This window comes from Dreissena polymorpha, chromosome 6 (assembly GCF_020536995.1).
Source record: "Dreissena polymorpha isolate Duluth1 chromosome 6, UMN_Dpol_1.0, whole genome shotgun sequence".
NCBI lineage: Eukaryota > Metazoa > Mollusca > Bivalvia > Myida > Dreissenidae > Dreissena > Dreissena polymorpha.
Window position 1 is genome coordinate 67,119,464 of NC_068360.1, and position 62,504 is coordinate 67,181,967.

At 33.9% G+C, this 62,504-nt stretch overlaps 5 protein-coding genes across 6 annotated transcripts in view; 3 read left to right on the forward strand and 2 right to left on the reverse strand.

Annotated features, from left to right (window-relative positions):
- LOC127836272 (uncharacterized) overlaps positions 1 to 8,601 on the forward strand; it is a 10,198-nt gene extending 1,597 nt beyond the window's left edge. Inside the window, exons 2-7 of one of the 2 annotated variants that reach the window (XR_008028688.1) lie at positions 2,290 to 2,609; positions 3,061 to 3,157; positions 3,329 to 3,416; positions 3,983 to 4,062; positions 4,364 to 4,459; positions 8,274 to 8,601. Coding sequence is in view for 1 of the 2 variants with exons in the window: in XM_052362774.1 (XP_052218734.1) it covers positions 2,290 to 2,609; positions 3,061 to 3,157; positions 3,983 to 4,062; positions 4,364 to 4,459; positions 8,274 to 8,347 (667 nt within the window). In the remaining variant the exon portion in view is untranslated. The remainder of the gene's footprint in view (positions 1 to 2,289; positions 2,610 to 3,060; positions 3,158 to 3,328; positions 3,417 to 3,982; positions 4,063 to 4,363; positions 4,460 to 8,273) is intronic. The other variant, XM_052362774.1, reaches the window with a different exon arrangement.
- Positions 8,602 to 19,783: 11,182 nt separating this feature from the next.
- Positions 19,784 to 23,002, reverse strand: LOC127836274 (D-beta-hydroxybutyrate dehydrogenase-like). Its single transcript, XM_052362777.1, has 6 exons — positions 22,885 to 23,002; positions 22,169 to 22,291; positions 21,903 to 22,006; positions 21,625 to 21,697; positions 20,626 to 20,687; positions 19,784 to 20,162 (listed from the first exon to the last, which is right to left on the reverse strand). Exons 2-6 carry the CDS (start codon positions 22,236 to 22,238, stop codon positions 20,070 to 20,072), a joined length of 402 nt encoding a protein of 133 aa, XP_052218737.1. The 5' UTR covers positions 22,239 to 22,291; positions 22,885 to 23,002; the 3' UTR covers positions 19,784 to 20,069.
- Positions 23,003 to 39,090: 16,088 nt separating this feature from the next.
- LOC127836405 (toll-like receptor 4) lies at positions 39,091 to 44,434 on the forward strand. The gene is made up of 2 exons (XM_052363024.1): positions 39,091 to 39,201; positions 40,651 to 44,434. The coding sequence occupies exons 1-2, from the start codon at positions 39,172 to 39,174 to the stop codon at positions 43,411 to 43,413; spliced, it is 2,793 nt and encodes a 930-aa protein (XP_052218984.1). The 5' UTR covers positions 39,091 to 39,171; the 3' UTR covers positions 43,414 to 44,434.
- Positions 44,435 to 48,040: 3,606 nt separating this feature from the next.
- On the reverse strand, positions 48,041 to 51,672 carry LOC127835264 (toll-like receptor 4). The gene has a single exon (XM_052361601.1). It carries the CDS (start codon positions 51,040 to 51,042, stop codon positions 48,967 to 48,969), a length of 2,076 nt encoding a protein of 691 aa, XP_052217561.1. The 5' UTR covers positions 51,043 to 51,672; the 3' UTR covers positions 48,041 to 48,966.
- Positions 51,673 to 55,842: 4,170 nt separating this feature from the next.
- LOC127834522 (toll-like receptor 4) lies at positions 55,843 to 60,694 on the forward strand. Its single transcript, XM_052360414.1, has 2 exons — positions 55,843 to 55,983; positions 56,999 to 60,694. Exons 1-2 carry the CDS (start codon positions 55,963 to 55,965, stop codon positions 59,747 to 59,749), a joined length of 2,772 nt encoding a protein of 923 aa, XP_052216374.1. The 5' UTR covers positions 55,843 to 55,962; the 3' UTR covers positions 59,750 to 60,694.
- The last annotated feature ends 1,810 nt before the right edge of the window (positions 60,695 to 62,504 follow it).

A 62,504-nucleotide genomic window follows, 5' to 3' on the forward strand; every position in this document is an offset into this window, starting at 1 on the left:
GCGATATGACACTTGACACTATATCGATCAAATGTCGCGCAAATGTCGCCTGTCGACCTAAAATTCCCTAGGTCGACACGCGACATTTGCGCGACGCACGATACGACGCGCGACTCACGATACGACGCGCGACGCACGATATGGCACTCGACATTATATCGAGCAAATATCGCGCAATCGTCGCATGTCGACCGGTGCGGAAATATTTTTTTCCACTGCAAGCACAGTGTTATAGTAACTCTTTCTACTACAAGTAAAAATGGCTGAAAAAGTTACTATAACACCGTGCTTGCAGTTTAAAAAAGGTCGAAGGTCGACACGCGACAATCAACTTGGCACTATCCGGATTCCGTAGTCCATAGAATATTCTCTCATGTTCTTATACGGATTTAATAGCGTTGGGGAACAAATGAACCCCTATTAGTATGCGTCTCGACAACGACCACACCGTGCTTACAAATCAGGTTTTATAAATAAAGGACCCCTATAAAGCAGCGACCAACTAACACTCTCATCTGCTTATACGGTCTATATTACATGATATACATTATATAAGATATGTTGTTATATGTACCATTAAAAATAATGGAGCTAAGATGTTATATCAGGGTTTATTAATTACAAAATTGTACTCACGCTTATCAAGCCGAAAACAAAGAGCATACATCAACTATCACTTAATAACATAATGTTTATGCACTCATGGCATTTGATCATGTTTGGCTTTTACTTCTTTTAAAGAAAAACAACCAAACAACCTCGTGGGCGGTGTTCAACTCCATATAGTAGACAGAGAGGCCAGTAACCCGCTAAACTTGACGTCATTCGCAATGCCAAACATTATCGCAAAGACGTTTAATTCGTTGAAAAACAAATGCTGTCACTACAGACCGTGCAACAAATTAAGGGCCCACGCCGCTTATAACTACAGCGGACTTCTAATACTATTAAGGAACGATGCCTTCCGTCGTATAAAACCAATATCGGAACCTGTTCATACTTTTTGGACGCAGATGATAATGGTTTACTAGTCTACGTATATTAATACTACAATACAGATCGGATAAGCACCCTCTAAGTGTTTACTCGACGAAGATTAAAATGGGGTACATGACTTAATTAATGAAAATAAGCGCTGGTAAGCACTTGAAAATCTAAGCTGCGGAGTAAAACAAATATAAAACCGTCAAGACTGTCGGAACAGATGCAGATTGATAAGGCTGTATTAGCTTTTTGTCAAAATTAACCCAATTTAAGAACCTTCTGAGATTGTTTAGACGTACATACTAAGGATTTTATATCGCATTTAATGCAATACAGCCATTAAAAGCACTCTCTGTTTGTTTACGCATATCGATATGGGTTGCATTAGTTATATAACATCTTTTAAATATGTAATGCACAAATACCGTATATTAAAAGCATATTTCAATGTTAACTGGTGCGGATTTTTAGGGCTTCATTAGTTCTCCATTGCAATTTATAAACCTAACAATATATTACGGATGAATTGAAACATAACAAGGTTGTACGGATGAAGATGAATATAGTTTATTAAATAAAAATTATACAATAAGCAGGCGAATGATGTTTATTAAACAAACATCATACAATAAATAGTTTAGTCGGCAACTAAATCTGTTCCGGATAATACACATGCTAAGAAGCTGAATATACTCAATTTCTGATGACGAATACAAACTGGGATATACGCAGGATTTCAGTCTACTCTATAGAATCTGTTTTGCACATCTGCACATAACATTAACCTAAGGATGTTCGATCGTAAAATCAAAAATTTTTTTTATATATTTTCACGGTTTCAAAAGATCAGGTTTGAATAAACGAGTAAAAATTATAGTTTGACTGTTCTGATTATGCGCCTATAAATTTTCGGCATTTACAAATTTTCGAGATTTACTGCAATGAAACCAAGCATTCGATTGCTTGACGTCACTTTGTGATTTACATCGATGAATCGCTTGCTACCGCTGGAGACATTATTTTTGGTGGGAATACAAGCGTCTATTTATAACCAAACGATAATTTGTCAACAATGAGATACTTGGTTTTCATATTTAATTTTGCTTAATTATTTTCATTTAAAATGGCTAATTTAGATTTAAATCGGAATAAAAAACGAAACCTAAAAGGTAAATTTTTAAAAAAAAAACGTTCCAAAAAACATTTTTTTTTTAGTAAATCCCGATTGTCGTTAGTGATTTTATTTTCATTTAAATCCACATTAAAATTGTTCTTTGGAACGTTTTTTGAAAATTTACCTTTTAGGTTTCGTTTTTTACAAAATGACCACTGTTATTTTGATGATTTTGCTATCGGATCGTCAGTGAACGTGACCACAATTGACAACAGCGATGCCAGTTGGAAAGTTGGTAGACGTGTCGTTGAACTGGATACATTGGCCGAATCCCTTTCAGCATGCAGTTCTTGTCAAGTGCCTATATATTTACTGAACACCGTAGAACGCAGGGATTTTGGACTGGCATGTGTATTGGACATACCGTGTTGCAATTATGGGGCAATAAATAATGTGGCTTCTGGACGGAAACATGGCAGAGTTTATGACATGAACACAAAGCTTGCTTTGGGTAAGACTTGTTTTCTCTTTTGATCCATTGGTGCATTATATCATGAATGATTGTCTAAAGACTAAATTACTGATAATGTTGAATAAGTAATTCCTAAGTTGTCTACATGCATACATTTTATTTATATTTTACATGCAATGTATTTCCTTCATATTGTGTCTGATTTACTGCCAGTACACACACTTAAAAATAAAGGGCTTAAACTATTTGTGTGTGTGTAGATCCCTAGGCCTGATATAAATTAAGTTTATTTTTGTAGATGAAATAGTATCATGAATTACTTTTTTTTTTAAATAATTGTTATTGAAAAAACATTTTATGTGTTCTCATTGTGTCCCTTATATTCCACTTCACTTCAGTTAAATATTCATCATAAACCATAATAACCACTAGTTAACCTCCAGAAATTTCATTGTTTTTATGTTCATTTATATGTTATTAATCTTTTTAGCCATGGTTGAGGCTGGTGTCGGGGTCAGACAAATAAACAGTATTTTGTCAACTTTAAATATACCAGCTGTCAACCACACCATGCTCATCAGAACTTGGTATGTCTATTTGATGAATATCTAAATTTTATGATCGATGCTAATTATTTCACAAATAATGCTGCTTGTTTTCTAAATAAAAAAATATTTACACATTTTTTTTGATTAAATTTGCTTTGTGTGTAAGCTAATACAAGTTGTGCATGCATTTCTCTTTATTGTTACCATTAGACCAAAACGAGGCTGGACAAGCTGTCGAAGAGGTGGCAAAGTCAAGTGCCGATACATTCTTGCAATAAGAAGTGCATTTGAATGAAATGTATTTATAATGTTCACTTTAAAATTTCATTTAACTTCTACCTGTATCTATTATTTAATTTGTAAGTTATGTTGTGAACTTACGAAGTGAAACGCTCTTTTCTTCGCATCATTGATGTATGAAGGGAAGTTTTTGCATTTAATTTGCATAAAGCGGAAGGCTTTATGAATAAATTAGATACCAAAAACTTATGGAATTAATTCGCGTATGAATTTAGTAAGCGCCTCCTTTTTCAATACGCAATATCCATCGTGTACATGTCTTACATGGCATAATATATCCAAGTAGTCCCACGCTCGGTTTCCTCGTGTGCCTCGTGGAGGCAACTCGCTTCATCGAAAAACAAACCACAGTCACGTGATATACTCTAGCCAATCAGAATAATGTAATCTAGTGAAACCAACGGCAATTGTAATTATATTATGCAAATAACTTTTACTGTTTTTAATTTAGATGTATGAAGATGAACAGCTTTCTGTAATGTTTGTATGACGCACTGTTTAACACCTTACTGTGTAAATTTTTGGTTTGGAAATTTGTGTTATGATTTTAATATATCTTCACAGGCCTAACAATGAGATTGATGTCAGTGTGGATGCAGGATGGCAGAAAAGAGGCAGTGGAAGGGCGTTTGATAGTTTGTCAGGTGAATAATATGTAAACGAACTGCTAGCATGTACATGTACTAACCATTCTTCTTGTTTGTTTAATTATAATGTAAGGCTATATAAAACAATTACATACAATTGAACTGCATGAAATCAATTTTATTAATTTATGGTGACATTATTAACTACTGTTGTGTAATGACCAAAATGTTAATATTATCTGCATTCAATAAATATTAAATAATTGAAGACTGACATACTTTCATGATTAGTAAATGTTTGTACCTCTATGAATAGAATGCTTCGAGGTGCCCATATTGTTAGCTTATATCATTCAAGGACACTGCTCAATGGTCGGCACGAAGACTGGCAAGGTCTTGGCATATGCAGTCCGTAGCAAAACCTGCAGAGTATGCAGTCAGCACAAGAAAAAAGGTAATGACCCATGCAAGCTACACGATTGTAGAAAAAAATGGAGTGGTTCAGCAAAGGCCATGGAACCAGACATGGTCACTGAAATGATCATTGTAACTGCCAAAAAAGGTGTAAAGGTTACAGGGATAGTGGGTGATGATGACACCACAACAGCAGCAATACTGAAAACCAATGTTCCCCATATGGTAGAGAAAACATCTGACAAAATCATGTGAAAAAAAATCTGGCCAATTGTCTGTATGGCATGCAAAAAAACTTTCCAACTTTAAGCACAAAAATTATCAACTATTTACTTAAATTATTAAACTACAATATATCACAGAACAAACAAAACCCTGTCGGCATTACACGTAGTATTGATGCTGTTGTTGGACACGTGTTTGGTGATCATTCTTTCTGTGATGACACATGGTGCAGGTTTATTAATAACAGCTCTGCTAAATATTCCTCCTTACCCTATGGAAGACCACTGACCAACACTTCACTGAAGGCGGCATTGCTTGATGTTTTTGGTGCTTACAAAAAATAGCCCCCAAATTAAGCATGTTGGGCAGTACTCAAGCCAACGAGAGTCTCAACAAGACTATAGCCAATAAAGCTCCCAAACAGCTTCATCTTTCTGGGTCAGCTAATTTGAATTTTAGAGTTGCTGCTGGTATAGCACAGAAAAACCTTGGAAGCTGTTATCTCACAAATGTAATATATATTGGATGTTATATTATACATTGCAAGCTCTGCATGCTGTCATGAAATGACATTTCATTTGTTTTTAGCTTGCCTATTATATATGAAATATATATAGTGGAGCTGGCCTACTCACCCCGGCGTCGGCAGGAGCGTTGGAATGTTAAAGTTTGCGTACCAATTCAAATATTTTCTTTGTCCCTTGACATATTGCTTTCATATTTTGCAAACTTCTTTACCAACATAACCCCAATCTATAAACAAGAGCAGACAACTGTACCAAGCATTTTGTAAGAATTATGACCCTTTTTATGTCCCCCACTACTACAGTGGGTGGACAAATTGTTTTTGGCCTGTCTGTTGGTTTGTTTGTTTGTGTGTTTGTGTAAAACTTTAACATTTGCCATAACTTTTGCACTATTGACGATAGCAACTTCATATTTGACATGCGTGTGTATCTCATGGAGCTGCAGATTTTGAGTGGTGAAAGGTCAAGGTCAATGTCATCCTTCAAAGTCTAAGGTCAAATATATGGGTCAAGATCGCTTATTAAATGTACACTTTTGCAACATTTGATATTTGGCATGCATGCGTATCTCATGGAGCTGCACATTTTGAGTGGTGAAAGGTGAAGGTCAAGGTTATCCTTCAAGGTCAAATGTCAAATATATGGGACATAGTGTTTCACAAATACATCGCTTGTTCTACTTAGTATATACATATTATTGATAAAGCTATGTTAATGTTTGCGTACCACCTCAAGTATTTTCTATGTCCCTTGACATATTGCTTGCATATTTTGCATACTTCTTTAGCAACATGACCCCAATCTATAAACAAGAGCAGACAACTGTATCAAGCATTTACTAAGAATTATGTTCCCTTTTTATACTTAGAAAATTTAAAATTAAGTTAAGTTTTGTGTTTAGGTCCACTTTATTCCTTAAGTATCAAAGATATTGCTTTCATACTTGCAACACTTACTTACCATAATAAGGGGACTGTGCAGGCAAAGTTATGTAACTCTGACTGGCATTTTGACAGAATTATGGCCCTATTATATTTAGAAAATTGAAAATTTGGTTAAGTATTGTGTTTTGGTCCTCTTTACTCCTAAAGTATCATAGCTATTGCTTTAAGAATTGGAACACTCGCTAACTATCATAAGGGGACGGTATAGGAAAAGTTGTATATTCTGGTTGGCAAATTTATGGGGTTATGGTCCTTTTTTGACTAAGTAACTTTAATATTTTGTTAAATTTTGTGTTTAGATCCACTTTACTTCTAAAGTATCAACGCTATTGCTTTCAAACTTCAAACACTTTCTTATTATCATGAGGGTACTGTACATGGCAAGTTGAATTTGACATTGACCTTTGAATAACCTTGACTCTCAAGGTCAAATTCTTAAATTTTGCTAAAATTGCCATAACTTCTTTATTTATGATCAGATTTGAAGGACCCAAATCATCACTTACTAGTTTGTTTTATGTCTTATCAAATGTACAATAGATTGTGGAAAATATACCTCTATAAATATACAACTTCTTTAAAACAGTAGCGATCAATATATTTTATTTATGGTCCTCTTGCGGTTAGAATATGACTATATTACTTTGACCTTATTAAATATGAACAATATCCCCATGATGGCTTACGTTATACTGTCAAGCACTTTGAATAGTCGAGCGCGCTGTCTTCTGACAGCTCTTGTTATTTTATCTGAGCATGAGCAGTTTTTGTATTACGTTATTGTAATACTTATGTATTTCCTAACTTATTTCCATTGATGAGATTAATAAAAAGATTTGGTAATTGGATTAAAATCAAACTTGATGAGTTTGTTTATGACTTTAATATCTCGGGGTATTTGCGATTTTTGGGTAATGGCACAGCAGAAAATAAACAGTATTTACCCGTAATTAATCTTCAACCATAATACAAATAAAAACAAACAGATTATATACATTTGTTAAATATTTAATTAATTAGTACTGCGGTGAAACACTAGAGACATCATTGCTTCCTGTAGAGGTTAAATTGTTTTGTATACAATGGCACATTGCAGTAATTGTCTGTTATTCATGCATCAATATTTTTCTATCCTTGGAAATTTGATCCAGCAGAATGTAAAGTTTGGTTTACTGTATGCTGTTAAAGAAGTTAATGTAGTAACATTTGTTACTTTTTGAGTTATTTATTATCAATGAGATGCTTGAGTCATTAATGAATGTTTACATCACAATGTTCTTTGAAAGAACACCCATTCACATCATGATTGGGGTGCAACTTGTGCTTTTTAATGCCGGTAATATAATACAACAAGAGCACCGCATAACGGGTGCCACGCTCGGCTGCGAAAGCTTGTCAGAATTTTTTTTAGAGGTCACAGTGACCTTGACCTTTGACCTAGTGACCCAACAAGAGATGTGTTTGTCAGAAACACAATGCCCCCTACTGCGCCACTTTGAAATAAAATTTCTATTTATCATTTTGCAGGTATAGACATCATCTCCCTTTAAAGCTTTAATTCTTCCCTTGGATTGTGTCCAATCAAACCGGGGGGGGGGGGGCTGTAGACAGTTAAAAGTGACCAAGTCAGACATCACTGACAACCAAGGCCTGTGGTTTATCAAAGAGATTATAGCCATCATGTTTGTATGGACATAAGTCCACTGGTATTTAATGAAAACTAGCATTCACAAATTACAACAGGTAATTCGTCAATAATTCGTCAACTTATTCACATATTGGCTTTTTACTTTCCATGTGCATAGGCATCGGAAATTGTATAACCCCTATTGAAATAAGGGTCACTAGGTCAAAGGTCAAGGTCACACTAAGTGTGAAAATTGTTTCCGATCAATAACCCTTCAACTGAAAAAAATCTCTGAAACCACAATGCATAGAGAATGGATGTGAAGGAACCTCTTCTACGATTGTTCAAATTAAGCTTCAAAATAAGTTCTGTCTGGGGGGGGGGGGCAATGTTTTTCCCTCATATGTTTATAGTGAACACTGCAAAAGAAGTTTGCATTGTACTTGGGTGAGTGAACCAGAGTTCTGTGATTAACAGAGCTAAAATTGATTTTGTGCAATTTCTATGTAAAATTTTTGTTTGTTTTTTCAGAGCGTACTTCTCACATAATTCAGATAGCTGCAGTGCATACAACTGGTAAGTTTTCAACATATGTGATACCATAGAAGAAGATGTCCTTGAAAGCATCAGAGATAACTGGAGTGACTGTTATTGGCGAGTCTATGCTTGTCAAGGGACAAACAGTAACAGCTGTCCCAATCTAATCTGTATTGACAAGTTTTATAACATTCTTACAGAAATGTTCACCAGTTATTTTAGTTGGGCATAATATAGAGTCTTTTGATTGTAAATTGTTGCTCTATGCTATCCATAATCGTGGAAAAATGTTTGAGTTTCAGCAAAATACTTGTGGCTTTTTAGATACTTATAAATTGTTAAAGGAAATATTACCAAATATGAAATCATATAAGCAGGACAATTTAGTTGACGTCATTGGTGAATCAGATATGGCACATGGCGCTCTACAGGGTGTTTTAGCTTTACAAAAGTTAGTAAACTCTGTTCCTTTTGACCAAAATATTGTAAACAAATATTCATTCAGCTATGAACGTGCAGTATTAGCATACAATGTGTCACTAAATGATGCTTCCAACATCAAATCCTTGCAAACAATGATTGATGAAAAAGTTATGAGTCAAGGTGTTGCAAGGAAAGTTGCAGAAAGTGGATTGCAACTTAAACATTTGAGAACTGTATCAAAAAGAAACGGACTGAGTGTTTTAAGGAGCCTCCTGTCAGAGGTTACAAACGGACAAATAAGAGTAACAAAATCAGAGACAATTATATGTGCAATAGCGATTATTTGTTGCTGGATATCTAACCAATTGTAATTTTCATCTTGTACATAGATTAGCTATGAAATCGAATAGCTGTTACATAATTTGTTTTGCTTCTTAATGACAAACATAGTTATGATTCTTATGTCAGTTGTATTTCTCATGTTTCACCTAAGTTGTAAGATATTTTTGGCAATGCATTAAACCACAGATGGTTAAACAGTTGAAACATAATTGCGCCACTAATTGTATTATATGTTGTTTTTGTAGATGTACTAATTTGATTTGTAGTATTTAGTATTTAGTATAACTGGTGAACATTTCTGTAAGAATGTTATAAGTATTTCTGTAATGTGAATTTTGATAGTTGTTGCATACATTAGTAGTTGTTGTGTACATGTGTATCTTATATAAATGGACAACAACACATTTTTATGCCCCCGAAGGGGGTCATATTTTGATCGGACCGTTCGTCCGTCTGTCTTTCCGTCACACTTTGCGTTAAGGTATCGAAACAAGGCTCATAACTTCTATGTCACTTCAGATGTAACCTTCATATTCGGTATGCATGTATGTGTATATAGACAAGGCCTTTCCATACACACACACCCTTTGAAATTGATCTTGAACTTAGGATCCGCGTTTAGGTTTCGAAATGTGTCTTTAGGTTTCGAAAAATGCAAATAACTTCTACGTCGCTCCAGATGTAACCGTCATATTTGGTATGCATGTGTATATGGATAAGGCCTTTCCATACGCACACAAATGTGTATAGTTTAGCTTGTTTAAACATGTAATTTTTACAAGAATTATCATGGTAACTGACTTCTTTATTTTGCGTAAGTTATACATTGTGATGATGAATGAAATGTCTTTTTTTCTTTGTATTTATTGTTTTACAAAATTATCACCTGTTGCAATTTGGGAATAATATTTAAGTGCATATTAATATTGCAATAGGTAAACTGATAATGGTATAGTCATTACAAATAAGATGTCTTTCGCTAGCTATACAATTTATAAAAAATGAGAAATTTCTGTCTTATTACTTATTGTGATTAATATTTTGTCTTATTACTAATTATTATTACATTGTGATAATTATACAGTCATATACATATATCTGTCCACTGTTGCAATTTTAATATACATAGTTAATTATGTAAACATAACATTATTTATAAATATTAAGTTATAGTCTTAAATAATGACGACCGACTGTTGGTGACTCAAGTTATATTTCTTTTTTTGTATTTTGATTATTTAGAATGCAAAAAATATAATGATATATATCATATATTTGACTGACTCTGTTACATATTTACTCATGTTTGTCACATATTCAGTGCAAATGTGTAGTACATGCACAATGTTGATATGTAAATTGTACATTGATTATAGCTTGAAAGCAATGTATTTGTATTGTATTTAGCTTATGGTGTAAAATGTAATGTGTGTACATGGCTCTTAGTCGAATTTGATAACAGCTCAGTTATGTACACAAGCTATGGTTTGCGTTAATAATACCGTTGATAAATGAAGTATTGTATGCTTCCATAGTTTTATATTGTAATTATAAGGTGATCATTATACAACCATTTACTTTTATCTGTTACAGGTTTACACACATTTGTTATAAATTATGCAATAACTAATGTGATATCAATAACTAAACTCCATTGATTCTATGTCAATCTAATATTTGAAACCTTATTTATGATAAAAGTGTGTCTCCTATATATCAAAAACGTATGGAATAGTCAATAGTAATTTGAATGCTTTCCCAATTTCAATTTATACGAATACTAGTACAGTTTACCAAACATCATTAATCGCGTGTGTGTGATCACATTTAAAATATGTTTTGCGATAAAGTAATTTGATATCATAAAACTATAATAAAAACCGATTATGGGACCTTTTTAGCACTTAAACTGGAAATAGAAGTATTTCGAAACTGTTACCATGGCAACCAAACACAATTACATAATTAGAAAAAGAAGAACTTATGTAATCTAAACATTTTTGAAGAAAAATCATGCGTAATGCTCTGAAATACAATTGTTGTAACAAAGGTGAAAAATTGTAGTTTTTTTGCAAACATAATTGACTAAACCTTAAAATTACTCCACCCACCTAAAATTTGGAATAAGTCAACAATGCTGTGTCCGTTTTTGATGCAAATATCATCAATGTAAAATGTATTGATGCCCGTACACCAAACAGCTATAAAGATGAAAGAATTTATAAAATCAAAATCAACAGAAATGAAAGATTGCACTCACTTGTAATTTTTAAGACTTTTTTGGCTTTTTAAAAATACTTTTTTGTCATGTTTTTCATATTTGTCGAAAAATATGCCATAAAGTGACATATTTTGCGAAAACAACATGTTTTCCATTGTTTGTTCAAGAAAAAATAAGAATCTACTTCAATTTCAGAAAATTCAGACTGAAAAACAGATTATTGTTTTTTTTTATCATTTTTGGCGGCCATCTTGGACGCCATCTTGGATTACAAAAAATGTACCATCACGCTGCACGTGCACCCAAAATTTTCTGACACTTCAGACATTTACCTAAAAATTGATATATGAATTAGCTTTCACTCTTTTTTTGCACACGGGAGTAGCCCAGGGACTGTACTAAACATGGGTAACAGGTGGGTGGGGTAATTAAAGATGTTTATTTGAACATCAACATGGTTTTTTCAAGTGTTACATCTGAAATATTTCCATAAGTATGTATATAATAAATATTTCTGCGTGTATCACATTTCAGTTGATAATTTTATTTGTTATGGAGCAGTTATTATATAGATTTGTTTTCATTACTATAACAATGTGAGTAATTATATTTTTGAAATTAAGTCCATATTAAAAGGTCTGTAGCAAAAAAAGAATCCACGGTGACCTATCAATTTCTTTACTTCATTTTAATGCTAAGCTAGTTTATTTAAATTATTGAGAACTTCACATAAATATGAAAATTACATCAACAGAAATTTGTATCTGTATTCTGTCATCGATTATTGTACAATAAAAAGTTCAAAACAAACAAAAAACTAGTCATACTTATGTCTCATTATTTTTTACGATTTCCAATATTTTTGTTTTTAAATGTGTCCAGTATGATAAAACAAAGGTTACAGTTGCTGATCTAATACAATCTCAATATAACTAGTCTATTTTAAATGTTTTACACACAAACGTTTTACCGTACCCCCAATTTTATGCCCCGCAAAAATGACCTTTTCTCAAACGCACATGGCATATAAAAACCGTCAATATCTCAAAATTATTCACGGTGACCCCCCCTTTTTTATTTGATATTTATTTCAGATGCATATGCATTAATCACCCTACAAAAAATTATAGCATTCTGGATATTTTAAAAAAATTCACGAAACGATCGAACATCCTTAAAGGAACATATCGACCGTATTCCCCGCTACATATTTTAGCTACGCTCTGGGAAAACAGGGCTTAATGCATGTGCGTGCAGTGTCGTTCCATATTTACTTGTATAGTCAGAACTGCACAGGCTTATCTAGGACGCTTCTTTACGCACTTGCGTTTAACCCGGGGTTCCCAGAGCGAGGCTCATTTTTATTTTATTTGTAATATTTTCTGTTTGTATGCATATAAGTATCTAATAACAATGTAATATTGAAAAAAGTATACAATATAAAGCAATAAGCCTTTCAATTTAGAAGTACGCCACATGTAAGATTCAACCTTACACCTACAAAAATAATCTTCTCCGGTGGAAATACTTTTCCATACTAAAGTGCGGTGGTCGATAGTACGCATTCGGATTGGGGAACATTTCATTAACATTGATTTTGCGACAGAAGATTTTCCAGCAACCGTTGAACGTTTTCCTGAGGACAACAATTGTATAATACATTTAAACAACCATCATCATCAGATAGGTCATTGGCACACATTTGCAAAGTATGAAGTTGTTGTTGTTGCTATGTCGAGTACTTAATAAACGCTAGACATGCAGTCAAATACATATGGAACAGTTTAATGCATATGAAAACAGCCGACGATGCAATCTGAGCAGTTAACTATACCGCAACCCCTAAGCTGACATCGTATAATCCGTGTAACTGAAAACCAACCTCCGCGCAGAGTTGTGACTGGCGTTGAGAACAGACTTTCATATCCCTGCCGCTATTGCACATTATTATTTTAAGTATCTTCATTTTGTCTTTTTTTTCGGCGTTAGCTGTATACGCCAGCTTTTCACCTTACCTGACCTTTGTAACTGTCCAATAAAATTCAAATAAAATTTCCCGCGGCTAGTTCAGAATGAATACACTTCAGTTATCCCATAGGCTGATATGAGCATACCATCAGAACATTGGAAACATGTCCGCGTCTTTGTAACACTGTTTTACTGCGTGTTCAGCATGAAACAATTTTATCTCTAATGAAAAGGCTTAATAGATAGAACAATTTTACACTCAATCTCGACATCAATACAGTTTGTGCGTCCACCTTTTATTTTCAGAGGCAACAGCGTTTTTACTTAAAGGCTATGTTCTCATTTTAGTACTTACTTTCATATTCCTATCAACATGTTAACATGTAAAAGTATAACAAGAAATATCTTTAAAAAAGATATACGGCGTAAATAGTTTAATGAATGAGATCAAGGATAGCGAATGTCTTTTTCTGTGCAGTTCTTAGCTGCATCACACGCAGTACGGGATGTTACGGGGAGTTTTCGCGGCTTATTTTACATTATAACATATTGCTGGTCATAAACCTATAGATACAAAACAGAAAACCAAAAGAAGAATGGAAGTGAAATTTAAACATATGAGTCAACCGGCCACACGAGAACAAACCTGTTTTAGTGGTCTGTCGGGCATTGCTATTTGATTCGATTATTAACAGTATCGAGAATCATCGTGCTCATGCTTAAAGTGATATTATGGGCATTTTGCACTGTTGAATTGAGCTGAAAAGAATTAACAGGTCAAAATAGTTAGTTAAAATGTGGTTACTGATCAATTATCTGCAACTCACCTTGCTACCAGTTGTTTATAAAAATATATTTTATATTCGATATTCTTACGTGACCCACCCAGTCCTGTAAGCCGAAATGATCCGTAAAACAATATTGTGTCTTTGTGTCGTATGAACAAATCTGCACTAAAACTAAATTTAGGTTCAACTCGTAAACGCATGATCAGTTGTCAAACGAAAGTACGGTTAATATTCAAATGCATTATTTTTCTCTTTCTGGTATATTGTTTTAGTATGTTGATGCTGCATTAATTACTATAAGTGTATATGAAGTAGAAACATCAAAAATAATCAACGGTTGCGATAGACACCTATAAACTGTCACATGCTCATAATGTCACTTTAGTACATTAGGCAATATGGTGGAATAATTATTGTTAAATTTATTAAAAATAATATTTATCATTGTATTGTTGAAAACACATTAAGAATCTATTATTGACATACCATAATTATATTGCTGAATATCTTCTTTTAACATATTTCTGGTCTAAAGAAAATTCCAGGTCACCTAGTTCACGGATAGCGTCTTTATTATATAACGATTATTTTACTGACCGCGAACTCCGGTGATGACCTGTATATAAACTCTGAATGTCCGCGACTTGACCCGAAACCTCGCGGGTTGAAATGCAATTCTTTAAAGTGAGGCCTCGCTTCCACTGCTCTTTATACTTTTACATGTTAACATGTTGACAGGAATATGGAAGTAAGTACTAAATATGAGAACATAGCCTTTTAAGTATAAACGCTTTTGCGCTGGTAATACTCTGAAAATAAAAGGTGTACGCACAAACTGTATTGATGTCGAGAATTGAGTGTAAAACTGTTCTATCTATTAAGCCTTTTCATTAGAGATAAAATTGTTTCATACAGTAAAACAGTGTTACAAAGACGCGGATATGTTTCCAATGTTCTGGTGGTATACTCAAATCAGCCAATGGAATAAATGAAGTGTATTCATTCGTACCTAGCCGCGGGAAATTTTATTTGAATTTTATTGGACACTTACAAAGGTCAAGTCAGGGTAAAAAGCTGGCTTATGCAGCTTACGCCGAAAAAGCAGTGGAAGCGTGGCCTCACTTTAATGCATTGCATTTCAACCCGCGAGTTATCAGGGTTTATTTACAGGTCATCGCTGCGTCCGAAGACGCTTATGTGCTGACCTGAGTTCGTGGCCAGTTTGTTATATAATATAGACCCTATCCGTGAACTAGGTGAACTGAGATTTTCTTTAGACCACAAAAGATGTTAAATGAAGATATTCAGCGATATAATTATGGTATGTCAATAATAGAGTCTTTATGTGCTTTCAACAATACCATGATAAATATATTATTTTTAATTAATTTAACAAGAATTAGTCCACCATATTGCCTAATGTATTAAGCATGAGCGCGATGATTCTCGATACTGTTAATAATCGAATAAAAAAGCAATGCCCGACAAACCACTAAAACAGGTTTGTTCGAAGAACGCGCGTATAAATATTTAAAATATGTACGGATACATCGCGTGTTGCCGGTTGACTCATATGTTTAAATTTCACTTCCATTCTTCATTTGGTTTTCTGTTTTGTATCTATAGGTTTATGACCAGCAATATGTTATTATGTAAAATAAGCCGCGAAAACTCCGCGTAACATCCCGTATTGCATGTGATCCAGCTAAGAACTGCACAGAAAAAGACATTCGCTATCCTTGGTCTCATTTTTTGAACTCTTTACCTTTCACAAACTCAAACCACAATCAACGCCGTATATCTTTTTAAAAGATATTTCTTGTTTTTTATTTTAAAATTGTTGACCGTAAATCAGATATACACCGTTATATTGTGTATAACATAACACGGGTTCGCATAACATCAGAAACAAATACACATTATACAACCGTCATTTCGATTAGACCTCCATCTGTAAAATCAAGCAACTATATAAACAAAAACCATAAACACATGTATACATTTCGGTTTCACGTGACTAAGCTCTTAACTCAATCGCAATTCTTTGGCAATACTTTTTAATAATTTCTAAGATTAGCATAATTATTTAATTTCGTCCAAATTTGGAATACGAAAAAAGGAATATACCCTATAAATTTAATTCGATACGTATACTAATTACTTGAACAAGCAATATCGATCTTAACAGTTAAAAATGCGATCCACTCTCATATTATTTACTAGAATTGGCAAAAATAAACAGCAAATCACACTTGAACTTGCCCTAATGCGTATCCGATCTTGGGTGGTGACTGTCACGGTCAACTCGTTGCTCTGATGAAAGGTTTACACATGCATCCCATCGAGTATCCATATTATTTTATGAATGCCAGTGGAACGTTCATTCATTCTCGAATACGGGGCAGCTAATTAAATAGGCTACACATGGTGAAAGGTCGCGTCTTGACACACACGTCCGAAAATATATAATAACGTCCGTCCTGTATCTGGGAATTTTGTAGGCGAACGTTGGTTACATATACTACATGTGTGTGCCAAACGTTGGTTACATATACTACATGTGTGTGCCAAACGTTGGTTACATATACTACATGTGTGTGCCGAACGTTGGTTACATATACTACATGTGTGTGATGAGCTTGTGATTAATGAAATTGCTGTTTAAAACATAATGTACCTGTCAAATGCACACCAACGGTTTTTATTAAAATATTTTGAACAATTATGTTTGTTTTTCGCTCAGCGTGTCCAAGGAAAGAATAAGATGCTAAAGCAAATAACTAATTACTGCATACACGTGTGCATGGGACGCACGAGAAAATAAAATCTTAGCTTCATGGATAAACGGTTACAATACAAATTGCCACATACAACACAATTCATGAAATTATTCTCGATTTGATAAATAAGGTATAGTATGGTTTTATACATGTTATTTAGAAGAGAGATTATGGTAACGGTTTAGCGCGAATATTGCACAGGTTTTGTGTTTAAGATTTAGCGCGAAAGCGCACGAGTTTTTCTCGTTTGGGTATATATGATTTGCAAATCTATTGAGTCGCCATTCGAGGGTGTATTTGACCAATCTCTTGCACGACGGTTACATTACATTCACCTCTGTGTTGGGCTCAGAACGGACTATTGTTATGAAAGCGTCTCATTCATGTCATGATCATTCCAAGCGTTTATCATTGAGGTTACAGTATACTAAACAATATCTTGCATGACGGTTACATTGCATTCACTGCATTAAAGAAAACCATCTCATACCATGATATCTTATATCAGTCTTATTTCATTATTATAAAATTGATATGGTTGTTTGGTGTTAAGAAACCAACATACATACACACGTCGAAGCAATTCCTAACGTCACTCAATAAAAATTATGTTCAATTGTTTACATTTGTGACGTGCGTGGAATGATTCCATCTGCGTAAATGGGCAATAAAATAGTTCCAAAGAGTTGCATTAAACTCGCAAGTTTTTGCACGATTTATCGTAAATTTAAAAGTCATATTTCTTAATTAAATGCATGCGATCTAAAATATCCACTCAAATAAACATTGAATGCGTTTGTTCGGTTTTACCTATTTGATAGGCAAAATGGCATGCTGAGCCTTACGCAGAGGTGTATGTGAGAGCAAGGAACGACAACTCTGCGTGGAGATTTGTATTCGACAGGCAAAAGTAATGGAAAAGGAAAACGAAGGGGTGATAACCCCGCCCGCCCGCCCTTAATGGACATATGTATATCTAAATAATTGGTTACATTATTTTTACGTTTATAATTTTGCAATCATAAAGTCGATATTAAGTTTATTTTCAGTTCGGTTTTTAGTCCATGTGAGATGGGATCTAAACACGAACCGATTTCTTTACCAAGAAAGTCGATTTGTGTATTTACCTTTAAGTTTGAAGCAGCTAAGTTTTCTTAATTATTTTATTTTATCTTGTGCTTCATATTTTTGTTTTTTAATGTGAATTTTTGAGTAATGTGTTTCATATTTGAGACTCTAACTTCCTGGAGATAGTACTTCCTCCATATTTATTGAAATCTTGGTATGTTTAAATGTCAGTGTTATCATTTTTTGTTTTCTTACGTAATGAACGTTTAATTTCAAAAGGTATTATTGTTTTTACGATAACTTAATGTTTTCGTTTCGGTGTGACTGGTTTTATGTTGAAGTCGGTTTAATGTAGCTGTTGAAAAAAAAAATAATAAAAAATTCGTCATAGGCATATAAATATATTACAATGGAATACTTATGATTTATCAACATTATTTTTAAGTGTTTTATGGATATTATGGCTTGAGTGATTTGCTTGTTTCTTGTTGATGTCCAGGGTGTACGGGATGCTTTTGATGTTTGTTATGATAATTTGCGGAATGAAATTTATAACGTTTTATTTTCATGTTTTACTAAAGATTACTTAATTTTTACAGTATAATAATAGCTGCTTATTTGTAGATTTCTCTAAAATTAGAGGATTCGGGAGGTAATGAAGGCATCTAGACACCGGTCTTGAGCCATGGGTCCTCATACGTCCTCCTGCCATTAAATAAAAAAGAAATAAAAGAAAAATGAGCATTAGGGTTCCGTATCCCGCTCGCGGTTTTACCTGAATCGTGTATTACTACCGATTATTGTATGGGGTAAACGTGAAGTCATGTACACTTCTGTTGATTGGTGGTGGTAGATTAATCTTCCAGATAATAGCAGCTTCTTTAAGCAAATTAATGTTTCACATTTGTAAATTTATTATATTTAAGCAACTTAACGTGGTTGATGGTCATTGGGGGCGTCCTGTGTGCACTTTGGGCATCGGCGGGGATCAGTTTATTAAAACAGTAACTCTTGATTTTAGGTATATACTTGTCGTCAAATGTTTATGAATAAATGTTCCCCTTTTTTACATGTCACACATGTGCATGTTGAGTATTCATAATTACATGCCATTCATCATTTAAATAGTATCGTTTCAGTTCTTTAGACATCAACTGAGCGGTGGCATTGAGGTCGATTTCGATTTCACATGGAACATATACGGCGTCAGAAGATTTTTTTTTGCATTTATATGTCGAAAGTCCTGTCAAGCACTCACTCCTATTTGTCTTTGGATTATTATTTGTATGATAATGATAATGTTGTTGGAAGGATGATGATGATATGGTTGATAATGATGATGAGTATTTAATAGTATTTTGAGAATAGAGAATAATAAATTTACTCATAACTATGAGTAAGAAGTTTTAAATTGATATCTTGAACCAATTTTGAGAAAGTATACTTATAAAAGTATCGCGCTAGATGTGCAATTTAGTGAATGTCTTTTCATTTGTTTCAACAATATATTACGTCAAATATGTCTACCTTATTTTTGAGTCGTGTTGAGTTTAAAGCTTATACAAAGCTCTTATGCACAAACAGTTGGTTTAAAGGGACGAAAGCATTTTGCGATACAAATGAAATCGGAGTACACAGTTAGACTGTGAATTATATTCATATGCAAAACCATTTAATAGAATTCAATTTCTGTTTTTTTTTTATATAATTCATTAAAGGAAAACGGTGAGATAGATTCCTCATTTGTAACCGTAGACTTTGCTCAGCCAGCTGCAATCGTGATACATTGGCTATCTCCGGACTTATCCGTAAGATTAATTTATGGAATAAATCGTCTGCTGATTCAGACTGAGACAGCTGTGGCTAAGGGGAGAGGGCAACGTGGCTGACTTAGGCATTAATGTTAACATGTAGTTAAGCATTATATTGATTATAGAAGATGAACAATACAACATATTTCTTTGCCTAGGTTTCAGCAGTCCGCTTATATCACATCAGCCTGACGCGTAGCCATTTTGTTTTACTTTTTACTTTATATTAAAATTCACATAAACACATATCACTTAGTTAATTCCGAATGCACAAATCAACGATATACGTTCGTTTATATCAATCCGTTGCTTAAACAGAAGTCTCCCTTATCTTGCAGTTTTAATTTAAACGAAGCATTTTTTATAACTACTGTGTCATCGTCATTTCGTTATCTGGCCGTATAGCCTGCGTCGACGGGAATGGCACAACCGGTAACGCTCCCAGCCTCGTCACTACATAGGAATCCGACTAGTGCCGCCACCTAGAGGTAGAGCAAAACTTGGAATAAATGCAAATTACAGTAGATAGACGTTGTATTAAAACGTTGGATCTTTATTTTTTGTAAATTATCGAAATGACTACCTATGTGTGGTTTATTGATAAATGAAAATTCCACAATGGAATGATAAACAATACAAACGTTCAAATTATTTTAATGATACCGATTTTCAGTGCGCCAAGTTTCATAGACACGTTAAATAAAAGCACATAGCTATAAAACATATTTCATTATATTGTATAGAAACTTTAGAAACATTAAATACAAAATTTCCAAAACAATATACATGCAATAGTAAAATATAGTAACATACACAAGAGAAACCAAAGTAAACGTTTCAAGATAAAATCTTAAATCATATGAGTACGTCGGTTAACACTTAAAGCAATGAACATAAAGATTGATATAGTGACAGCAATATTTTTAAATCAGGTTCCATACTTACTCGCATCTCTTCGTAGGAAATGTTATTCTGATTTGCCCTGTCTCGAATCTGTTTCATCACAACTGTAAAGGTGTGTTTAAAACTGAATTAATACACAGATTTTCATTAAATAACTAAATAAATATGTCGTATATTTGCGTTCTCTTACTTCATCGTGCCAGCTTTCTGGATGACTAAACCACGGTCAAATGTCCCGGGCGAGAGCTAAATTAAGGCCACTTGTTTTAACTATATTAGATATAATATACACATAAACGATTCATATAGTGCTTTACACAAATTATATTTACACAATAATTTCTAGAAATGTAAACATTTGTGTCTGTGAAAAAGTAAGTTTTTAATGTTGAAAGGTGATGACCGTATTCAATATAAATAAGTGGCGCTCTTAATTTTGAAAGTCTGAAGTAGTTATATAGTATATGTTTACCTACAGCTGAACATTCATAAATTAAAAAAAGACCTGTGACCATGCCATATTTTAAACATTTTATTGATTTATTAATTAAAATTAATATTGAAAGCAGGGTTTGTATCCAAGCTTCCTTCGCACAAAATTCCAGCACAATACCACAAACCAAATTCAGTGTATTTAGCGGAGATAGATGTGCATGCAGACTGTAACCTGAATGTCGCAGCCACGCAAAACCTGTTACAATTTAACGCCTCTTTATGTAACATAGATATATAGAAGTTGACCGTTTACCTTAAACCAAAAAGTGCAATAAGCGGGTATTATTATGCTAAATTGCATGTAAGAGGTGTAATAAAAAGGTTAGTCACCTCACACAGTGAACCCGAACACGTGTGTGAAGCTTCAATAGAATATCCATAGTAGAACAGTGATAATGAGGTTTCTTTGAACGGGTACCTCTATCAGAACATATCGCGGACGCCAACTCTGACATTTGGGTAGGTAGTATAGTTTGGATATGGTATTTGTATGTTGGAATGTTGTGTGCGACTTGAAAGAAAACAACGTACATGACGTTAACTTACGTTCAGTTTCGACGTACGCAGGGCAAACTGCGTTACACGTAATACCGTTCTCGGCCGTCTCCAAAGCTACGGCCTGCAGAAGCAAACGACATAATTTATATCTTGACTAAAACATGTTAAAGTAGTTTTCGTTTAAAAAATACACTTTCAATATTTTTGTTTAACGACATATATTGACCTAGAAGCTTAAATAAGCTTATCGTTTGCCACTTTCACAATCAACTGCAAGACTATTACTTTATCAGTGAATATCATTCATCGATGAATCGAAACAATACCTTAGTAAGTCCAATTAGTGCGTGCTTCATGAAGCAATATGGTGCTTTTCCAGGCATGGCAATAAGTCCGTTGATTGACGAAATGTTGACAATACGACCCCAGCCTGAAATGTTGATATGTTTACAAAATAGAAAGGTAAATTATTGACATTTGTTTATTTAATCCCGTCCAAGTTGCAACAAGGTAATGCCATTTGTACAACCACGCTAAAATGATCATTATAATAACTTAAGGTAAACATGAACCGTAATGTATGCTAGCTCACCCTTTTTCTTCATGAAAGGAATGAAGTGACGTATTAGAAGGAACGATGACGTCAGATGGATTGCCACCATTTTATGCCATATATCCACCGGAAAATCTTCTAGGGGCGCCACATGCTGGACTCCTTAGGGAGTAAACACATACATTTGTATTTAAGGACATGGTGTCGATTGAACGTTGATTATTGGCTAAATAAATAGAAAGGAAATACTATGTTGGATTGGATTAAATCCACGGGCGTCAACCTGAATAATAATAAGTTGTTTTAACATATTTAATTACTGATTTGGTTTTCTCTTTTCAGTTTCTTATTTACTTTTTTAATGTTTAGTTTTTTATTTGGTCTTTAATTCAATCTGTGTCCGAGGTTCATGTGCTTAATTTTGGGACTACTTTTCACATAGTTAATGGGAAATTACCAACTGTAATTTTGCAATTTGTCTATACAGGCGTTAAGGTAACCGCACGTGCTATTTGCACTTTCGCGGATTAAATGAAGCTCCTTGCTCTAAACATATAAAACAGTCAACCTGAATGTATTTCCGAACGTTAATAGGGACCAACAATTGCCACCAAAAGGATGCTACTCGTTCATGTAGACCTGACTGGTTTCAGTTGCTAACCTTTCAAATAAAATGAAATACAATAAACAAATCAAATATCCAAGGCGGAGATAAACTATACATGAACTATTGTTTGTCTCACTTATGACCTTACCCGCATTATTGACGAGGGCGTCGATACCATGCGGATATATGCGCGATATTTCTTTACATAATTTGGCTACCTCAGATTCCTTCGTGAAATCAGCTCCAACAAAGGTGCAATTGACCCCGTGTTTACTGAAATTGTAAAACTCTACATTACAAAAGAGATCTTTATTATGTTGTATTAAGGTATCATCAACGATTTCGATTTCTGATTCTTACTATTTTAACCAAGTACCCGTATGCGTTAATAGATGTTTATTGAACACTTCAACACGACAAAGTGATGTATGCACCATTGGCGAATATCTTTATCAAGAATGTCAGTAGATTTTGAAAACCAGGAGTCAAAATTACGCAAAGTATCAAAATTATGAAAGGTCAAAATTAAAATGATTATGGTAAAAATACTTAAGTAACTTGAAATGGTCCTAAATGCATGTTTTTGTAATATCTTGTTTATCATAATAATGAATTACACATTTTCACAAATGCTTAATTATCTCCATAATGATCATATCTAGTACTTTTTCCAAGTAAGATTGTAAAAAAAAGTGTCAAAATGATGTACGGCTAATTTTCTGCATAAGTCAAAAATGAGACAATTGAAACTTGCTTTCATCACAATGCAGGATTCAGCTTATATTGAAAAAAAAATGCTTTATAATAGTAAATTCGATGAAATTTTTATTATGAAAAATCAACAACAAGACAATCACAACAAAACCCCATACATTACTTGTTTATTCAACTTGTCCTCACAAACCTTTTCAGACTTGTCAAGGCTTTATCGATATCGTTCTGTGACGCAACGCCAGTTATTACTATGTCATATCCGTTCTGCGCAAGACGATGCGCAATTCCCAGCCCAATTCCACTAGTAGATCCGGTCACAAACGCTACACGACGACCTTTCCTCTGAAAATATTGAATGTTTATGAAAGTTTAAAATATAGTATTAATAAGACCGTATGCCGTTCTCGGTGCCATTTGATCAGCTAGAAATTCACGGTTAAAATACAAATTAAGTCACAACATTATTCGTATCCCCACCATTAAAGTACTACGCGAAACATGGAAATAAATCAGACTTCTGAGGTTTAAGTTAAAGAAACAAAGACTGTACGAAAACAATTAAATACGAAAACGAAAACAATGTACGATACGAAAACAATGTCATAATTGTCGGACACAGATTGCTACACTGATCTTGTAATCAAATATTTCCGAGAATAAACCATAACAGAAAAAGCATTTTCGATTCTATCAATTCATATTTTTTAAAGTTATTTTAGACGATGCACACAAACTAATTCTATTTAAAAGAACATTCTATATCATACTTTCTTATGAATTACGTCATCTTAACATAACTACCAGTACTGGGCTATTTCATTTCAGAAAAAAAGCGAATAATATCAGATTCATTGTTGAAAATCAAATATCAAATGTGACGCGATTGTGATCGATTCTTCAGTAAATGTGGGTTAACAAACACGGCTTAAAAGACAAATCGACGGCTTATACGATACTGTATTAAGATTGCTGAAATGTACTTTCATATCCCCTGTACCGAAGTGATTGGGTATACTGGAATCACCATGAACATCTCTCAGTACGTCTGTTCGTAGACACAAGCGTATACGAAGGCGTTCCAATACACGTCTCAGCATGCATTCAAACTTGCAGGCGTTATTCATTTCGCTATGAAGTTGTGTATGTGCGATTTGTATCATCCTTAGTTAGAAATTACAAAAGATATGTCCATCCCTTTTGAATAAGACATTCCTTTATTATTCAAGGGTGGCTGAGGTTATTACAAACTCTCGTTTGCTCTTAAATTGTATACCTGAAAGGTAACTTTGTTAAGAATGCGAAAGTGCTTCTTAGAGTACGTACATTTTATTATACAATAACCCGGAATACTTCAGATTTTTTTTTTAACAACAGGCTTCGAAAATAATAGTAAACCCCTTTATTAATTCACGTCTTTTTCAATATAGAACGAAAGACGAGTATAGTGTTATGGCCGTGGGTAACTCCGTCTGACATCGGCGGTTAAACATAAAGTATCGAAGATTGTAGTGAATTGACATTTACACATTTAAGCTGCAAATCCTAGTTTTGAAATAAGCAATTTTAAACTATTATTTGCAAGCAAATGAAAGTGAAAAAGCACAATCACGTTGATAAGATGCTTTAAATTGCTTTAGAAATAAACATGCCAGTCTTAAGTTAAAAGATCATAATTTTTAACTCGTAAATGTTATTTGTAATTAAGATTATGATACATTCAATAACAATACTAAATGACAGCTGACTAAACAGTCATTAACAGTTTTGTACATATACACATGTTGGTATTGCACATATAATTAAAATATTGACGCAACAAAGTGCATGGAAGTCACATGAAATAGAATTGTATTTTGGAATACAAAGCAAATCTTTGCACAAAAAACATTTTATACGCAAACTTATTATAAATATGAATATTATTTTTCTTAAATTCTCTTCCATAAATATCGGCCGCCAATGTATAACAAAGCGCACACCCTTTAACAATCACATTGAATATGTTGATAGTGCTCTGCGGTTAAATTTGCATTATGGTCACCTGATGTTTCTAGTTATATTCGATATCTGTATTCCACTTAAATCAACATTGATGCATAAGGTAATACTTGACTATTTCATATTCTGTTTTTGATTGTTGATAATTATGTTCGTTATTAAGTCGTTTCTTGTTTCATCCAAACGTCATACACATATTTAAGTCTGATGCATTATCTACATCGATACTTATGAGTATTATAGTATATAAGAACTAATTTTAGACTCTATGTAACACTGGCCTCCCGGAATAAACAAACAACAACATAGAACCAGCGGTGTGTTGTTATACCTCGAGAAACATGAACCATCGATACACCGCTTAAGATCTAACTTACTCTGCGGGTGCTTACGCAGTGCTTGTATATGAATATGCTCATGCAACAATAACAATGGCACGAGTGGTCATTTTCGGCTTGGGTACTACTCAAATGCATCCCGGATACTCTAAAGTATACTTAAATGTACCCCAAATACGGAAAATATACTAAAAACGTACCTTGAAATTCAAACGCTAAATTGTAGTTGTTGGCTTTCTTTTCAAATTACGTATGTTCATATTTATGTCAATCATTTGAAAAATGGCCACTATATTATCGAAACTCATACTAAAAATCATGTTAAGGCAGGTTTTGTTCAAAGAGAATTTTGTTTTGTTCCCGAGCCGACAATAACCAATCTAGCATAACAATGTCCACAGCAGAATGTCAACTCACGAACTGTATGTCAGTTATGTCTAGCTTTGATCCCCATGATGTAGATTATACATACGAATTTATGTTTCATATAATTCAGTGGACCATTAACACGATATCAGTAGGACGGTATATATAGACGCGACCACGGATACACAAGAATTCAGTCACATATTAGAGCTATCGCTGTTTGAATACATTTGAATCGATCTTAAAGGGGCGTTTTCACAGATTTTGGCATGTTTTGAAGTTTGTAATTAAATGCTTTATATTGGTAAATGTAAACATTGGCTCAAAAAAGCTCCGGTAAAAAAAATCAAGAATAAAATATAAACAAGGAAAATAAAGTAGCCCGCAACAGGGCTCGAACAAGTGACCCCCGGAGTCCCGGCGAAAAAACCAATTAGACCGCTCGGCCATCCTGCCAAGTATATATCGCTGGCGTATTTTATTCTTTATATAAGCAATCTTCGTAGTTTCACAAAATAAAACGACAACATAACTCTCCAAATTATTCAATCGTTTCGCGTTGAAACGCTTTATAATTTTCAGGTTTTTAAATCGTCAAAAGATGCATATAATGGCTATATTAGACCATGGTAGATGTTCAGTATTTCTGTTTCCACACAAATATCATAACCAAAACGAAAATTTGCGAATCTGAAACAACTTTTTTCAATTTTGTCAAGCGTGAAACGATCCCTTTAATATAAGCTTGTCGACTGATATGACAACGCAGTATTATGTAGATAGTTCCGAGACACGTGTAGAGCAACAACATTGGAAAAGTGAACGCAAACCGAGGTAGAATGTATGCTACCAGTTACATTGACATTTGAGATGAATTGCATATATATATCAAATATCAAACTGACCTCGGATGAAAACAATCTCCCATGCACCTGAGTCAATCCATTTTTCGACGCAACAGAAATACATCCATCATACTAAAATTTTTAACATTTTGGCACACGACTTCCCGGAAGTGTGAAACACGAAATGCTTTAACACACGAATTGATGTTTATTTCAGAGAGGTTTACGTCCGCTTGATATGAATGAGCTTCAAAATTTATCGTTGCTAGGCTGTAAGTCAGATGGATGTGTATGCCCTTGATTGTTTATCTTCTGTAGGCCGTTAGGTATTAAGGTTGTCCGAAAATTGTAGCTGATAAAGCTACTACTACTACTACTACTACTACTACTACTACTACTTCTACTACTACTACTTCTACTACTACTACTACTACTACTACTACTACTACTACTACTACTACTACTAGTAGTAGTTTAGTTTAAACCTATTTATATTAGCTCGATTGCATAGAAAGTAATTTCTACTTATTTGAAATGCTCCCGAGTCCGTTTTCTGGGCGCTAGAACCAGTACTTGGTGTCTATATGGGAGATCGAAAGAACGCTCCCAAAGCGGGGATCGAACCCGTATCCTCCCGGTCGCTAGGCGACACCATATCCATTACACCACGGCGACCTCTCTACTACTACTACTACTACTACTACTACTACTACTACTACTACTACTACTACTACTACTACTACTACTACTACTACTACTACTACTACTACTACTACTACTACTACTACTACTACTACTACTACTACTACTTCTACTACTACTACTACTACTACTACTTCTACTACTGCTACCACTACTACTACTACTACTACTACTACTACTACTACTACTACTACTACTACTACTACTACTACTACTACTACTACTACTACTACTACTTCTACTACTACTACTACTACTACTACTACTACTACTACTACTACTACTACTACTTCTACTACTACTACTACTACTACTACTACTACTACTACTACTACTATACTACTACAACAACTACTACTACTACTACTACTACTACTACTACTACTACTACTACTACTACTACTACTACTACTACTACTACTACTACTACTACTACTACTACTACTACTACTTCTACAACAACAACTACTACTACTACTACTACTACTACTACTTCTACTACTACTACTACTACTACTACTACTACTACTTCTACTACTACTACTACTTCAACTTCTACTTGTTGTTGTTGTTTCTGTTGTCAGTGCTATAGTTATACTGATATGGCAATATTTGGGTTCCGTATTATACAGCTGATAACACTTGTGTGCTTGAGTGAATTTGTTTGCAATTGTGGTTACATAGATTGCGAGTGTTATTAATATTGCAATATGAATCAAAGCGCTGGTGGCACTGAAGTTGTTCTCTATTGCATAATTTAAGACGCAACTCATTTTTTCAAAATAAATCGCAAGTTTGAAATGAACACAAGCCATTCAAATTTATAAAGAGTGTGTCTTTACGCACGGGTCGAGATGTGAGTGCACTTTTTATCATTATATTTATTTTACAGAGATAACTGAGACAAAATTACAACACAATGACCCTTTTTGACGTTCTGAAAGCATAGAGAGTATGATGCAAAGGTAATGAGAACTGAATATGAAGAAAATTTGCAATCACCATCGTAAAAGATGAATATTGTTGGAATATCGAATACCTAACTCACTAAGAATATAATTTCATAATGGAAATTCCCTGTACAAAAACGTTGGAATGCTGACACCATATACAAATTCAAAAAAGACAATAAGATGATTGATGAAAAAAATATGCGAGCTATACTTTTTACTCACAAATTAGGTTGTCATAAAGACAGCCCTGTTTACCCGTACTTTGTTGTTTATGCATTACTTGTTACCGTAGCAGTTCACACGGTGTCACCAACTCTGACCTAAACATGGGTATAGAGCACTTATGCGCTTTTTCGGCATAGCTGTTTTACCCAGCTTTTCACATTAAGTGACTTTTACATAACGCCAGCAGACACGCATGAATATATTCGAATATTGCATAGGCTGATTCGAGATAAAACCTCTAAACTTTGCCTACATCACTTTGTCTGTGTACAGCGTAAAGGATGTAGCACTGTTCAGTGTAAGGAATTTCTTACTTCTATCCGTATGTTCAAACGGCACTAATTGTGGCCCTGTTACATTTACGCGTTAAAATCCATCTCGCAGAATTTCAGGGTCAGTAAACGATCGCTAAATCGTCCAGGGAATATATTATTGACTATCGATAAACACTGTTTTGCTCTCAAGATGAGAAAACAAACACTACCGAAATAGTATAGTGTCACGATAAGAGGAAAATCGTTAAATTTACCAACCACAAATGTTTGCCGTATTCTGTCACCACGTCTAGAAATCGTTCCTTAACGCTTGGCTAGGCTGCCCTTATTTACCAGTTTGCAATTTTGAATTCAATTTTGTATCCAAAATGTATTGTGCTTAAATGTGCCATTCACAATTTGCAATTCAATTTTTAATGACCCTCGTCATACGAAAATGGGTTTTTTCCATATGCGCCCATCATAAATATAGCCCACTCAGCCTGCGCATCTCTTAGTCTGATCTTGAGATACATAATGAGACCATAAACCATTGGGTGATTTGTAGCGAACAGCATCGCCTCTGACCAGACTGCGCAAATGCACAGGTTGGGCTTAAGATACGCTGGCCGAAACGCATAAGACCCATTTTTGTATGACGCGGCTATGAAAGTGTTATTTAAATGTGTAAAAAAAATGCGTGTAAATCAAATATTAACATACGATATATTTCGATGGTGAAGAAATACACTCATAATAAGGCTTGTGAGGACACATATGATGTGCACTCCCGTAGTAAAATTGTTATCTACTTACACTTATGTGTGGTTTGAGAATGATAACACATATTTTATGCGGGAATATGTCCATAACAAGTTAAAAAACACAATAAACTTTTGTTTTCTATTTAATTATTTAGAAACGTCAATTTCAAACTTTATTTTCAAGTCAGCATTTACGCCGACAACCTTTTTAAAAGATATTTTTTGTTATTTTTAGGGTTTTTTATATTCGGTTTTTGGTGAAACTAGACTTTCAGTTTGAACAAAATCGCCTTGTTCTATTTGAGTATGTAATATTTTGAATACTGATTAAATCTGAATCAAGTCATATAGCGATAGTTTGTCTTGTTACTCTGCTTTTGCGTGGAGTTTTTTTGGACTCTTTCGAGTGGCGTTAACGGGAACGATCACAAACAATTTTAATATTGCTACGCAAGGTTAGATTCAGTTAATTTAATCAGTTTTTGGCCTGGAGCGTAGCCCTAAGGCCATAGTAATGATACAAATTTCTGAGACAGTCAGAATTGGCTGGCTGCCAAAACCCACGAATGAATGAATTCCCAAAAGTCCGATTTATCACTTGGCGGTAATTCATGCGCAATCAAAGAAGTTCTTCGCAGATCTCAATAACCCGCCTTGTAACTACAAAACAATACTATATAACATGATAGTGTCATAGAACGTTTAAAAAAATATTATTGAAGCAAAATTGCTAAGCATTGGCTAGTTTTTGTTATTGTTTGCATATTCATGCGAGAATAAGTTCCTCACTTGACGGTCTAGGCCGAAAAGATACGAGCGTCTACGGAGATAGTAAGAAGATTTTTTTTCTAATACATTTTTTGAAGACATTACATTTGGTATTTATAAACATATTTTAAGATAGTGTTATTTTATTTTGCGTTAACGAGACATTCAAGAAAAAATAAAAGGAAAAAAAACAACAACAAATATTCATGATCATTCTCGGAAATATACGAAGTTACCGGATATGATATTTGACTGCGCAGATCGAGCGCGCAAATCGAGCTCGAAAAGTTCTACGTTTGACAACGTACACAATCTGAACACCGTTCTTTATCAGGGTAAAGGCCCAGTCTCACTATGATGCCGGTGGAGCCCCTTTGCGTGATCCGGGATCTACCGGGATGAACCGGGTCTCTACCAGGATGAACAGGGGTTCCATCGGGGACGACCGGGGTGAACCGGGGTAAACCGGGGCTCCACCGGGAAACCGGCAACGACCGGCGCGGCACCGGGAACAACCGGGACGGCGACGGGAACAACCGGGACGGCACCGTAGCTCCACCGGGGCCCATACAGACCCCGGCAGAGCTACGACAACGCACCGGTGAGTCCCGGTATAGCTACGGTATATAAGAAAACAGGCGCTCTGCCGGAACGCCACCGGCATTCACCGGGGCTCCGCCGGGGCATTACCGGCGACGACCGGGGTAAAACCGGGGCGTTGCCGTAGCTCTGCCGGGGTCTGATGCCGTTATAGACACGGTGAGTGCCGGCGGTGTTACGGTATGCCGGGGCTCTGCCGGCTTTCACCGGGGCACTACCGGCGACAACCAGGGCTCTGCCGGGGCTTCACCGGGATACACCGTAGCCAGTCCGGGTTGACCGTGACTCTGCCGGGCTGTCGACCGGCTTCAACCGGGGCGGCACCGGGAAATAGTGTGACTGCGTTAAAAAATTTCTACGAATCATCACGGTCCTCGCCGGTCGACCGGCGTTAGCAAACCGGGATGGACCGGGGCTCTACCGGCAAAAGTGAGACTTGGGCTTAAGTGGATATTCTTTTGTATACACATTACAAAGGATGTATGCGTGTTTTCCTGATCTGTTAATTGTTGTTGTTTTTGTATATCTTCACCGCCTATGTAAACGAACCTCTACCAGATCTGTAGAGTTGGACAAAATATTATCGTTCCCACAACCAGTATCGTGTTGTCCTCCACCGTCTATGTACACTGTAGTATATACAGAACTATTGTCTTGTCTTACAGTCTCTGAGCTTCTGCACTCAACCGCTAGGGTCAATCCGTATAAATTCGGACAAAGGGAGAATTTCGGACAAAACATCGTAAATGCATTTTACGTCACACTAAAACTAGCCCCAGGCCTTCAGCGCCTACATCGCTTTGATTTGCTTTTGTGTTTATCAATTAAAGACTTTTTTATTGCATCGGGAACAAATGAATAATATATTGTAGAATACATTTCATGCCTCGTAATGTAATAAAACCTTTCTTCAACTCGTCGGATAAATTCAAGTACACAATCAGACTGAAAGTATTCTCTATATATCTTTTTAACAAGAGTATAAACTCTTATCGAACCAATTTAAAGACCATGCGGGATAAAACGATTTTCAATTATTGAAGAAAAAATAGCAAATATTGTTTTCCTCTTTTTTACAATATTCCAGTACAAAAAGCAAATACCGTTTACCACCATTTCCAATAGTCCAGTGCCAACTAGCAAACATTGTTTTCCAACAATTTAACGTTTACTGAACAATTCCTATGTTGTGTATTTTAATGAGAATATTTGTAAATTGCCAGTGATTTTGAACGCGGTTGTCGAAGTTCTCAGTAGGCATCAGTTTGAAATGTATGGTTCGATTATGTCGATCAGGTTCGCGAACGTGTTGTCAAAATATTCTTACGACGGTTAATAAGTTCAAAGATATAACTACGACGTCTAACAAGAAATATTCTTAAAATCTTCTTGAAACTGATCTAAAGAGAACACAAATGGTGTATAGTTTGAAACAAAAAAAGACTTTAAGCGTCCAACGTAAACCAAGCGTAATGGACACCATTTTAAACCAAACACTTAAAGCATTAAGAACAATCATATCTTATCTTTATGATTCTAATTCAGCAGACCGCACCGGACTACCGGGGGTAATTTTAATACACTTACATCTGAAAAATACAAGTAATACAATACAAAGGTTGTCGACGAAAGAAATGTTATTTGTGTTTGTACCATTGGACATGTGTTCAATATGCTCTCTCGATTTAAACGATGGAATTTAAATTAATTAAATGCTACAGAACTATACCTCATATTCAACATGTTAGCCAATAACTAATCGCACTTTGTGTCTATGAAATGCTTGTTATCGTTCGCGTATACTAAGCAATCTCATATTTCCCTAATTAGATACGTATTCCTTTTCAGTACTTAATAGTGTAAGATGTTGTCATCCAACATGGGACCCTTTTCTTGACAATAACCTTAAGTTAAGGTGTAAAATACGAGCTCCTTAAAAAACACTGCGTGATAGCTGAGTAATTATCCGAAAGCAAAGTTATTTTCGATCCCGTAATGAAAAAACGCACTGGCAGCGACGCGGTTGATTTAGGTTTCTATTGCATTCGTAAAGCAAATTAAAGATGTTGCTCTTCTAACCATGCCAAACAGCCAGAAGGAAATTTAGAAATTCTAAATATGTCTTACTTACATCAAAAGTCCACTGTTATTCTTAATTTAGGATCATGGCTTAAGCAGCAACACAGAATAAATCGTTTCATTTAATTATGGGTATCACGCTATTATGAATTTTACATGTTGTCACATATTTTATCATGTTAGATCGCACGCGATGTTTGAACTTATCTATTTTATATCAAGGAAAATGCCATTGGACCTGATTTATTTAATTTTTCAGAAGAACCAGAGGCTTGGAAGTGGCGTCATAGGGGACGGGAAAACATCTTCCGCGAGTGTGTGTTTAAATTTCAGCAAACCGACAACACGTTGTGCTTATAAATGTGGTCATATATACTAAATTATTATTATTGTATATATCACATCAACATTATTATATCATTTAAAATAAAGTATATCATTACATACCTTTTGATGTCATATGATCAGCTGTTACTGGTACAAAAGTATTCCTATCTCAAAACAAAGATCTACCGATAAACCTATCTTAAATATTTGCTTAGTATGCGTGTCCTCTTAGTTATCATATTGTATTTTCATCGTTTTCAACCATTGTCTACGATGGTTTAATTATTAAAATATAAAATCGGATATTTATTTTCAAAATGTCGGGAACGCACAGGCAATAACTGTTGGAGCTATTTTGATAACTTAGTCCCACCAAAATCTTATATCAAATCAGTGAAATAAGAATGAGATAAAAATGCAATATTGACTGTTTGAAAAAGATTATCACTAAGAATGATCATTAAGTGGTAAGCCCGGAATTTACAAATATGAGTCGTAAAACACAAGGCTGTATCGAACGTCGTTATTTTCAGCAATAAAAATCATACAACTTAACAAGAGTACACGCCGCTGTGGACTTTTGATTTCCAAGCAAAACTAACCAAGATAGAAAATATATTATTTGGATTAAACAAGATTTGTCGGTCTGTATGTTATAAATATTATGTGTTTATACATACACCAATTTCCTACAACGTACATTCTTCCGCGCGTATAAATGGCGTCAAACAACCAAATACTTTAATAATCATTAAGTCTTAATCCTGTATTTATATTGGCTTTTCATTTTTCGTTGAAATGAATAAATAAGTAAACCAGGAAGTTTTGAATTTGAGTTTTTCAACAAAATTATTTCCGACAGGTTTATTTGAACATTTTTCATTTTGCGGCTTTGGTTTATATTTTGTTGTTATATTTTATATAGGAACACGTACATATGTTTTTGTTTCCAAACCACCATGTGTTATTCACGCAGATAATTACCAAGGTATATAATACATAGAGGATATTTGTTCATGTCAGTGTAAGATCGTTTGTTATTTCACGAGTGATCATAGACAATATATTTTCACGAGTGACACAGCCACTCAGTTTTCATTGAGCAGTACAAATATAGTTGTATTTCAAATAACCGGACTATGCGTAAACGTGTCTTGAAAAGTGAGACTGAAAGTTATGTTAGGCATTCTTACAGAAAATAGTATGATTGAAAATTAAACTGAGCATATTTGTTGTCTTATCAAAATTCAAAATACAAACGACCGCGTTTGAAACAGCACATAAACTTACAATGTATTTCTTAAAATTAAATAGCCTTGATTATTACCAATAGCATTTACATTTAGTTGTAGGTTAAAACTTAAAACGACGAGGAAAAATATAAAACATTAGATATTTTATCACTAAATAAATTGCGCGAAATTAAAAACTGCAAGGCCAGCATCGCATCATAATTTAGAAAGTTAGAGCAAGGTACGAAAAAGGACAAGGACTTTGACGACCATGAGAAAATATCATCGACAAGCAATTCCATACAGCGGTAAGCGTGTAACCTATATTACTTATCACATTTAATTCGACCAAAGAATTTGACGAACCAATGCATACTTGTGAGAATATTTCGCTCATCAATTAAGTTATGTATCTCATGTTTTAGCTTTTAAGTATTTTATTTTATACATTTAACTATGGAGCACGCCATGCACAGTCACTTCATGGGCGCATAAATGTCGTATAGCTTTGAAAATAACACGTATGATGTTTTACTTTTAAGGAAATTATACAAAGATAGGCGGTAATACTTCCGAAACCGGAAGTATTGTAACACGAGTAACTAATTGTCAACTGAAAAGTTCATACAATGTTGTTGAAACGCTCTACAACACGATCGTAAAACCATGTTCTTTAACAAATTTCAGTTTAGATAAACACGTGTATGCTGACAGTTTTTAATGAAAATGCAAGTTAAACATTGAACACAATATGCTTTTAAACAAAATAAGCGCCCTTTTCCACACGAAACAAAGTTGTCATTATACTTAAACAGCGTTCTTTGACGCAACCCCAGTAAATCAAATGTTTACACTTGTATACGTAATAGCCCTTCGTGTGAAAAGGCGAGAGTAAAAACCTACTTAAGCACTACAGAAATGGCCAGGTATCAATATTAGATGTATCCGTTTAACATATACGAAACAGTTACAATTAGATTATAATATAACATGGCATCCAAACAAATTGTAAACATATCTGTTTACAATTTGTTATCACATGAATCAATATTAAAAATAAAAAATTCAGCAAAGAAAACAAAATAACAACAAATTGAAGAGAACATAATTTGCACGGACTATCCTGAATTAAAAAAAAATCTACAAAGATCAACAGATCAATAATATATTTAGCATTATATGCAGACAGAACAACGCATGAGTTCACATTTTTGTAATCATAATATAGTTAAAAAAAGCGGTAAATTCATCTTTACTGCTGTTGATAGGGTAATCGATAAACACATCCCGTCGTAACATCTGCACATTCTCAAGTATTCCCCGTATTGAGTTGGAATCATAGAACATCGCGAAGTATATCGGTTTTCTTTTTTTGATTTGATTCATCATTTGCCACATGTGCATTAAACTTCTATTCCAAACTATCTCTGTACGCCTTTGAAAACACAAACACAACAGAGCGACTCGCATGGATAGAACTTGTATTGCAAAGCGGTAGTCCTTCCAAAATGTCGTCATGTACAAATACTACATATTCAAATTCTACAAGTTTTGGTCTCATATTTTCTAAAACAAAAATGCACACACGTCTTCCTCGTAAACCATGTAGACATCGTATTTGAATCTTTGAAAGCGTAGCAAACCTTCGATAGATGTTTAGCCATTACATGTAATTTCTAAGTTGTTTCCAACATAATAACAGGACAGAACATTTGTAACAAGGACATTTGGAAGAACAAAATCATGTTGGTATTTACATGTATCAATACAGGTAAAGAAATAGTTGAGGAACCATTTTCAGTATAAAGGCATTTCGACGTGATAACAATCAAATACATTGAAGTTTGCAATATGTGTTCAAGGATCAACTCAAATAAAATATATAAAAGCTATAATCAAAGCCTATTCAGTTATTTGTCGATAAATTAAATCACTTCATCTTGATTTTATTTGTAAACGGTTCTGGGTGGATTTTGTTTATTCGGTTTATGAATAAGTCAATGAATAAAAGTTCGCTGTTTGCATGAGAAATCGTCTTATATGCAATGACAAAATACAGATAATTTTGCTGGAAATGTAAACGTTTAAGTTTCGGAATGCTGTTAAATACATTTTCATTAATATTTGAACAAAACATGTCATCGCGTTAGTGCAGACCATGCACCAGCCCAGTCCAGCAGTACAATAGCGAATTACAAGCAAGGACTGTTTTGAGTAAGTTGTTTGAATATATTGAAACATTGCATATTTGAAATCCCATCTTACTGTTTCTTATATCTAAGTATTCCAGGTGTTATTTAACAGTTTGCATAAAGTATTGCAGCGATTTTGTAAAATAATGTTTAGACAGTGTTTTCATTGGAAAGAAAGAAAGAGTTCACCTGTTCCTTATTATTTTATAGATGTATTTGAGAATTTCAAACTCTTAAGTCTAAGTTTAAAAGAGAAAACTGGAGATCCATTCTAGTAAATGATGCCTAAAGCTTTCTAAAGTTATTCATCCGATATGCATAAAGGAGATTAATGTTACCTCGCTCAAAGTAATTACGTCTTACTCTTATATATTCTAGGGTTTAGGAATTATTTCAAACGCGTCCTTGTAAATTTCGCATAACGTCAACATTCGAGTTCAAAAGTTTGTTTGGACATTCTAGTGTGTTCGTATTTTACACTGTCCATAATAAGAACTTCTGTTTCTGTATTGAGGCTTCTCAAGCCGTCGAGATGCTCAATGTCAAACGCATAGTTCATAAAAAAATATAGAATGCAAAATGTTCCAAATTTATAAGGGCGTTTCTCGAAATTTCTTTCACACAACAGTTGTGGATTGATAAATAAATGACATCAACCTATGCTCCTTCTAATGTTCAAATATGTTTAAAGATTTGACATTGATAACTTATATTACCAATTGGTCAAACAGTTTTTTCAGAGACGTTAAACGTACGTAGACGTTACTATTGGTTTCCTGGTGGCTATGAAAATGTCAACTATTGACGATATTTAGAACCTACAGCGTTTCACGTCATTTTAACGTTTCACTGTTTATTACTGCACTGTTCTTCAACAAATTAATTACAGTCTTATGCAAATCAAGTTCTTGTAAACTGCTGTAATATTCAAAAGGTGTGAATGTTTGGTTCTTCAAATTATATAGGCTTGTACCCGACATGTTTAGGGATCTAATCTGACGTTCATTAATGTCCTTGAACTGTGGCGATCTCCCTACCATTTTCTTTTTTTAAATCTTCAACTTCTCTTAATAAACATCGGTCGTCGCTCGAAACATATTCGCATGGTGAACACATTTCATCTAGATTTTGCGATAAGGTTCACGGAGTGTCCAATCATCATCAGCATGGACAACATTTTCTGAAATGTAATAACAATGTTCGTATTTATGCGATTGTTTTAATTAAAATGTTTAAACGTAGAAAATTCGCTTTATCGAAGTTTAATGCTTTGTTAGCTTTAAATTGTATTGCCATGGTAAAAATATTGGTGAATGTAAATGTATGATCTTTTAGCAAATGCTTTGTGTGAGGATATGCATTCATGGACTAGTAAGTTAAATTGTCTAGTGCAAGGGTAAGTGTTGTAACCATTTCAATTGTTAACATGATATATCTTGATTAAAAGGGGAATGAACAATATCTACAATTAGCTCAAGTCATTCGTATTATTACTACCGTCCAATATTCCGTCATTTTTGACGCTATCGCGTCCAATACATTCCGTATTATCCGATACGAGCTTAAATGATTATATCCGTCAATTCATGAATACGTGAATTCATTGACGACTCAAACGGATCAATGCGAAAAGATCATGTTTAAAAATTAATGCAGACATTTCAGTAAATAATCCAAAGCCTAAATAGAAATGCCATAAGGGGCATTTATGGACAAAATTCTCGAAAATACGAATATTCCTTAAATACTTATTCTTTAACATTGTTTAAATAAATAAAAACACACATTCATTAGGTTCACACCTGTCACCTGTCTGCAGCGAATGCTAAAAACATATACGACAATTACAGGTAGATTTCTTGAAAAATAATGTCATTTTAAACGGGAGGCAACACGTCATTATTACGTGACCATTGTTTGCAAAGTCGTTATAGATAACGTGATATATGGAACAAATAAAGTTCCTGATTCGTATCAGAAAATCTTCCCTTATCTTAGTCAATAATTTCCTCAAAACTATTATGTTTTATGATACGTGTGTTTTCTTTTTACAAGAAAATTAGTTTTAAAACTCGCATATGCAATTTAAGAATATTCGCTGCGGACAGGTATGTACCAAATTCTATTTTAAATATGTAAACAAATAAAGATTTTGTATAAATTCGTATTTTAGTTGTTTTTGGACATGCACGAAGTACAGTTATATGATTTAATTAGTATTTTCCTTATTCTATACCATCTCTTGTCTGTAAAACTTTTATCAAATGGACGGCTGCGTTGATTGTAATATTCATTTAATGGTTTTGTTATGGGTTTGTTCTTTTCAGAAATTATCGAATATTTTGTCTTAAAATACCTTTTATGAAATTCCCGTTTAGGTTTAGACATTCTTTTTGTAATATCAGTAATAATGTAACATTTTTTAAATATCAAATATATCGCAGCTTTATACACAATCATGTTCAATAATAGTTATATTACATCCGTTTACATTTTTAGCGTAAGTGCAAGTATTTACGTTAAATATACACTACACAATTAATCCGCGATAGAACGCAAGCGGTCATATCATTTCAAAACCTTATGTGATATTGGTTTGATGCATCGTGTTTCACGAGGTACAAAACCTTTTACCTTATTTAAAAAATTATTTAAGCATATTGTCAACGACGGACCTATTTCTCAAACTTACACTTCATCTTGTTTCATAATGAAGTAAATTCTTTTTTGTTAAGTTTCGTTTAGTGTTGTACTGGAAACTGTCGTTTTAAATTATTTAATCTTGTCTCGGCCAATACGGAATATATTCCACGCGAGCGAGTCGAATTCAATATTGGATGGTCACGAAATGCGAAAGTCTTTATCTAATTTCGATGTGATCGATTCCGCTATTAGATAAGATGTATCATGTTAATAGTTGAAAGAGTTACCGCACTTGCATGCATAAGAAATATTACACTTACTAGTACACAAACACAAATCAGCATACACAGTATTTGCTTAAATACCATACAAACTACATTTATGAATTGATATACAATGTGTAAACATACTTATTATACATATATTACAATATAAATTAAAATAAAAGTTAAAAAGAACATGTATCGAACAATGCGAAATAAGCCAGATATTTAATTCTGAAATTAAAAATGTCTGTACAGTCGCATTCGCCAGCATGTATATCACGCATGTACGATGTGAATCTAAATTTAGTTTAACGGATCATTTTAATTTCCTGCAACGATATATATTCATACGACACAGGAACGCTCACTCCGATCCTAATAAAAAGACGAATGTTTCGGTTATTGTAGGAATATATGTACGAACTATCTTTGTCACAATTGTCTCGGGGCGCTAATTTGTCTTTGCTGCATTTAATGAAATTCGTCTTTAATGTATACTTGTTCATGTCTATTGTGTGTTATTGTAACATATTTTTATCAATATATTAAAATTTAACACATATAAAAAACATATTATCTCCCATTAAATGTTAAACATTACAAACTCGCAGCAATCCCATTCACGAGTAACCGGCTATTATATTTCAGATCATGGCGATTTTAAAACCGTATAAGTTGTCCTTGCTGATGATTCTTGGATTCTCCATGACTTCTGTCGCCGAACCTATTGATGAAATGTGTTCACCATGTGTATGTGTTTCGAGCGATGAACGGGCTTTGTACAATGTAGATTGTAGATTCAACAAAAACCTGGAAGGGAGATTGCCAGAGTTCAAGGACATAAATGAAAGTAAGATTAGATCCCTGAACATGTCGGGCACAAGTCTATACAATTTAAAAAACCAAACACAAACACCTTTTGAATTTTACAGCAATTTACAAGAACTGGATTTGTTCAACACTTCAATTAATTTGTCGAAGAATAACAGTGCAACAGTAAACAGCGAAACGTTTAAAGGTCTTGAAAAGCTTGCGGTTCTAAATATCGCCCATAACGAACAGTTCCCGGTCACCAGTGAAACCGACAGTAACGTTTTTAAACGTTTAACGTCTCTGAAAAAACTGATTATGTATCAAATAAATTTGATACCAAGCGGTAATATGAGTTACCCAAGTCAAATATTGAGATATTTTTTAACATTAGAAGAAATATGGATCGATGGATTTTCAGTTCTTCCTTTTGGAACGGAGTTTCTGAGTATGCCAAACTTAACAGTTATTCGAATATCAGGGGACTTAATTAGGCCAATATGGCAGGACCAAGATTTCTGTTATATGCAAAATATCAATGACAACACATTTGCGAACTTGCTGTTTGTCAGAAATTTATCAATCCTGAACTGTGGTGTAAAGACAATTTCGAGGTATGCTTTTATAAACACGAAGAGCCTTCGTATGCTTGATTTATCTATGAATTATGAGTTGGGCCTTGGGGAACTAGACGGCTTGAGAAGTCTTAATTCGGGACTCGAAGTTCTTATTATGGACAGTCTAACACACCCGAACAAATTAGAATGCCCAAACAGAATTATGAAATCGACTGTTGAATTAATTAAACATATAACAGCTCTCAAAATGGTTTCATTAGATTATAACAAGATTTCAGAGATTGACAAGGACGCTTTTGAAATAATTCCAGAAAGCTTAGAACATCTACGAGTAAGACGAAATAAATTTGAGCTAGGATATTATCTGCTTTATGCAAGTCGGATGAAGAATTTAAGAAAGCTTGAGGCATCATTCACCCACATGGATCTCCAGTTTTCTGTTTTGAATGACAACTTAGAGTTTAAACATCCTCAAATGTATCAATATAATAATATCACATTGGCCCACAAAAATGTTAATTCTTTATCTCTTTCCAATGAAAACAATTCTTACATCGGACATCATAAGGACTTAGATTGCCCCAAATCGCTTTTATATTTTATTCCAACTGTTGTCATTACAGCTTTTATCCCGCCTAAATTGGAATACCTCGATATAAGTCACAGTAAGATTGGATTTCCAATATACGATTTCTATATCGATTCCAACAACTCACTAAAAACTGTCATTGCTTCTAATTCTCTATTGTACTGCTGGGATGGGCCGGTGCATGGTTTGCACAATATTGAAATGATTGATCTCAGTAACAACTTTTGTTCAAATGTAAATGAAAATTTCTTTACAAGTATTCTAAAACTGAAACGTTTACACATCCAACGAAATTACCTGCATTTGGTTGTTGCATACAAGAAGATTTTTCAGTCAAACAGCGAACTTGAATATATTGACTTATCCATTAACCGAATCAATAACATCCATCCACAACTATTTAAACATCAGAACAAATTGAAATGGCTTAATTTATCAATGAATAATTTAATGGTCGTTGATTATACTATATCTCACATGCAATTACTACGCGTGCTAAATCTATCAGATAATCACATTACGACACTTAGTAAAGAGTTCCGTTCTGACCTGGAAGGCATTGTGTCATCAAGAAACAAAATAACTTTGACGGTAGATCTGACTAATAATGTCATAAGCTGTTCATGTGACAACCTAGATGTACTCGAGTGGATCCTTGAACACACGTACCCAACTTCAAGTTTGTTGATTCTTAAAATGACGACATGCTATTATACCCATAATATCTCTTCAGGTCTTCCTTTACCTGTACTGATCAGGAGCAAGGCAGATATGTACTTCCAAGTTTCCTTCCTGCAAAAGTTTTGTCTGTCATACACGCCACTTCTGATTTCGATGGTTGTGTTACTCATCTTTATCATGAATGTCATTATTGGTGCTATCATACATAGGTTTAGATGGAAGATAAGGTACTGGTATTATGTTGGGAACAATAAAGAGGCTAGTGTTAATGGCTACACATCTATCGAAGCGTCGTTAAGATTTCAGCGATTCAAATACGATATATACCTGGCTTACGAGGAAGATGCTCATGAATTTGTTCTAGAAACACTGAGACCAAAACTCGTAGAACTGGATTATGTTGTGTTTGTACATGACGACATTCTTGAAGGACTGCCGCTTTGCAACGTTCTGACAAAATCTATTCATGCGAGCCGCGTTGTTGTGTTTGTGCTTTCAAATGGGTCCAGAGAAAGTTTGGAATGGAAGATAGCTGCACATATGACGAATGAAGAATCAAACCACAGAGGAAAACCGATCGCCTTGGCGATGTTCTACGATTCCAACTCAACCCGAGCGCTCCCGGAGGGTTTACAGGTCCTTCGAAGGGATGCGTTCATCGATTACCCTGCCAACGGCAGTGAAGATGAATATACCGCCTTCTTTGAGGACTTCAAAGCTAAAGTAAAGATTATTATGAATACGACATTTTGAATTCATAAGTACGTTTTGTACATAATGCCACATTGTTTTGTTTTGTAATGTATTGATCTTGATAGTTGTTTTGTAATATTCACGATAACACTTTCACATTGGTATTTACTACAATTGTCCACATGATGTCACATGTTTTATTTGCTTGAAGCAGTATTATACATTATTGATTTATCTGTTAATTATTTTATGTTAATGCCATTATTTAAAATAAACGGATTTTGACTTTGTATTATAGGCTCAGCTAAACAACTTAAATTGATGACGGACCATTTGTGCGGTGTTTGAATATGTTTTCACTGTCGGCTTGGAAAACAAAGGATACTTGTTGTAAATTTTACATAGGCAAATACTTTATTTACTGAGAAATTTCGATTAGCACAATTTAATTATACTGAAAATTTTGTTTCTTGGGCGCTGATTGTGCTAGAAACATGCAACTGTCACCAGTAAATGTTTCTTTCAACTGTAATCTGCAAAATAACAAGCTATTAATAAATCACGTTATTTAAATTTAAATCAGTATTGAATCGCATTTGCAATTGAAAGCTCGTGTAACTTGATACAAACCTTCCGGTTTCAGAAATGTTACCGCTTGTCTTTATTTGTTTAATTTTCTTAAATGTATATAATCCAGGCGTGTTTCTTTCATATTTGTCATTTTAGCGTCAATGAAGCTGAAGTGAATAAACACGGCAATTATGTGTATATGAGAAATAACTCATAGGTTAACATGTGTATTAGATACATATTCAGCTTGATGCGCGAAATATCCTCATAAATATGCATACATGAAGTCATTCACCTGGTTCAAATGAAATGTGACAATTTATTGACGATACGATATTAACTCTGTTTGGAATTATTTGTCGATGATATTTTCCAATGGTTGTCAATTTGGTGTAACCCTCGTTCATTGTTCCATGCGCAAACACTAAGCATTATGATTCGATGCTGGCATTGTAGTACCGAAATTGAACCATCTGTGTTAGTATCGATTTTGCATTGTGTTAATTCATGTAAACATCATATGCATTTATAAATAACCTTATAGTTTAATAAATTAAAAAAATCAATTAATCATGAAATAAGTGTTGTTAAGTTTCAATTATATATGGTCAGTTTTATGACTTTCAAGATCTACCTTTAGATAAAAAATCACCGGAAAATAACTCTATTTAACACCACAAGTATATTTAGCAATTAAACATTTTCATGTTGCGACTATGCTGAATGTACATTTTTAATCGAATAAAAATTGCTCCCAGCATATTAATGTATTCCGCGTTACTGTATCGTGCTTTATGAATGCATAAAGGCAGTGTTCGGTTACTATTGGCGAGCTGTACATTACTTGTATATCTGTTAAGATGCAGAGCAGGAAATTTAGGAAGCTATATCATGAAAATTATTGTAGAAAGATTAAATATCTTATTTAGGATGAGTTTAAGGAGCAAAATAAGTTATACTATATGTGATAATGTATGTATTTCAAAAAAATAAATATAACATATATTCCACATCATGATTGGACATACATTAAACAACAGAAATAATAGTTTCAGTTCTTAGAGAGTAGCAAAATATCACAACTTTTTTTCGTTTTATTTTTAAAATTTTATAAAACGTTCAATATCCGTCAAACTAAGCCTACCTAACATGTATTCTATTCATATTGACTTAAAAAAAACGTGTTTAACACGATGTTAAATAGTAGTCGACTTTAGTAATTCTATATTTTAATGGCTTAAGAAAGTGCGTTTTCGGTGAGCCGTTAGTGTCTACATGCTTATCAGTATTTAGGTTAGTTGAGTTTTAATTAAAAACTGAAAACAAACTTTGTCAAACGGAAGTAAATATTTGTTACACGTTTTGATGACGCGATGCAGGAAGGAAATGTTGATTGAATACCCTGACCTGCTGATTTTCCGGACGTTCTTGCATTGAATCAAAATCTTAAACATCGCAAAGACATCAGTTTCCTTTATGATTTGATTATTCATTCGCCATATGTTCAACTTCCACTCAACATGACGACTCTTCTCTTATCTATTTATTTCGTAAAGATGTATTCCTTCAGAATGCCGTCATGTATATACAGAACGCATTCCAGTTAAAAAAATAGTTGCGGCTTCAGTGCTTCAAAAATGACATCAGGCGCGGCGTTTTCATATGCCAGATTAAGGTCATACTTGAACAACATATTTTGCATAGAATTGTTTGCAATTCAAAACCGCGATATCTTTTCTGTGATCAATGTGGTACCAAAAGCGGTTATTCCATGTAAAACGATGTATTTGTTAGGCTGCAAAAATGATGTTACCAACATCAAATAACTTAACTACTCATGTTATCAACAAATAATCGTATGAAGCGCAGAACGTTTCCAGGAAGGACATTGAGTACATCAAGTCATGTTTAGTTTTGATGACTGCATTTGCTGGATGATCCGGAACGTTTTGAATGTAATAAAAAGACGATAGTTCAACCGTAAGAAGCGATAATGATGGATAAGTATGTTGTTTGATCCATCCCGGAACGTCCAGGTTTTTATACGAACAAGCAATTGTATTTTTGTGTCAGGTCGCTTTCCCAATAGATAACTGCATATGTGATATGAATTGGTTGAATCCAATCAAAGTGTTCATATACAAATCAATAAAGTAAACTTTGGTTTGATTATCAAATATCTCGCAATGCATGTTCATGCAGTTGATGGACAAATCAACACATCAACACATCATAGCTAAATATATGAGTGAAATAGCGTTGTATGTGCACTCCTCATTTTAGTTAAGAACCTATTTGTGCACTCAATCATTTTAGTTGAGAACCTATGAGATGAACCTACTTAAGTTTTGGATAAAACACAAATCCTTCGCAACAGAACATAAGTTGTTACTAAGATCACTAATTTCAAGTTTTTGGAATCGATATACAATTCATATATATGTATTCAAATTTTACTGTAACTGATATTAATGTCTTCTGACATGGTTGGAAAAATACAAAAAAGGTTTGGACACTCTGAATCGTTAACAGGTCTTACATTATCATACTGATCCAAATAGGCAAATGAACGGCTGAAATCCGCATTTGACGCACTTGATTCAATTAAACGTGGAGACATTCAAAGGATTGCAATATCTTACAACCCGATATCGTGAAAAAAACAACAGCAGACCCATGTGTGAAAACGATAGCTCAATCTTTCGTACTTGTTGCATCTTATTTCTAGTATATAATACTCCCGTTCGAATTTGACGACGATAATGATCAGATTCATGCTGATGTCCAAGAATGTGTTGATAATTATCTTGATGATGGTGAGGTTTATTATGAAGATGATGATTTTGATGATGATGATACTTGCGATGTCGATTATGGTGTTATGACGATGTTGTTGCTGCTGCTTCTGATGACGATAGCGCTACTTCCGCAGCTGCTACTGCTGCTTCTGATGGGATGATGGTGATTATCATGATGAGATGATGATGATAATCGAGAATATACCTACAAGTTTCTGTTTTCGTAAAACATATTTATCTTTTTAAGAATTGGTAATTTAATGCTACTTCAATTTACAAACTCACATTATATACATGTTTAAAGATCGTCAAAAGAGTAAAAACAAAATCAATGTGCACCGGTCCAGAAAAAGCGGGCTAAATGAAAAACAGACACGTATTTTTTGTTAATAATGAAAGTGAAAAACGTTTTATTATGCGATGTCTTCGAATAAAAAGGGGTATATTGTTTTGTTGGATGTCGATTTGTCTGTCGGTAGACCAGCTCGTTTCTGATCAATAACTCGTCAACGCATTAACCGATTGGCTTGATACTTCACATATGCATTGGCCTTGGAAGTAGATGACCCCTATTGATATTGGGCTCATAGGTTGAAGGTCAAGGTCACTATCACACTAAGTGTGAAAATCGTTTTCGATCAATAACTTGTCAACCAATTGACCGATTTCGAATATAACATATTTTGGTCCCCAGTGTTTTTCTAACGATAATCTACTTTAACGATAATGGCATGAGTCTGTAAGTTATAATTATAAAACGTTTTATGGCTAATCAGTAAGAGGTAAATAACTATAAAGTAAGCGAAGCATCTAAAGGAATGTGTCAAAAAACTAGGTGTAATAAAGTAAATAACTTTGAAAACTGAAGTGTGACAACATTGAAGTACGGGGAAGGGGATACGTTCCACTGCACCCTCAACTCAACCTTAAGGTAAAATTACATCATACTGAACACAATAATGTCTAGTTTAATCAACTGCACTGAAAGGACGCCCTCTAGAAATAGGGTTCGATGTACGGAACTGTAAAGTCAAAAATTACGCAAACGTAAATACACGAACATATTTTTTTTGCATATTTAATAAAGAATATATCAAGTTTATATTTTTTACTAGTAGTAGTATATATGCTTGTATAAAAACGTGTATTATCAACACTTCTTTTTTATTTATAGTATTATAATTGATTCACAATATCTTGTTTTTGTATCAAGCATAAATAATTGCTATTAATACAGGAATTCAAAAACTAATTCATTCATTAGAATTACAACGATATGTATGATTTCTATACCTATACATATATGAATGTCACGGAAATATAGGGATACAAAAGGGTCTCAACTTATGAACATATATTCTAGATCGATCAAAATTTTATTAAAATGAGTACTGTAAAACACAATGATAATACATATATTAGTAGAACATAGTTTATACATGAGTAATATTAACACATGTGATCAAGTTTCTAGGTCAAGACCTTAGTATATTGTTTACTAAAAAATCAGCCGTCCGATAAAGCCTTTTTTACGTACGTTATCGCAAAATGTATCATCCCATGAATGTATTTTATAAATTAATGTGTTCCATTTACATAACACACTAAGGTACACATGCATGCTGACGCTGCGACATGCGCTGTCGTATACTAAAATATACTTGGATACAGTTGATAATTATATCCAAATAATTACCACAATACAATGTAATCCCTCCATAAAAAGACATTGTACCCTTTTACCAAATACTTCATTATGATGGTCTCATAAATAAAACGGTCATTTATTAGACGACAGTACATTCCATGACGAATTGATACCATGGAAATCAAATTAAAATTTGTGTTGGAGCACATTTACATATTTTACAATTTGAACGTATTTTCCTGTCGTCTGCTCGTGTGTGTCTCAAGCAAAGTCTCATGTTGAACGAGTGTAAAAATAGTTGTTATTTATTACGGTGACTCAAAACACGGAATGAACTAAATGTTTAAAACGCCGCTTTGAAGACCTGGACAAACTAATCAAGAACAGAAATACTGAAGTCAATAATCATAAACAGAGAGAAATTCGTGTTGCCGTCAGTTTGCATGTTACGATCATGAAATTGCTTAAGTAATTAGAAGAATAATAAGAAACATCAAAGCATAGTACCAACAACAAACGTATCATCATAATACGTGATACTTAATGAATAATAACATGTGAGTAAATACTTAAACGCAAACATAAAACTATCTTTTTTTAAAGTTGTTTATCTTCAAAACTTTCAATCTTATTAATTTTAAGCTGGAAATCTTTCCAAAATGCGTCAATTTCTTCAATACTTGAATGTTCGGGATAATCAATAAAAGAATCCTGCGAAAGACTCCTTAAACTCTTGGGAAGATTCTGCGTACATCCTGAATTGTAGAAAATAACAATGCCAATCGAATGACCCCTTTTCACCGATTCGATTTCAGTCATTTCAACTGCACATTCCCATTCCGGGTCATTGTTGCATAACTTAGACACAACGAACACAACAACCTTACTGTCGTGAATGGCATTAATAACGGCATCATTTATAGAACAACCAGACTTAATATCGTTATAGGTAAACACTTCATAATGTACCTCGTTGAGTTTGGGTTTCAAAGTATCCAAGACAAATTCTTGTACATGTTCGTCATATACCAGGTAAATGTCGTGTTCAGACGTGTTGTTTAATGACATATAACCATTACGTTTGTTCATACTGACATAGTACCAATACCTTATCTTCCATCGGAATCTATGCACAAGACCACCGACAATAATATTAATAGACAAAAAGATAATGACAACTAGAACAACAATCAGAGCTGTGTATGAAGCACAGAAATTTTGCAAGTAATTTACCTGGAACTGTAAATCATTTTTTGAGTGTATCAAAGTTGCGTTTGGAAGCGACGAGGACCTGTTTGGAGTAAAGTAACATTCGGAAATATTCACTGCTAGTAAATTATTAGAAGGCTTGATGCGATCAAGGATCCACTCCAATACTTCTAAATTTTCACAAGAACAAGCTATAACATTTTTCCTTAGATTTAGAGTAAGTGAACCATTCTTCCTGGTAGATGCGATATTATCAAGATCTGATCGAAGTTCTTTTGTCAGAGTGTACATATGATTATTTGACATATCTAATAACTCCAATGATTTCATGTGACTTATCCTGTTATCAAAAGCAATCAAATTATTATTAGCCAAATTTATCTTTTTCATTTTAGTTTGATTCGCAAAAAGCAATGGATGGAGTCTACTTATTCTATTGACGGACAAATTAATAATTTCAATCTCAAAATTTGAGTGAAATAATTTCTTATTCTCAACAGCATAGAAAAGATTATTTCGTTGAAGATACAGACGTTTCACTCTGGGCATACTTTTAAAGAAATCCGTCTTAACAATGGAACAAAAGTTATTACTTAGGTCGACTTCTTCTACATTTTCAACCCCATGTACCGGTCCCGCCCAGCAATACAAAAGCGAATATGCGCCAAAGAAATATCTCAATGAATTATTGGTGTCTATATAAAAGTCATATATAGGATATCCAATTTTGCTGTGACTAATATCTATTCTCTCCAAGCGTGGTGGAAGAAATCCCGTTACGGAAATCGTTGGAATAAATTTTTGAGGTTTCGGGCAATCGAAGTTATCTAATTTAGCATCGCTTTTAACAATCTCCTCGTTGGTCATTAGCAAATTAGGGTCATTAAACGAGGTTGAACGGGAATTGGTATGACGCCAGAGATTAAATTCATGTCCAAAAAAGTTATATGAGATATCAATTTTCTTCAGATTAGTCAACTGATAAGCGTAAAAAATGTAAAAACCTAGCTCAAACTTGTTTCTTCTGAGACGTAAGTGTTCCAGAGACTTTGGCAATTTAAAAATTGCCTCTAGTTCAACCGAATGAATTCGATTGTCATCCAAGGACAAAAACTTTAAGGAGGTGTTCGTAAGCGATGCTGCCATTGTCTTAGTTATATTGATATCGCATCCTAAAGAATTTGTTGTTTGAACACTGTCAAGATACAGGGATTGAATACCATGAGGTAAACTTGTAAAGCTGATGGCTGCCTTCTCTATTGTCAGTTCGTAATTTTGAGATAAATCTAGTTGAATGAGTTTTACCATTGTTTTAAACGCATTTTTCGATATGCTCAGTAGTCCACAATGGACGATGGACAGATTGCTGACGTGAACCAGGTTCGCCAACGTGTTGTCAGTGATTTGTTTCATGTCGCAGTAATCAGGATACTCCTCCGATGGTGTAATAAATACTCCGGTCATTACTATAGACTTCAAATTCGACATATGTCGAAAATCTTCACTAAACGGCTCCAAGGTAAATCCGTCAATCCATATTTCTTCGAGAGAGTGTATGTTTCTCCATATATTGCTCGGATAACTAGTATTGATGTGATAGATAAAAGTCGTCTGATATGTAACTAATTTCTTCAGAGACTTCAAATGGTTGAAAACGTATTCATTTGTTGTGTTTGTGAGTGGCAGGTCTACGTTGTGCGAAATATTTAGGACTTGTGTTGTGGAAAGTCCGAAGAAGGTTTCGCTGTCAATTGTTGCGGTGTTGTTCATTTTCCAGTTGATTGATGTGTTAAACAGATTCAAGTCTTGCAGATTAGAAAAATTTGCAAATGGTGTTTTCGTTTGGCGCGTGAGGTTCTGAAGATTGTTATTGGACATATCCAATTTAACGATCTGCTTTTCCGAGATATGTTTGAATACAGGTATTTGACCGTTCAGTGTCGGATTTGAGGCGCAGTTCACAGAATACAAACCGGAAGTTTCGTTTGATGAAAAACATACACAGGGAGCACATTTATCATTGTGAACCGTTTCTCCTAAAATACTCGAAAGCACAAAGCTCAGGTGTAAAAGGGAAATAACTCGCACAATTATCCCTGCCATATTCTGAAAAAAAAGAGAAAATACTATTGGTTACACTGTGACTGAAATCATTTTTCTACATGACCTATAACAGTAGTAAAATCATTGTTTGCGTAAAACGTTAAAAGTGCTGTGCAAAGATAATTGACGCCTATATGGCTTCGCTTGTATGCAGCGAACGCATAGCTTTTTGAAACGCTATATATTCCGTTTCATGGAAGAGGGTAGGGCGATCTGAAGTAATAACAATCCGTGACAAACCGGGTACAATGGAGACACCAAATACACTACACCTCGTCACCTCGTCTTATAGATAGAGATCCAGATAGTGGGCGATTGTTTTATCTTACAAAGAAGCACAACACATTTAATTTTTTCCAAAGGTGGTGTCTGTTGTAACTGTTTCACTGTTTAAATGCAAACATGTTAGTGTGAATGTTTTTGTATATATATATATATATATATATATATATATATATATATATATATATATATATATATATATATATATATATATATATATATATATATATATATATAATTTATTTGTATACCTCTTTGTTGGTTTAATCTTAGAAGGAAATTTACCCAACAGAAAAAGTTTTTTTGTTATTAATTTATTAATTAACTTTCTTGAGTACATACTATTTTCTATATAACCTTCTTCGGTAGTTTTATATAAGCATACTACGCGACGTCCAATCATTACACAGACGAAAATAACATCCAACACATAATATTACTAAAAAAGAATTGGGATGATGTTTGATATAGGAGCCTACTATTAAAAATATAATATATTATTCACACATATATCGGAACATATCATTGTATCGCTGAACTACGCGCATGTGTATTATATCAGAATGCAGTTTATTATTTAGAACGTTAATAACTGTAGATTTTAATTTATGTATCGAAAACGTCTCAATTCAACCACGGTAAAGATTATTTAAACCAACTTCAGTAGTCACAAAAAAGTAATCAAATATCATCAGAATCTGACTGACGATTTATAAAATATAAATATGGTTTCTATATATACATTTAATGGTTGCCTAGTATTATTAATTATGTTTCTAAAATAATAACATAAACCAATCTAAAATGCCCATACAAGTTCCTGGCTTTGATGGATGAATATGTCAACACGCACACAAGCAATGTAATAGGTCAAAAGATTATCGAAATAGAAATATATATGTGTACTATGGTAAGATAAATAAGTTACTTACTCAATCAATCAACGCAGACGAAATATTAATATGAACATACATTTCTTTGTTTGATCAAACAAACTATGTCTAATCATGCAATTAGATGTGTTGTCACGTACGTTTTGCGATAATAGTATGACCATTTATTTCCGGGATCTATACAGTTTCATTTAATCGTCCTCAACAAAGAAATTATTCGAAACCAATCAGTACACCAATCTATATGCCGAACTGCATATGTCTGGTTTAACAATCATAAAAACAAGGTTCGCTTAAATAAAATCAAAGTTCAGGATCAGTAAGTGTTCATCGCGTATAGCACGGACAATTTTTCAAGTTATTTCACCAGAGAAACGAGCGAGGTAAGGAAATGAATGCAAACCACCAATATAACAATAAGAAACCGAAATAGCAGTCAAATCGCTTGGGCAAAATGTTTTTGTTTCAAAGTTCCTTTAAAATCATCATGAAATAACGACCGGTAAATAAGTTGTATACGTCATTAATGCAATGTATTTTTTTTTAATTTACTCTATATTTTAATTCAACATTGAAAGCTTTAATACATAAATGTCATGTTGGAATATTTGTCTATAATTAACAACTCCACAAACGGAAACATAATGACATCCAAAATATGTTATTGCTTGTGCAAACAATAAATACCTTATTACACCAGATATTTTGCAGGCCTGCATATCCATGACCCTATATAGGCGACATACAACTGTTAAGAAAAGGTTTTATAAAGCTAGTGTATGTTGTCTAATGCTGATTATTGTATTTGTATTTGTTTTTCAGACAAAAACACTGTGTAAGTATCTTATCAGAGTAAAATAGTTTGGGATTTGTTTCGATGGCAGGGAAATGTAAATATTTTTTTTTACAAATAACGTTACATTTTTGTTGCAATACATGCGTTAATTAATTGTATTTATTGCATAAGCTACTCAAACATTTACTTGATTATTCATTTGACAAGGACATTATCGGGGAGAAGCGACAGGATGCTTTTAAGTTTTGGCTATTATATTAGTGGACTGAGTTAAGTAAAACGTTGGGTACAATCGTACATTACCATGAACGCAGTAATCAAAACAGAACCAATGTTTCAGGTATGTTTTATACAGCGGTATAATACATTGAATCATTCGAACTACTTTTAAATTAATAAAATAGCAATATTTATTTTAAAGGATGCGCCTGTAAAATACAATTGCCTACTTTCAGTAGACAAGCGTCTATATTGTCTAAATTTCTATGAACAATAATCATTAAATTTTCCTGAAAACACGTAAAGCTACAATTTATTATGTTCGCCTTCGTATACGTTTTTAGATGAATGGATGATATGTTTTATGTTTGGACATTTAAAATGTTAATATACCATACACTTATATACACTAATGTGCATGTCTTTTTAATAAAAAATAATTCCCATAACATTGTAAACATAGACGTTCAGATTCATTGTGACTATATTGATTTAGAGACCATAACGTTCCCTTGTTTAATGGTTACTGAGCGATAATAACAGTATTTTTTGTAAATAAATGATGCAAATTATGACTGACAAAATAGAAATACTTAACTTTCCAATTTTATTTTCCATTAAAATCATCATGATATTACGAGGATCATTGCAATAAAAAATAGTTGATCAATAATTAAACAAACAATAGACTCTAATGCTAAAATATGTGGTATAGAAAACACAGGACAGAACACTTAACGCGTATATATTTTATTAAATTAAGTATTGAACATCGAGCAAACAAGCGAACACAGACCTAAAACTGCACTGTTAAAGTCTATTTTTATGGTAAATGTTATAATTATTTTAACCTAATGCTATTTCAAATTGAACAAGTGTAAGATAATCATAAAAATATGTCTCAGTACAATGTGTCCAGCATTTTACAAATACAGACAGAACTGTACAGCGACTCGTTAGAACTTAATCATTTTTAGTTTGGACAAAATAATGAATTTATTTTGTTTACAGCAATAAATAAAATTAGCATAATTAATCAACACGTAAAGTTGTAAAAAATGAAAAAATAAATCGCTTACCTAGTCTACCTTGACATCCAATACGTATTCACGGCAACACTTTTCTACCAAAGACGCACACGATTGTTGAGTTGTGATGCTGATCGGAAGAAAAATCGCATAAAGAAACGAAACAAAATACATTGAAAGTAACTAGATTGAAACGATAAAATAAGGTTTCCCGCGACGATCTGTCTAAAGTTTCGACTGCGAAAGGATATTGTAATTTTAAGACACTAGGCCTGATGGCATAACTAGTTTAAGTTCGTAAGTTGTATGGCTATTCTATTTCAAACAATGTCGTCTGCCTACAAGATAATATCGAGTTTAAATGATTAATATGATAATGCCGATAATCTGCATGACGATGATGATAGTAAAGAAGAATATATTGATGAACACATAAAAATATTTCCGTGAAAGTAGATAGTAACCGAACGTTTGACAGAAGAGATTAAAAGATAATAAAGATAGTATATATTTTGAGGTGAATTGAAATATTTTATAAAAAGTCATGTGTGATGTTTGTGCTAGAAAAGTATGCTTTAATTTGGAAAAATGCATTTATTTTACATATTCATAATATAAATGAATACTTACAGTGTTGTGTTTGTTTAGATTTCTGGTTATTAAGATATGCAACATCATGTGTATACTTTTGTTACAATAACAGTTATAATAGTCATCAACTTGACATTATCATCAACACATAACTAGCATACAATTAACTTTAAACTACAATGGCTTGTCTTACAAACTATTTAGACGAATGGCGACCAAATAAAAAAAATGAACGCATGGATGCATAACGCTTCCGTGTTAGCAGGAAGAAAAACTGTATTATATCATTGTTATTCTTTGTCTAGCTTTGAATGGCAACGAGATTAAAGGTATATATAAATTTCCGTGACCGTGATAATGTCAATCAATATACCCTAATATAAATTAACTATTCCCTTATAAAATCTCAATCACATGATACTTCGGTAACTATAAGGATCTTACTCACTCGTAAACGTCGCATATTCATTATATGACTATATACTGCAGAAAGGTATGTAACTAATGAATTTGTTTTCAATACTTTTAACTTTGCAAGGCAATCTGTGTTTATTATTTAAAACCTTATGTAAATGCATTAAGTGCAGATAGATGTTTTTCTTACATTATTATTCTTGCTCTTAATTAGATTGTGTCGCCATAGTTATTTTATAAGATAAACCGAAGAGGCGAATGAAGTATTATTGAAATCGATGTGTATACTATGTTTTGTTCGTTCCTTTGATAGTTTCTTAACACATTAAAATACGTAGCCATTATAATTTGTCATAAAATATCACTTATTCTATTCCCTTTTTTGCCTATTTAATCATTGTGTAAAATTAGTATACATATTGAAGGATAGAGGATAGATTGGAGGATAGAAGTAACATTTCAAACATTCCATGCCAAAAAAGTATTGAACAAAAAGGCTTATATAAGACTTCTTCAATGACTGTGACATTGGTAAGTCGATGTTGAAGAATCGAAAGCTAATGTGTGTATAGTATATTTCTTACCCGATAACTTTTTATTATAAGTAACTGATGGTCAGAAATTTGTGCACGTTCTAAAACAATGGATCACGAATCTAGAATGCTTGGTGAGGATACTTTGAAAATGAATGAGTTTAGATAGCAGACCCGCCAAATGTTGTATTGTTTGAAAAACGGACAATAACTGTTATTTGCGCTGCGCGTTTCGGATTTTTATCGAACTTGACCACTATTGTTTGTCCCCAAGGGTTTATAGAAAGTTTGATGCTGCTGGATAACAAATTGCGCTTCCGTTCTATATAAACAAATATTTTTAAACAGTTTGGTGAAGATTTAATAAAAACTGCAGGGCTTTGACAGCTGAAAAAATTAATCTGCTGCCTCCTAAACCCGCCCATTCGCCTCAAGAACACACCTTTCTAAAAGGGTGTTTCCATAAAACGTTCTGTCAAGAGACAAGCATATACACATCACATTTACGGTTGTTAAGGAAGACCAAATATATAAATTCAAAAAAGACTTACCTACTTTCAGATCATGGCGATTTTCACACCGAATATGCTGCGTATGTTGCTGGTGTTTGGACTCACGGTGACCAGCATCGCAGACCCTATTGATAACACGTGTTATCCCTGTGTATGTATTTCGAACAATGAACAAGATTTGTACAGAGTGGACTGTAGATCTAATGCAAAACTTGCAGGGAGATTGCCACAATTTAAGTACATTAATGAAAGTCAGATTATTTCCCTGAACATGTCGGGTACAAGCCTCTATAATTTGAAAAACCAAACACAAACGCCTTTTGAAAATTACAGCAGCTTACAAGAACTGGATTTGTACAACACCTCAGTTGATTCATTTAAGAACAGTATTGCAACATTTAAAAACGATACTTTCAAAGGCCTTGAAAAACTGCAATTTCTCAATATGGCGCATAACGAAGAATTCCCAATTACAAATAAAAGTGACAGTAACATGTTTGTACGTTTAAAGTCTCTGAAGAAACTTATTATATACCAAAATAACTTGGTACCAAGCGGAAATATTGGTTATCCTGGTAATATCTTGAAACATATACCCACTTTAGAAGAGTTATGGATCGACGGGTTTTCAGTTGCTCCCTTTGGAAAAGAGTTTCGGAATATGTCAAACTTAACAATTCTTCGAATATCCGGTGACTTGATTAGGCCAATATGGCAGTATAAAGATTTCTGTGCAATGCAAACAATCGATGACCACACATTTGGAAATTTGCTGTTTGTCCGAAATTTATCAATCATAAACTGCGGCGTACAAAATATTTTGAGCAATGCCTTTATAAAAATGACCCATCTCAGGATGCTTGATCTGTCTATGAATGATGGGTTGAACTTAAATAATATCTTCGGCTTGCAAAGTCTTAATTCAGGACTAGAAGTTCTTATTTTAGACAATTTTAAAAATAAAAACAAAGTAGAATGCCCACTCTCAATTACGACATCGACAGCAAAATTGCTTCAGAACTTGACAGCTCTAAAAATGCTATCATTAGATAATAACAAGATATCAGAAATTGACAAAGACGCGTTTGAAATTTTACCAAAGTCTCTAGAACATATACGAGTGAGAAGAAATAGATTTGAGCTGGGATATTATCTGCTCTATGCATACCAGATGCCAAATTTAACGAAACTCGAGGCATCATTTACCCATATGGATCTCCAGTTTTCTGTTATGCAAGGAAATTACAAATCCGATTCTTCACCTCGTCAAAAGCATTTACATGAACAAATTACAACTACTGGTTCCATAAATAACCATTTCAGAACCTACGCAGGACATAACACGGAATCAGACTGCCCAAAACCGTTATTATACTATATTCCAACTATAACAATAACCGCTTTTCTACCACCAAAGCTAGAATATATCGATATAAGTCATTGTAAGATTGGATTTCCAATATATGATTTTTATATAGATTCTAACAACTCATTGACAACAGTCCTTGCTTCTAGTTCGCTGCTTTACTGCTGGGCAGGACCAATACACGGCGTAGAAAAAGTCGAAATAATTGATCTCAGCAACAATTTTTGTTCAAGTGTTGATTTAGAGTTCTTTACAGGCTTTCCGAATCTTAAACGTTTACACCTCGAACGCAATTATCTGTATTTTGTTGTTGCATATAAAAAAATATTTCAAATAAATAACAAACTTGAGTACATTGACTTGTCTGTTAACCGAATCAATAACATCCATAAAGAATTGTTTAAAAATCAGACCAATATGAAATGGTTGAATTTATCAAAGAATAATTTAATGGGTTTTGAACATAAGATATCTCACATGCTGTCACTTCAGGTTTTAAATCTATCGGATAATCACATTATGACACTAAGTAAAGTGTTTCGTTCTGACCTAGAAAGCATTGTGTCATCAAGGAACAACATAACTTTGACGGCGGATCTGACCGAGAATGTCATAAGCTGTTCATGTGACAACCTGGAAGTATTGGAGTGGATACTGGAACACACACTTCCAACTTCAAGTTTGTTGATTCTTAAAATGACGACATGCTATTATACTCATAATGTCTCTTCAGGTCTTCCTAAACATGTTCTTATCAGGAGCAAGGCAGATCTGTTCTTCCAAGTTTCCTTTCTGCAAAAGTTTTGTATGTCATACACGCCGCTTCTGATTTCATTGGTTGTCTTACTCTTTTTTATCTTTAATATCATCATTGGTGCAATCATACATCGGTTTAGATGGAAGATAAGGTATTGGTATTATGTTGGAAACAACAAAGACTTTAGTCCTAACGGCTACACATCTATCGAAGGTTCGTTACAATTTCAACGATTTAAATACGATATATGCCTGGTTTATGAGGAAGACGCTCGTGAATTTGTTTTGGAAATACTGAGGCCAAAACTCGAAGAACATGAATATGTTGTGTTTGCACATGACGACATTCTGGAAGGACTACCGCTTTGCAACGTTCTGACAAAATCTATCCATGCGAGTCGCGCTGTTGTGTTTGTGTTGTCAAAGGGGTCAAGAGAAAGTTTGGAATGGAAGATTGCTGCACATATGACCAATGAAGAATCAAATCACAGAGGAAAGTCAATATCTTTGGCGATGTTCTATGATTCCAGCTCAACAAGGGGACTACCGGAGAATTTACAGCTGTTACGGCAGGATGATTTTATCGATTACCCTATCAACGGTAGTGAAGATGAATTGTCAGCATTTGTAGAAGACTTCAAAGCTAAATTGAGTGCTATAGTTACTACGACAGTGTAATTTAGTAATCATTTAGTCATACTTCACAAAAATGCCATATTGGTAGATCTTGATACAATTATATGTGTTTGTAACATTCCTGTCATAATATCCCATCTGTATTTCTATCTCGTAGATTGTGTACGGCCGATATAATGCCATGTTTTTGTTCTATGTTTAAAGAATCGTTAAAATGTGTTTGTGAAGCATGTTTATATTTTGAATGATATACTTTTAAATTATCGGCATTTTTATTTTCAATACACTTATAAACCTTATATTAAAACACTATTTGTATATACTATTTAATTGTTTATTGTTCAACTGGTTTATATATTCAACATTGGCCCCCAATAGTTGTTGAATCTTTAGGAATCCACCAAAGTGTAAACGGATAAAAATCGTGTTATCTAAAGTGTTGTCAGTGTTGCAATACATTAACAATTGACAGATAACATAACGTGTTTCAAACATAATGGAAAATACCATCGCCTAACTTTATTTGTATTATTATTTCGGAAAGTAAAACATGTATGCATGTTCGCTCCATACCTCATTTTGACATAAAGGCGCAAATGAAGTGAGTCTACACTTCACGTTTATGTCAAATGTACATCGGAGACAACTATAGTGTTAACACATGTGTTTGATATATTATTCATGCATGAAAAATAATGAATGTTGTCGTGATTCCCCTGATTCGAATCAACATGACAAATGACGGCGCTTTGACAGTATTGCACACAATATGCATTTTGCCTCTTGCAATAATTCACGTTGTTGCGGACAGTCTTTGTTGTCACAACGGACGGAAAAACGACAACAGGGATTTGCAGACAGACAAACAAACAACAGAGAAAAAACAGTTGCTGAATGTGTATTCTATATGTCATGTTTATGATTCCATGTTTAAGTGTTCCAATTTGAAGCTTTGTTGTATTTCACAAATAAACACGATAAAAATCATTGTTGAAACTTAAGATAAACGCCTGAGTATATGCGGTTTAAAATAATGTTGTTACAATGGTATCAGTTTTACATCACATGTATTGTTAACAAATCCCAAAACGTGTTACATACCTACCAGCTGTTAAAATATTGAAATATTACCGCAGTCGGTACTTGTACTTTTTCTTTAAATGACTGTTCTCTCCATATCTCTTTGATGACAATAAGGCAGATACGAGATGATCGTACATATCAGTGTGTTTTTGTGCATACCCGGAAAATCGGCACCATGTAAATTTGTCGACCAGGACAATTGGCAACCGATTTAATTGTAAAACCGACAATCGACACCCGATTAAAGGCGATCGATAAAGCCCGCCCGCACCTTGTTGAATAATGAGTCTTATCCGTAAACAATCTGTTATCAAACTAATTTAAGTGTGGATTGATGAACGTTATCTGCTGATTGGTTTAATGTTCCACAATGCTGTACTATTGGTCATCAGCCAGAATGTCTAAATCCAGGTATTAAGTTTTTTTCCGTCAGTTTTGGCTTTTCAAGTTATTTCGAAATATAAGCATTGTCTGAAGTCCTCGTATATTGTCAGGAAATGTTTGACAGTTGAAAGCTTCATTATAAGTCGGGTGTATTTCATGTATAATACAAGATAAGTATTGATGCAAAGAATCAAAGGGCGTCGGGAATTTCAGTGTAAAAGGCACTAAATGAAGTTACATGGAACGATTTTTTTTCTACTGTAAATATTAAATATTGGCCGATTATTTTAAACAAAATAGAAAAAGATACTGGTATAATCATTATCTATGATTTTGTGTAATAACCCCCAAATAACCATTATCTATGATGTTGTGTAATAACTCCCAAATAACCATTATCTATGATTTTGTGTTGTAACCCCTAAATTCTTCATAGTTAATTTTATTTACATTGGTTTCCTTTTTTTACTGGCATCCGTGTGCAGTTTTCATTAATGGAACAGAACTGTGTAGGTTTTAAAAAATCTACTTCATCTTGTAAGCGTATTTTCATATTTTTCTGAACTTCAAGGGGAGATGATTCTGAACTTATTCTTACGTTGCTCATTTACGATAGGGGTTGAGTACTCATTGATATGAAAACACTGTAAATTTTTTAATGCGTTTAAAACCCTCCCCCCCCCCCGCCCTCTCACACATATATTTCATGGGCATAATAAAAACAAAAAAATGGTTACAATAAAACAGCATATTATTTAAACTAAATGCCTACATCAAAACAAAAAGTTAACATAGACACACATAAAATAATTTGATTCTACTGGGGCTCGAACCTTGGGCCTCTCACATGTGAAGGTGTGTAACCTCTACACTACGGAACCGCTTGAAAAATCACCCTCTAACTAAGATATTAATTAGTGACTGTAGTGTAACGGTTATCAATAAAGCAATAAACCGTATAATCGCTGTCGTCTTGTAAAATCGAAGAAAATACGCGTTAACCAAAACTCGAACAGCAAAGGTCTGCGCTATTGTAAGAAGAACCACACAATTAATATATTTTTATTATGTTTTGTTGATATGCAAAACCATAAAGTTTCACCGGTTCGCGTATTTGCCCAGTCCCTGTGATCTTGTATTATTGCCTAGTCCCTGTGATCAGTTATTAATTAAAAGAATTAGCTTTGCATTATTGGCAATACATGTTGAAGTAAATGTAATAGGCACAAATGCAGTACTTATTTACACTAGTTTACACACAAAAATCACCACTATGCAAGATATTCTGACAACAAAAATAGATACATTGATCCGTAAAATACATTCTCCT

Coding starts and splice junctions, on each gene's coding strand:
- LOC127836274 (XM_052362777.1), bottom strand. CDS start 22,238: ATGGTGGCAATCCATCTGACGTCATCGTTCCTTCTAATACGTCACTTC. Junction 20,688..21,624: donor TGCGTACGTCGAAACTGAAC/GTAAGTTAACGT, acceptor ACACCTTTACAG/TTGTGATGAAACAGATTCGA. Junction 20,163..20,625: donor TTTCCTACGAAGAGATGCGA/GTAAGTATGGAA, acceptor CTCTACCTCTAG/GTGGCGGCACTAGTCGGATT.
- LOC127836405 (XM_052363024.1), top strand. CDS start 39,172: ATGCAATTTAAGAATATTCGCTGCGGACAG. Junction 39,202..40,650: donor AGAATATTCGCTGCGGACAG/GTATGTACCAAA, acceptor ATTATATTTCAG/ATCATGGCGATTTTAAAACC.
- LOC127835264 (XM_052361601.1), bottom strand. CDS start 51,042: ATGACCGGAGTATTTATTACACCATCGGAGGAGTATCCTGATTACTGC.
- LOC127834522 (XM_052360414.1), top strand. CDS start 55,963: ATGACTATATACTGCAGAAAG. Junction 55,984..56,998: donor TGACTATATACTGCAGAAAG/GTATGTAACTAA, acceptor ACCTACTTTCAG/ATCATGGCGATTTTCACACC.